General features: G+C 45.6%; 1 protein-coding gene across 1 annotated transcript; it reads right to left on the bottom strand.

Annotated features, from left to right (window-relative positions):
* Window positions 1–16,579: 16,579 nt before the first annotated feature.
* Window positions 16,580–34,664, bottom strand: MCUR1 (mitochondrial calcium uniporter regulator 1). The gene is made up of 9 exons (XM_080936529.1): window positions 34,262–34,664; window positions 29,711–29,830; window positions 27,442–27,545; window positions 26,911–27,012; window positions 25,442–25,483; window positions 24,567–24,638; window positions 21,759–21,812; window positions 20,591–20,705; window positions 16,580–19,825 (listed from the first exon to the last, which is right to left on the bottom strand). Exons 1-9 carry the CDS (start codon window positions 34,605–34,607, stop codon window positions 19,770–19,772), a joined length of 1,011 nt encoding a protein of 336 aa, XP_080792655.1. The 5' UTR covers window positions 34,608–34,664; the 3' UTR covers window positions 16,580–19,769.
* Window positions 34,665–67,848: the final 33,184 nt, after the last annotated feature.

Genomic DNA, 67,848 nt, shown 5'->3' with positions numbered 1-67,848 from the left:
CTCCGCCAGCTCCCTTAGCACCTCAAAGGTCCTGTAGTTTTTATCCTCAGCAGATCCACATTCCCTTGTTTTTCTCTCCTTGTACTCCAGCTTCCCAAGGGCAGAGACTTGGCTATTTTGTTTCCTGCTATTTATAGAACAGCCAGAACAGCCTGTTTGGTATCAAGTCAGGATGGCCATGGCTTTGCTCTGATTCTTGTCACTTGCTCACCTGCTTTATCCCTCTGGGGGAAGGTTCCATCCCGAGGGTCTCTACTTTCTTTTCTTCTCATTGTCAGTATCTAACAGAATCATCGTTGGGGAGGAGAGACTTTATTTGGACTTATGGACTCAGAGTGTTCAGTCTCTTGCCTCCCCCCACCCTGCCCCCTAGTGCTTGGATAGAACATGGTGGCAGGACCCTGTGGCAAGGAGCTTCTTCATGGGGGCCGGGAGGCAGAGGAAAGGGATAGGGGCAGGAGCTACTGCAAGGTGTACCCAGGGACCTACTTCCTTCAGTGAGGTCTTAGGTCCCTCTCCTTCACTACCCCCTGATAACTCCATCAAATGATGAACCTACGAAAGGACTGGCCCATGCATTAAGTCAAAGTTACCAACAGATAAACTGTTTCTGGAGACATTTGGAAGATGTCTTTGTTAATCCACAAGGAAGTCTCTGAATATAACCAAGTTTACAATCAAAATGAACCTCCTCAACTGCTTTCTGCTTTGACCCCTATCAGTTCACTGATTCTTGATGTTAGCGTTGACCGGGAAGAGATGGGCACACACTTCAACACTGAGCTACATCTCCATCCTGATTCTATTATAGCCTCTGTCTTAGTTAGGGTTTTACTGCCGTGAACAGACACCATGGCCAAGGCAGGACTTATAAAGGACAACATTTAATTAGGACTGGCTTACAGGTTCAGAGGTTCAGTCTATCATCATCAAGGTGGGAGCATGGCAGCATCTAGACAGACATGGTGCAGACAGAGCTGAGAGTTCTACATCTTCATCTGCAGGCTGCTAGCAGAATACTGCCTTTAGGATGAAGGTATTATAGCCCATATCCACAGTGACATACCTACTCCAATAAGGCCACATCTACTCCAACAAGACCACACCCACCCCAACAGGACACACCTACTCCAACAAGGCCACACCTACTCCAACAGAGCCATGCCTTCTAATAGTGCCATTCTCTGGGCAAAGCACATGTAAACTATCACATTCTCAAAAAGCTAAGAACCTGCTTTGAGGTCTCCTCAGTCTTTTTTTTAGAGGTTTTAATCTGGTATCCAGGCCCTAGTACCCAAAAGGAATCCCACCTCTCAAGCTCCAAAGGCCCTTGTATTGTCCACGGTTAAAACATACCTAAGTCAAAGGCCCCGCCTTTATCAATGTCCTACCAATACAGGGTCTGTCCAGCCTTTCTGAAAACTAAGTTCAAATTAGGATCCATCTCTGCATCCCAGAGGAGAGAAGGGTCACACTGGGGTCAGGATAGCCTGGGACATGAGTCCCAGCTCTGATGCCTCCCAGCAAGGCAACATTGGCAGGTTGCCCTCCATCTCTCCCCTCCCCCGCACCGCCTCCCCCAGCCTCTTCTCTGGTGAAGCTGAGTTGGTGATGCCAGGCTTGAAGAGCTGCTTTGGAACAAGATGTGAAGATGTGAGACAGTGACCAGCACACTGCTGTCAGGAACGGAGCCTTACCACACTGACATCCCAGAATGCCTGCCCCATGGTGCTATATGGAGAGACACAACACCCTCAGCAGGATGCTCTGAGACCAGGCAGCTCCTGGCCTGAAAGAAAGCTTTGACTGTGGACCCTTATTGCATCATGGAGTTCCATGGTAATTCCACACATATTTTAGGTAGGAAAATCACATGGTCAGCCAAGTTTGCTAGGTCCGGGAATTCTCTCACTACAAGAAAACATGGCTTTGCCTCTGAAGGATACTTATTATTTTTATCTTTTCAGTGCTAAGTAAGGGTGGAACCCAGGGTCTCACTCATATTAGGCAAGAACTCTACTACTGAGGTGTATCTGAGACCCCCCCCAAAAGGGTAGATTTCCCGAACAGCTAACAAAAACAGTAGTGGGTCAGTGGGTCAGTGGGCTTCTCTTCACTATGTCACTTCTGCCAGATCCAATGGAAACAGTTTGCTAGATCTTGCCAAACTCACAGAAAGTCTCTCTAGTTCCCACCACTTTCTATTGGAAAGGAAGAAAGCTGCTGCAGAGGTCGGGTGTGGTATATCTAACTGAGCGCCGAAAGCAAATTCAACACAAATAACCAATGTGGGCAGATTGCACAATTCTCAAGTTATTTTTGTGATGGGCAATGTTTTTCTTTTTCATTCCGTTTTCCTTCCTTTCAGATTGGCTAATGTTTTCCAACAAGAACAAAAGCACAATACACTTATCACCCGGTGGACACTTGCATCGCTGGGAGATCTTTGTGTCAGAACTTGGGCTTGATGAATTCCCAGCACATATGGGGGGAGGAACCTTTTCCTCTGTAACTTGGAAGTGGGTCACCATCAGCTCAGCAAAGTCAATACAACAACCCAAAATAAGGTCACAGCAACTTCTGGGAGTCTTAGAGAAGCAAAACCATGTGCAGACACATTGTGAAAGTGTACTTGCTATTCTTCGTGACTGGGAAGAAAGCTTCCTCGGCCAACCCGGTGAGCTGTCTCATGTTGGTTTGGCAGGCGACCTCGGTGGAGCATGTGATATACTCAGTCAGTTCCATGCAATCCGCCCCTGCTGGATTCCCAGCCAGCTGCATCTTTTTCTGCAATGTAGCCAGAGAGAATGTGTCCCGAGTTATTGTTGATTGCACTTTTAATCCACATCGTGGAATAAACAGAATGGAGTCTGACAGGCGTGGTTTTCCTCTCCACACACTCTGTCCAGTCGAATGGATGGGGTGAAACTGTCCCTACTTCCCAGAAACCAGGCGGCTTCCTTCTTTGTTTTCAGCCTGTGATAGTTCAGCTTAGTTTTCTTCCTAGGAAGCAGGGATCAGAAGGGGTATTTGAAGCAAATATTTCCCCGAAGAAACCTAGACATTTAAACTTCAATGTGTGTGTGTGTGTGTTGCGTGCTATGTTTGAAAACAATCAAAGTTAATCCACGTGAATCTCTTACTTCACCGGCCCCTCCCCAGTTTCCTTCCTCAGAGGCCACTGTCTCAGGTTCCTTTCTTGTTTTTACCCCGTGGTTATGCAGAGAAGAGAGGCTTTGAGTTTTGAACGGCATTTTTATACGTTCTGCTCGAGCGCTTGATGAAATGTCTTTTTCCAAATCACGCTCTCCATGGCAACACAGCTCTGGAACACACACGGACGGACACATACGTCGCCACACGCTGTCATCCTTTGAAGCACAAAATGGAGGGGGAAACGAGGCAACTGAGGAGCAAAAGGAAGGCACGTCGTAGTCGACCACAGTGGTTAGCGGCTTCTCAGATGCTTCCAGACAGCTTTTTATACAGAAATAGCTCCATGAGAGAAGCAGCCCAGCCTACTCAGACTGCAGAACAGAGAGCCCCAGATCCTGCCTTTGTGTAACCTTCCCCTGGAGCTCAAGTCTCAACACATCTGAGCTTGGCAGGGCTGTGTGTGTGCAGTTACATTAGCACACAGACAAACAGCTGAGCTCCCCGGCTCACCTCCATCTTTCTCCTCGGACCCATTGGCTTTTTTAGTTTGCACCTGTTTTCCCCAACTTCAACGCCACCCAGAAGTGGGAAGTCTTTTAAGTTTTCCATCATGAGGTTGACTAAAAATCCATTTCTCATACTCTAGAGAGGAGACTAAACACAGAGCTCTCTCTCTCTCTCTCTCTCTCTCTCTCTCTCTCTCTCTCTCTCTCTGTGTGTGTGTGTGTGTGTATGTGTTCTCTCTCTCTCTCTCTGTGTGTGTGTGTGTGTGTGTATGTGTGTATGTGTTGTACATTTGACAAAACTAAATTTGGAAAAATCCATTTTTGAGGCCATTTTGGAACTAAAGCAATGAGTTAACTTGCTCTCAACTAGAAGGTCTGTTGGTCACTGGAACAGAGGTGGCTGTGTAGGAGTGACACTTCAGAAGTTGTGCTGGAAATTTCCTGGAGCTGACGCCTGAGTGAAGGTGTGTATACACATTTATTTAACCCATGTGTTAGAATACACAAAAATGCATTGTTCTGGGGATTTGTGCATGACCTTGTATATTCTAGGCATGGGCTCTACCTCTTGTCCCGGTTACAGAACAAAAAGCACTAAGTTTTAGTAAAGGGGCTGGGGAAATAGCTCAGTTGGTAAAGTGCTCACCACACAAGCCTAAGGACCCAAGTTCAGACCCTAGAAACCACATTTAAAAGGCCACATGTGGTAGCAGGTGTGTGTAATTTCACACCTGGCGAAGTGGACACAGGTGAATCCTTAGGACTTGATGGCCAGCTGGCAGAGCCTACTTGCTGAGTTCTGGGCTGTGAGAGATTCCTGTCTAAGGACCAAAGGATGCCCTCCGGCCTTCATCCACACATGCGCACAAATACAACTACACAGACAATGAAGAAGTCTGAATTTAAAAAAATCCCTCTGACACATCCCTCTCCAGCTGGGGGCTGGAGTGATGGCTCAGTGGTTAAGAGAATTGACTGCTTTTCCAGAGGTCCTGAGTTCAATTCCCAGCCACCACATGGTGGCTCACAACCATCTATAATGGGATCAGATGCCCTCTTCTGGTCTGTCTGAAAACAGCTACAGTGTACTCACATACATAAAATAAATAATCTTTACAAAAATCCCTCTGACACATGCTCTTATTTCCAGTACTCGAGAGAAAGAGGCAGGCATTTCTCCACCTAGTCTACAGGGTGAGTTCCAGGACAGCCAGTACTACACAAAGAAACCCTGTCTCAAACTTTACCCACACCCCCCCCCCCCCAAAGTAAGAAAGCAAGGTTTTAATATTGGAGCCACATGGAAACATTGGAAAAGGACCCCTTCTATTCTACAAGAGACAGTCTTAACTCCTGATTAAAGAAATAGTTATTTGGGTATATGTTTTGGAATACACTGGGAAGATCCATTTCCAGAGACATATTGCCTTGTCTTCTGGCTAGTGCCTGGAGACCCACCATTTGTTGGGAAACATTTGGATTCTACAATAACGAATGAAAGTATACTATGCACATTTCTGTGAGAAGTACAGCACTTGTGGTGCTCATGGCCACCGCAAAGCCTCCCGCCCTCACTAGATGGGACTGTAGACAGCTTCCTTTAGTCTTCGTGGGGCTGTCCCATCCCCACTCTTGCCCCAGTGCCCCTTGTGTCTGTGTACTCATCTGAGCTTTGGTGGGTGGGTGCCTTTCCTCCCATAACCAGCAGGACGGGGCAGAAGTGATGCTGTATGGCCTTGCTAAGGCTGGATTAGGAGAAGCTGTATCAAGTCTGCTTCAGCCTCTTAGAAAACCTGTTCTGAAGAAATTCAACTGGCACACCCCAAAACAAAGACAAAAATGGGGGGGGGTAGGGAGGTGGCTCAGTCAGTGAGTGCTTGTGGCACAAGCAGAAAGGCCCGCACTCAAGCTGAGAACCCGCATAAAAACTAGATGCAGACACCTGTGATTTTAGGGCAGGGGAACCAGAGACAGGGGGGATCCATGAAGCTTGGTGGTCAGCCAGTGCAGCCCAAAGCTGAGCGCCAAGTGAAAAGTGAAAGCCCTAGTTTCAAAACTTAAGGTGGAGAGCAGTAGAGGAAGAAAGACAATCTTTGATCTCCATACCCATGTGCTTCAAGTACACTAGCATCTCTGTGTGTGTGTACACACACACACACATACACACACACACACATACACACTCCTCTTGGGATGGCCATGTTGTAAGAAAGCCCAAGCTATCGTGTGGTGTGTTCTTTTGGAGAAACAGATGCTTGGTCAACCCTTAGCTATCACACACCACATGTTCGAGTGAAGACATCTTGGATGCTCAGCTCAATAGTCTGAATGGTTCTGTTCTCAACCTACAAATGCTTGGGAGACACCAAGTGAAAACTGCTCAGGGGGGCCCAGCCAGCCCATAGAAGTATGAAAAATAGTAGATAGTTGCAGTTTTAAGCCACTGGACTTTGGGGTGCATTGTTGAGTAGCAATGGGTTGATGAAACAGTCTTCATATTTACTGGGCAAGGTTTTGGATCTCACAGTCCACGCCTCAACATTTATTTCACTCCTTCTTTGCTATGCATTGTGGGGAATTAACCCCAGGTTCCCAGGATCCCTGCTTAATCTATGTGTCCATTGTTGTCCAAGTGTGGTCTGATGGCACCAACATCATGTTAGAGAAACACCTTTGCAGGCTTTCTCTGGACCAAATGACTCAGGCTCTGGAGCTGGGGATGGGGGGGGGTGGGCCTCATTCATGTTTAACAAGCCTTTCGAGACAGGCAGAGGGATGTAGCTCAGTTTGTAGATACCTGACATGCATGAAACCCTGGGTTCAATCTGCATCATACCATGAACTAAGTGTGGTCACGTTTGCACATAATCTAAGTGCTCTGGAGGTAGAAGCAGGAGGAAGAAAAATTCAAGGTCACTTCTGGCTACAGATGAGTTTGAGGGCAGCCTAAGCTATCGGAAAGCCTGTCTCAAAAGAGTTCTTTTGGGGGTTCTGGTACAAGTTCAAGCTTTAGACTGTTGTCTACCAGTCATGGTCATCTTGTCCCTCCTTGCTTGTGACTGGTTTAAGAACCAGGTCCAGGCCAATCAGCACATAGCATTCCTTGGTGATAGTAATTCCTTGTGGCTGGAGGAATTGCTCTCTTTCTGTTCCCATATGAAGGGAGCCATCCGAAATAGATGCAGATACCGGTGGACAGTAAGCAGACACTGGAGAGATGACAGGTATTCAATCAGCCCATCGTACCAGATACAATGTGTTTTACGGAGGGAGAATAAGAAATCTGCTCTAGCCAGTCAGGAAACACTGGTAAGATCTGAACCCAGGGCTGTGGTCAAAGCCCGTCTACAGGTTAAAGCAGGAAATGAGACGGGCTTCACTTTCTTAATGAGTCAGGGTACTGAGAAGACATAAAGGCAGAGAGTATCCATCCAATCGAAGAAGGGATGTCACGGGATGAAGAGAAGGTCCCCAGAGGAGGGAGGATACATGGAACAAATGACTTTTGTCTGATTCTGCCCAAAGCCTGTGCTGATACTTGGGTCCTTAAATCCAATTATGTTTATTCTCTTCTTTCACAGAAACACACTGACATAATATGTTGTTTTTGCAAGACCCACAGGAGGAGAGCATAAAGCCAGTGTTCCTTGGAGAAGCAGGCAGCCTGGTCCAAGTGTATCTATAAACCGTAACCGCCCACACCCAGAGGCAGTGCGTAAGACATAAAAGCACAGTTTGGAAGATTCCCATCAGCACAGATAAAAGGTAGAGCCTCAGACCTTGTCTTCAACACACATATAACATGGCATAAACTGTGTGTCTTACAGCCTCGGGGGGCCCCAGCCCACGTGCCTCTCCGAGGACAACCACATCTGAGGGAGGCTCATACCTCATGTTCGCTCCCCTGTCATCTGCATTGCGGGTTAGCTTTCACCCACTCCCACGATGCCCCTGCTTTCTCTGGCGCCCCTTCAGAGCTGTGGAGCTAATTTTAACCTGTAAGCTGAATCTCAGAGCAAAGAAGTCCTAGGCCTCGGGGTGACTCGTAACTAAAGGAAACAGGCCGTAAGTGTTCAGAGAAATAAGGCAAGCCAGGAGATAACCACTCTTCTCTCTGGCCATTGGTAGATCATCTTTGGTGAATATCTTGTCATAGGAAAGAAACTGCCATGGCAAACAGCAGGCATTCGGCGAAGCATATGGAGCGACATTTTGGAAGGGAGCTGGTTAAAAAAAATGTGCTATGTTGTATCTAGGCTTGGGGCCACATGTATATAAGCTAATATACTCAAGGGAAGGTGGGCTAACTGCAGGCTTTTGGGGGAGGAACCTGGAGAAGGATGAGATGGTTCAGGAAGCTTCCTAGAAGTGTGATTCCTGAAAGAGTGCCAGCAGGTCAGGGAACTGTCGGGAATACAAAGTTCCCAGTTTGCTAACTGCTGTCCTCTGTGTTTGTTTGTGATACAGAGGGACTACTATGGGCCAGATGAAAGGGACCCATCTCTACCCAGGGCACCGAGCAGGTGGTACGCACTATTTAAGCACTCTTAAAATTCGCTAATACTAACGATCAGCCCTCATTGTAAGCGCTCCTCCTGATGTTCTTTTTCCTGTAAATAAGAAAAGATGCTGGGGGATGGGGAATCTGACTTCCTAATTGGCAGCTGTTGGACTCTCCTTTGTTGCCCTGGCTGCCTAGAGCAAAAGGACTGTCAATCAAAAGCCAGCTGGACTACACTTAATGCCAACACTGGCTGTGTCCAATACTCCACAGGCGCTTTGAGAAAACTCCGCTCCGACTGCAGCTGGCGGCTCCTGCACCTGAAGGGGTGGCCTCCGCCGGGGCTGTTCAAACAGACAGCACTGGACTGTTCGGCATCACAAGCCTCGGTGAACTCGGGTTACCCTGTAGCCACTTCCAACCTAAGCCTGAGAGGGGAGTGCCAAGGCGAGAGACTGCCTGACTAGGACTTAGGGACAGTGCTCTGATTGGTGCAAACACAAACCCTCATTTGCATGTGGGTTGCTGTGATTGGCGCTCCCTCCTCCAGCTACAGAAGCAAGCAATTTAGTAAGCTGCCTGGAAGACACACCTTCTTTGCTTCCACGGTCACAATGCTATGCCCAATAAAAGGCTTCTCTTGAGTGCTTATCTCTTGGTTTTTTAATAGTGTGGGCTGAGCTGATGACATGAGGAAAGGAGAGGAGAGACAGTAAAGCCACTGGAGGGTAGGTAGCTACCAAAGCAGTACGGTGAGTGGTTGCTAGCCAGCTGGTACAAAGCTGCAAAGAGTTAGAGAAGAAAGGGTGCAGGCCCCAGGAACTGGGGGAGTTCCAGAAGATCTTTGACACCCCAGGCCCAGGAGCTAGAACACTGGCCACTGTCTGCATGACAAATCCTGATGCCTGCCATGTCAGTAGTTGCTAAAGACTCAGGAATCCTGACTCCATATGAACAGAAACACAGAGTGCTTGCCTTTAATCCCACCTCTCAGGAGGCAGAGGCAGGCTATGGAATAGTAGCCATATTTCCCATGATGCCTTTAGCCTGGCAGTGGGGGCTCATGCCTTTAATCCCAACAGTTGGGAGGCATAGGCAGGCAGATCTCTGAGTTTGAGGCCAGCCTACTCTACAAAGTGAGTTCAGGAACAGCCAGGGCTACATAGAGAAACAGAAGCCCTGTCTCTGAAAACCAAACCAACCAACCCAACAAAAAACCCAAAACAACAACAAAACCATCATCACCAACACACACAAAAAAAAAAAGCCCAATAGCACTAAGGATCCAGTCACCCAGGGCCTCCAAAGAGCTATTAACACTAGAGGGGCACTGCTTGCTGCTGATGGGAGTGGTTCTGGATGCAAATACTGTTGAGACCAGCTACCTTCCTACTCACACACAATTGTCCTCGCTTGTTTATCATTGTTCTTTTGGAACAGCAGCAGGATGGGCAGGACCACCAGACTGTCATTTTCTTTTATAGGCTTACAGCGGAGGCCACTAGGGGCCAGAGAGCCTGTGGTGGCTCACACTGGCCTCCACTCTCCATCTTCCATGCTCCGAGTTGAGGACATTGCCCTCTTTTTCTGAGGAGCTTTAGAACGGAAGTGCACTTCGGCTGAGTCTAAGGAGGCTGCCCCTGGCTGGAGAGAACCAGAGAGCCCTGGCTTGCTTACCTGGGTCAGTCCTGACTTTGGGGGATAAGCAGACACTCCCCCGGTGTGGGTAGTTGTGCTCCCTGGGTGGCCCTGGATCTAGACTCTGTTCTTGGAGCTCCCTTTTGGTCCCTCAATGATGACTGATCTGGTGCTTACCACACACACATGGGGTTTGGATCCCCACAACCCACTAAGTGAGCTCTGGGTTCAAGTCCCTCAATGAATAAAGTGGAGAGTGAGTAAGGAAGACTTCTGACATCAACCTGGGGTTTCAACACACAGGTACGTATGTATAAATTCCTGCACACATAAGCGTGTATACAAACATATACATGTTTGTTGTATATTATTTTTATTTGTTATATTAATTATATTTATATATTTATTATCTTATAAATATCTTTATAATTTATATTTTTATAACTTCATACATTTATAATTTATAATATATAATTGTTATGTTTATCATATTATTTATTATATGGGTATTTATTATATTTGTATAATTTAAATTTAATTTTTTATTTTCTATTTTCATTTTTTACAAAAGAAAGAAAGGTATATGTGACCTGTCATAAACCTTTGTGAGCTACCATCTGGGAAAAGTGATAAGCAAGACTTGACCAGTCCTAGAATATTTACCAGAAGTTGGGGAGACATATTCTAAGTAATGATTTGAGTTTCTCTACACATGCCACCAAGGAGTTGGCTCTGCCCCTCATCAGACATTGGAAACACAATGTCGGCGAGATGTCATTTAGTTCTAACTGAACCCTACTAGAAGGTAGCATGTGGGACTACAAAGGTGGCATTCTCCTGAAATCACTGCACTAGGAGGCTGGGACAAGAAGGCTGAGTTCTGGGCCAGCCTGGGCTAAGATAGTGAGACCCTGTTGCTAACTTACCTTTCCCCACCATTAAATAGTCACCAGGAGTCTGCTAAGGGAGGGTCAGGAGTTGAGGGGCAGTCAGGACTAAGGGGCAGTCAGGACTGAGGGGGCTGCCTGGCTCTTCCAGCTGCAGCCTTTGTTACAGTTTCCTCTGGCTTGGAATTGTCTGGCTTCAGCTCCTGAAGGTGAGTGGAAGGCACAGGTGAATTCTGAACACCTAATCAGCATATTCTCCCTCGCCCCTTCTCCCCTTCCCCCTCTTCCTTCTCCCCCTCTTCCCCCTCCTTTTCCTCCCCCTCCTTCCCCTTTCTCTGTCCTCCTCTTGTCCCTCTTCCCCCTGTTTTCCCCTTCCCTCCCCCTCTCCTCTCTCTCCTTCTCCCCCCCTTCTCCCTCCCCCTCTCCCCTTCCCCTCTCTCCCTCTACAGGATTCCTCTGTGTATCTCTGAATATCCCAGAACTTGCTCTGTAGACTAGGCTGGCTTTAAAGTCAGGGATTCACCTGCCTTGGCCTCCTGAGTGCTGGGCCACCATGGGCAGGCCGGCAGGGCCTCTCTTTTGAAAGGAGTGAGTTGCTTGGAGATGGGGCAATGGCTCAGCAGTTAAGATAAACACTTGTTGTTCTTGCAGAGAACTGGGGTTTGATTCCCAGCACCCACGCAGCAGCCTACAACCATTTGAAAGTCTAGTTGCAGGGGATCAGGTGCCCTCTTCTGGCCTCCAAGGCACCAGGCACTCATCATCATACATGTAAAATCAACTGAAAAAAAAAAGTACAAGAAAGAAAAAAGAGACAGGTTGCTTTTTGAAGTTGTATATTATTTTCGTTTTTGAGTCAGGGTCTCATTATGTAACCCGGCTGACCTCAAACTCATAGAGATCTGCCTGCCAAGTGCTGAGATTAAAGGAGCTGTACCACCATGCCTGGCATCATAGCAACATTTTTTGACAAATTAAAAAAAACAGATCTGAGGCTCTGGTTTGCTTGGGGAAGAGTGAGGACTCAGTGGGAAGCTGAGGGTGGGGAGAAAGCCTCTAGGCAAATGAAAGAGAACCTAGGTGTGCTGTGAATGCTCCCAGAGGCCCGGGTCTGGCTGTCTTTACTTAGCGCTGCAGGTGGCCTGTGAGGATGAGTAAGAATGGTGTGACATGTGAACAGCGGTGTCACAAAAGGAGAGCTGGAATCAAACAGCAGGCCTAAGCTTAGGTGCCTCTAAGGCCTGCATTGAGGGTTCTATGCTTAGAGCAACTCCTTTGTACAAGACAAACATTGTCACCTCAGGGATGAGAATGAGGAGTATTCCTCAGGGTTGACCTGCCCTGTCCCACTTACCGTCAGTCTGGTCTTTAGCTGTTCAAAGGAGGTTATTTTGTAGGCTACCACACTGTTCTCAGTCTGTCTGTCTCAGGACCCTAAACAGTAGCGCTGGAACCTGGGCACTTGTGTAAATAAAATTGCCACCATCAGTGAATGGTTTCAGCTACTGAATACAGACTACACAACGGTCACTAGGCACGCCTGGGGTTTGAACTGTTTACAGAACATTTTCCTGCTTGACTTCATTTGATTCCCACTGAGGGTGGTGTCTGTTTCCTGACAGTCAAATGTTTGTAGGAATCACCGCTTCTAAAGCTAGGTGCTTGGGGCAGTGTGTGTGTGTGTGTGTGTGTGTGTGTGTGTGTGTGTGTGTCTATGCCTTGGTGCCCTCACCTGGAACCTAGAGATAATTCCAGTGCAGACTTCCCCTGGGGTGTGATGGGTGAGGTGAACAGGTGCATGTCAGAGCTGGGCCAGAGAGAGCCTCAAATCTCCATTGTTTTAGCATTGACACAGAGAGCCTCAAATCTCCATTGTTTTAGCATTGACACAGAGAGCCTCAAATCTCCATTGTTTTAGCATTGACAGCATCATTGACTTAGAACTTGGAGAACTGAGGTGTTTGTGTCCTCCCCAAACTATGCTGAAACTTGAGTCTCTGATGACTCTGGGGGGGTGGGGCTCTGGGAGACTGAGATTCGGTCCTTCTGTGTCTCTGCAGGGTGAGGGCTCAGCAAGAGCACACATCCATGGGGACAGGGATGGCGGGCACATAGGCACATCTGTCCACACATGGCTAGTGAAGTGAAATGAAGAGACTGCTCCCCACTCTAAGCAGAAGGGAACCCTACCCAAGCACCCCCACTCTCTGGTTAAAATAATACATCAAAGGTGAGCATATACAACCTTCTGAAGTTTTGAGAAATGCCCAAATGTACATATAAACTTACTCTCTCCCCCTTTAAGCATCTGAGTTAATTCAGAATTATAATAAGTTTCTAGAAAACTTGTCATATGATTTTGAAAAACAATTTTGAAAAAGAAATCAAGAAGTGGGGCAGAATAGATGGCTCAGATGTTAAGACCATTTGCTTCTTTTGCAGAAGACCTGGGCTTGGCTCTCAGCATCCACGTGGTAGCTCACAACTGTCTGTAACTCCAGCTCCAGGGGACCTAACACCCTCCTCTGGCCCCCACAGGTACTAGATGCTGAAATTGCACATACATGCAGGCAAAACTGAAATCAACTATATCAAATAAAAATGAATCCTAAAGAAATCACCCCCACATTGTTGGTATTAAAAGGGACATTTCTGAAGTGTTTGTGCCCACTAGGGAATGGCAACTTCATGCTGATTGTATAGCTTCCTACTGTGTGCAGCAGGTTTTGTTTTTGTGGCATTGTAACCAACATTGTTTCCCCCAACCTAATAACCATCTCTAGCCATGCCAGCTTGCCTGATTCCTACCAAAGAGACTGAAAATGCTAACTATTCACTTTGTCTATGTATTCAATCCTGGTCTATGACACTTACAGAGCTGAAATGTCCCGCCCCCTTTAATTTTAAATGCCATCATTCTGAGACGTGATACTTGGAGTTGTGGCAGCCCTTTTGTGACCAGAAAACCATCAGCTTGAAACTAAAAGCTAACAGAGGGAAGTACGACTGGGAAGATGGGCCTGGAGAGATGGCTTGCGGTTAAGAGCACTTCCAGAGGTCCTGAGTTCAATTCCCAGCAACCACACGGTGGCTCACAACCATCTGTAATGCCTTCTTCAGGTGTTCATAAAGACAGCTACAATGTAGTAATAAAAATAAAATAAATAAAAAGATTTCCAGAATGTAAAGAGAATGAGTAAATAAATAAGACTGGGAAGATGAAGAGTTCCCATAACAAGAGTTTTCATGGGAAGAGACAATACACACTTCTACTTACTACTACACCAAAGTACAGATAGTACCAAAGTCCAACTTGGTGAGCCAATGAGTTGCATAGCCTGCGGGTTTCTTGACAGAGAATGTCCTTTCTAGGTGACTCAGTTGGCCTAAACTGCTGCCAGGCAGCTCAACTGGTTCCTGCTTCTTCCAGAGCAGCTGAGATGGTCTGAGCATCTTCTTTGCAGCTTGGCTCATCTGAGTGACTCTCAGCTATCTCTATTGTTTACCCTTGGGGAGGAGGGGCTTAGTGAATCTGCTCAGTTTTGGAGACTTCCTGCAGTTGCTTTGAGTTGTTTATCTTTTGTCTTTAGGAAGATTCTGCAGGATGAAATGTTTCAATCCAGAAGGAAACTGCTATCCAGTAGTCCTCCCTCTTGACTCCACTGATCTGAGGACCACTGACTTCTGCATTAAATAACACAAGTCATAGTAAATAACAAAAAGCATCAGGCATAAGGTTTCTTGTTTGTTTGGTTATTTTTTTATGTGCACAACTGAACACATATACTGATAGACATGTTTTAAAAAACCCTCTTACGTGCTTTCCAATGTTTAAGTATGTTGATCTTTTGGTCTTCATCTTTTCCCTACGAAATGTTAACCACTGGGGTTTCCATCCATGGTGATCCCTGAGGTTGGAGAGAAACTGTAACACTATCTCTCTAGGACACCCATGGTACTCTTAACAAAAGTAAGAGTAAAACAAAATAAAATAAAATAAAATAAAAACTATGCTAGGCAAAGACTTCAGAGCAGGCAAGAGAACTTGGGTGGGTAAAGGTGATTGTTGCCAAACCTGACCCCTGGCATTCTGTGGGGATTGGGGTAGATGGGTACATGGTAGAAGGAAAGAACAAGCTCCTCTATGTTGTCCTGACTTCCACATGTGTGCCAGAGCATGTATACTTACACATACACACATGACAAAGAAAGGAAAACACTAAGGTTCATGCTGGGAGGGAGGTGACACAGCAGCTGTGTCTTCCCCTGGGAGTACTGGTCCTGCGGAGTCTGAGGGGGCTAAGGATGGTGAGTGAGCGTCACCAAAGGACACTTCAGCAGAAATGGTGCACTGGGTTGAACCTGCAACAGAACACAGCTTCCTGGGCTTTAATACTAAGCTGACCTGAAAATTACAGAAGCACCAGCAAGTGATTGGGGTCTAATAATACATCCGAGGGCACCGAGGAAGAAAAAGTTTGCTTTCAAGCCAGGGGCTGATTAACACTACAGACACGCTTTAAATAAAATGTTGCCCTAGAAATAGTTACCAGTGGTGCTGGGGGGACAGCTCAGTGAAGTGCTTGCTGCCCAAACAGGGGCGCTAAGTTCAGATTTCTAGCATGCACATCCAAAAGCCAGGCATGGTGGAAAGTGCCTACAACCCCAGCCTTAGAGCAATGGAGACAGGGATCCCTGGGGTTTGCTGGTCAGACAGTAGTTGAATCTCACTGAGCCTCAGTTGCAGTAAGAGTCCCTGTTTAAAAAAAAAAAGTGCTATTAAAGAGGATGCCTAGTGTTAATCACTGGCTCCCACATGTGCATGTTGCATGAACACACATGAATGTGTATATACATGCACACATACCTGCATATTTGTGAACTGCATATAGAATACCCTTGGCTCTCACTGACCAGTGCTCATGCTGGTAGTAGCAGACAGCCTTCCTGGGCCCTTAATTCATGACCTTATGACTCTGTGCAGCAGTGACCTTCTATGAAGACAGCAGGGCTGAGGGAGACCCGTGTCTAGCAGGACAGCAAACAGGGAAGATGAAAATCTGTTTCTAGATGAAAATCGCCTTCCTTGCAAAAATCCAAGTCCCTAGACAAACGTCTTGGTTTGCTAGTGATGCGAATGGGCTGGGTGGGTAAGGCAGTGCAGAGCAAAATATGCAACTGTGGTGAAGCTAAGCCGGATCCAAGATTTGCTCAGGGTTGCAGGCTGCCTCCTCCTCCTGCTACTCGTTGTTGAGAAGCTATGGCTTGCTCTTAACCCAGCTTCTTCTTTCTTTGAAACAGGGTATTATCCTGTAACCCTCAATTGTATGATGGTCCCACACCTCAGTTTCCTAAGTGCTGAGAGGGACCGCAGGTTCGAGGCACCAGACTGATCCCTAGCAAGTACCTAAATGGACAAAATTAAACAACCCCCCCAAAACCTTGCTACATCTAGTCTCTGCCTTAACTTCTGCTAAAGATTTCTTGCTGGCAAATAATCATCTTGTTCAACAAGAATTTTCCTGGCTGTCCTGACTTTCCATTTCCCTACCTTCCCAAAGGCTTCCCCATGAATGCCTCTGGGGCAGCCAATCCTGGCTCAAGGTCAGCCTGAGGAGTCCCACTCAGGAGGGTCATTTCTATGGTGGACAATTTGCTGGCTGCTCTGCAGCTCCAGGGTTGCCTTTGCCACTGTGGTCTTTTCAGAAGACACTTGAGTTCTACACTAGCGGCAGGTCTGAGCCGAGTCTGTCCACAGGGAGAACTCTGCCATCATGGGGCTCCTGCTTTTCCCTGGCGCTGGTAACTCACCCCATACATTCATTGTATCATTTCTCCTCACACAGGGACTTAAAACACTTTACACACAGATTTAAGAAAATTCTTTCCAATAAAATTTATTTTTAAAAATCAGACATTCACTTTCAAATATATTTTCTCTGAAAATACAATTTTTTAAGGTATTAAATTTTCTTGTCATTCACTGGAGGCAATAGAATGGTACTGCTTTACAATGGATAGAATTAACAGCTTCAATACGGTTGTTCCAGATAGGTATAGTCTAGTCTCACACATTCAACTTGAACCACCAGAAAGGCGCAGAACCCACACAAGCATAAATCTGTTTTCTTAGATAATAAAATATATTCACTCTATACAATAATAAAATACAACTGAGTATTTGCTGAAGCAACAAAAGGCTCACAAAATTATCTGGATTCTCACTGAAGGAATGTTAAGTACAAATCTGTCAAAAGGTATTTCCTGAATACAATTTCAACAGGGCTAAGCATGCTCAAAGATCTTACATACATACAGAATAAATTATTCCTGGTTAGCACATTTTTGTCTTAGTGCCATAAAAGCTGTAACAACTTTGATCACCTTGAAGTCCCAGGGTAGGCTCTGCCAGTCCAGCCATACAGCACACGAGGCTTAGGGAGGAAAAGTGCTTGACAGATTGACACGGTTAATTAGCAGGCAGAAAGGCTTGGGAAGGAAGGACAAGGAAAATCAAGGGAAGATAGTACCAAGGTACAAGATAGGCCCGCCCTGGCTTGCTGCGCTCAGTCTTGGTGCTAAAAACATTCAGACAGACTCCAGCAAGACTTCAGCCTTGCGTCGGGCCTTTGGTCTTGAATGTGACTTTCTAACCGAGGTGCTTGGCATATTTGAAGGGAAAATCATGTTGCCAGATATTGAGCAAGACCAGCAGCCATCCAGAAATCAAAGCAAGTGTGTCCAGTAAGGAGCCCCAAAGGACTTTTGCAAAAGAATGCAGGAATAAAACTGGACTTAAGGCTCTTAAAAAAAAAAAAGCCAGAGGGAGTCTGACTTGCTAAGGCTTGTAATTCCAGCACTGGGAAGCTGAGGCAAGAAACATTCCTGCCTGTGGGTTTGATCCCCAGCAAGTACCACAAGAAAAGAGGGTTGATCCCCAGCAAGTACCACAAGAAAAGAGGGTTGATCCCCAGCAAGTACCACAAGAAAATAGGGGACAGAAGACAGTGCCCAGCAGGAAGGAGAGAAACCCTTTAGGAATGGTGACAGTGAAGGAAGCCCCGCCCACTGGAGTCCTTTGCCCTGGGCAGCTACTACTAAGGTTCCCACAGGCTACTGCTTGGAAACCTGCCAGGCATTTCCTAAGAGCTCTGCAGCTTTATGGAGGCTCAGTAGTGTCTGGTCACACTATCTTCACTGTTCATGTGTTTAAGGCAGCAACAGGAGGACGTGTGTATTTACTGATCAATGCTTTCCAGCTTTATTAGGAAATAAAGGGGACAGAGTCCTGGACTCTCCTAAACTTCAGATATGGTCACCACCCATACCCTCAGTGACAACAGTTCCTAAGGCCACATAAGACTGTAGTGTGCTACAGAGAACGCTAGAGCAAAATCACACACAGCCCACTGAGACCAGAGTGGTGCAGACATAAGAATGTGTTTCTTAAAGAATACCTAGCAGGACGTGGGGAAAGGTATCCTCTATTTTTAACCTACCCAGGTTAGCCCATACTGTGAAACATAACTTGCTTTTTTCTCCCAGGAGCTGGTCTTTTTTAAGAGCAGGTGGGCTTTGAATCCTTTCTCTGACATCAAGCAGTTAACTATGGTTAAGTCTTTTTTTGTCTCCTTGGAAAGGCTAAACTTCTGTTTCCCTGTGATACTTTTCTAATACAAAAGCACTTGATTTCCATAATATGTGGGGCTCAGAATCTTTTTACGCAAATGTTTTCTAATGAGGCAAGAACTTAATGGTTTCTCAAACTTGGAAATTACAGCCAAGGAACAAAAGGTAGCTTTTATTTTTAGCAATGTGGTTGGAACAGTGACAGGGGGTGATTTATTCCACCAATCTGATGGCACGCTCTCGTGTGGTTTCTGCACTGTGCACCAGCTTGTGCATTTGTGCCTGTGTGGGGCAAGCCAAGAAGGGTCCCCGGGTGTCACCACTGTCCAAATGCTCACTCTCATCTGAGTGCCAGCAACTAAAGGAGAGGAGAAGGCACTTCTCCAAACTAACCGCAGCCATACAGGATCTGTCTGTCAAACGGAGCTGAGGTGGCGGGGAGGACAGCATAGGAGCTCTCACTGCGCAAGTGACAATCTGAGCTGCCCGCAGTCATTCTAAAGGCTGTGCACACTGCCTAGCTATCCCACAGGAGCAGCGTGCCGGGTGTCATTTTATAAAAAGCAGGTGAACACCAGAAAGAAGTTCACTATAGACCACACACTGAAGCAGGGTTTCATTCCGAGAGTTACAGGTTTTCTATGTCAGTCACGCCAAGAGTGTGGTACCAAACTCCCACATTGTGAAGGAAAGGAAGAGGGAGAGAAGGTTAGCATTCTGAAAGGTAGACGCTGGGCACAGTTGTGCTGAGGTGGGAAGGTGAGTTCAAAGTCATCCTGGGCTACACAGCAAGACCTTGTCTCAAAACCAGAAAGGCAGGAGCGGCACAGTGAGAGCTCGTGCTAAATCATGAAGCTCCATTAGGCACCTAGACTTCCAGCTGCAAGGCACAGTAACAATGTTGCTAAGACAATGAGAACCCAGAGACAAAGGCCCCTAAGGTATATCAGAGCAGCTGCATGTTAACGCTGCAGCTGCTGCAGGAGCAAGGCTGCACCGGGGAGTGGCTGTTGGTAAGGCACAGAAGGGCTGGCATCCTGGGTTGAATTCCAATGATTCTTCAGACTTAAAGCCACCTTGTTTTCAAAATGTGTTCTCACATTCTCCACATTACAAACTACTTAAAGCTGTAGAAAACTGTACCAGCATTGATTTTTGTCAAATACTGCAGGTTAGACTAAGTCTGTTTGGATTTGGCTGAAAGGAGTCTTGAAAGCGTGGTCCATCCACACTGCTCAGCCGAAAAGCCAGCTAAACAGAGATGCTCCGAAGAATGACTACAGAAATCCCGACTTTCTTCTCTTGGTTATGGATCCACAGTTTGCACAGAAATAAATAATATGCACGGAGTCAAATTAGGATTAAAACGTGAGAATAAAGGTTGGGTGGGCGGGATGACAATCTGGTACTCTTATGGTCAAACAATGGGGATTTCTTTAAAAAGACACTTGATTATATCCACAGGCGATAAAATCCCAGAGCTACTGTTAGGCACGTAAACACAGACCCTGTAAGAAAAGACATTCGAGAATACTGTTAGCCCCTGAAGGAATTTTTTTTTTTTTTTTTTTTTTTGGTACTGTACCAGGTATCAGAGGCCACTTAGAGGGCTGAGTGAGAAGGGATGCTGGCTACTTAGTAAGCATGCTGGTCTTCCCTTCTTGGGTCAGCCAGGACCTGGAAACAGCATAGGGACTAATGGGCTTCGATCCTCGAAACACTGTTTATTAAGAACAAGTCTCCTCCTGGCAACTGGATGCAAATGTTTCCAGTATCAAGAAAACCTGATCAAGGAGCACACACATGTGCTAAGCTATAAGGAACACAATTTCATCGTTGAATACCACAGTAACTTTAAAATGTTTGATTGCTCTGAAATGTTAGAACTGACTTGAAATAGTGGGTTTTTTGTTTTGTTTTGTTTTTTATGCCAATATATTCCTTCTTTAGCTTAAAAATTACAAAAGCAAAAACAACTTCTGTGGCTGGAAAGATGGCTCAGTGACTGCAAACTGAGTCTGAATCCCCAGAACCCATGTGAGAAGCTTCCCTAAACCATAAAGGACAGCATCTTACCAAAGTTAAGGTCCCATCAGTTATAAAGTACAGTGGCGTCTTTATTACTAAGTGCAAACTAAAGGAGGTACTCCATGGACTGGAACCCGCAGGATGTGCTGCAACAGAATATGTTAGAGCAGGGAAATGCTCAGCACGCCGTGTGCCGACCGTGTTCTTTTCGATTGTCTGAAATACGCAGATGTGAAGCTTCTTACCTGCTAAGTATTTGATTGTGTCAAGCTTGTGCGCTTCTAGCATAGTCTTGAGGCCGGCCACCTCCGTTTCTATCTTCCTGTCTGTCTGGGTCAGGGCTCTGTCCTGCTGGGCATGCTTTTAAAGCAAAGAGGTCAAGAGCATTAGAGTCTGGGGTGCTGCTGGGCTCCCTGCCGCTGACCCAGGACTCTTTCTCAGTGTGGGGCAGTCCTGTTTGGGAACTGGAGTTGGGACTTAAGTCTTGGCTCTGATGTCATCAGGTCACATTGCACTGTCCAGGGCCCTCACTGTCTCCTGTCTCAGTTTGCTCTGTTTGGGAGAAGGGTATTAAAAACAAAACCAACAGCCCATCACTGGTCTTGCCCCGTAAGAGCTACTGAGAGACTCAAGGACAATATGCTATATGATAAAGTTCTGAGAACTAGAGACTGCTTTCCCCGCTGTGACATTAGGATGTGATGTGTGCTCCCTGCCTGGCCCTGCAGGGGACAGTGGGCTCAAAAGTTCTGCTGACACAGGAAAATGGCCTGAGATCTGACAGCGACAGTGCTGTCTTTATTTATTTCCAGCCACATCTTTCCAGGCTGTCTTCTCCCACAGAGCAAACGTCAAATGTTTTATTAACTGGAGGCACAGATACTGGGGGCTGACTTATGTCCTGCTCCACACTTGAGAACTCCAGGCCGCACATTTCTCCCTCAGCGGGCAGTGACCCTGGCTGTTATACTGATGCGTAAAAGCACCGAGAACATTTTACTAACAATTCAAGCACAAGTACTTTCTTATGGACACCAATGTGGGCAAATAAAAAGGAAGTGAAGCCATTCCAGAGAACGACCCTCTTAGCTTATGGATGAGTCCTGCCCCACAATATGGATCACCCATCTCATAAGCTACATACACACACTACTGCTAAGCCATGTAATGGATACAGAAACACACACACACACACAGAGCAAATCTTCAAAACATGATACTGAATTATGCACATAAAATGTTATACCCTAATCCATGCACATGTTTTACTACAGTGAAAAAGATCCCGAACTAAATGTGTACAACATGTTACATGTCTTCCTGTAACATGTCAGACAACAGTTAACCCCAGAGCTATGCATGGGGAGAGGCAAAGATGAAAAGAATAGCAGAAAAGGCATCCACGGTCCTTACCAGGGACACTATTTCTGTCCTCAGTTCCAGCAACTTCTTCTCGTTCAATGAATACTGAAACAAACAAACCGCATGATTAGAGTCTTGTCAGCTGTCTTTCTGGTGCCTTAAACATGCAGTCCTCACTGCTTCCAGGAACATCTGACAGAAGGCCATCACCCCGCGTCACTGTAGCCCGCCTGTTCTTTCTTTGTAGTTGAGGATTCTTATACCCACTGTGTGGCTGGTTCAGTATCAACCGGACACAGCTAGTCATCTGGGAAGCTGGATCCTCAGTTGTAAGAATGGCTCACCAGGCTGGCCCGAGGGACACTTTTGTGATTGCTGTGTGATGGTTGGGATCTATAAGGTAGGCTGAACAAGCCATAGGGAGCAGGCCAGTACACAGCACCCCTCCGTGGCCTCTGCCTCCAGGTCTCTGCCCTGACTTCCTCGGATGACAAACTGAAGTAAACTCTTTCCTTTCCAGGCTGTATGTGGTCAGTGTTTCTCACAGCAGCAGGAAAAAAAGCAAGGGGCCCTGATGATGATGTGTCGCCCTTTCCACTGCCTTTCTTGTTTTTTGTTTTTTTTTTTTTTAAATCTCTTGGCTGTGACATCACTGGGTCCTGCCCACTATTAGAATAGCGTTTCTTGGGTCCCATTTATATGGGTGTCAATCACTGTGCCTTTGGGTTTGGGAGGGCTGATCAAGGAGAGAGGCACCATTTAATTTCGGATCAATACATTGATAATTACAACCATGACCACCTTGCTGGCATTTATAGAAGCAATATAATATTGGGGGAAAACAGCTCAAGAAATATGATTCTGTAACGAGATATATTATTGTTGTAAAGTATAACACAGACACAAGAGACACAGCAAAGTATCGCAGACTGTCTTAACAGCAAGCAAGAGAATCCCTGTTGTGGGGAACTGCAGCCAAGTGTTTCTGAAAGCTGTTCACTATTAATGCTAGGAGAAAGATTTAGTACAGCTCCGTTGACAATAAAAATCAGACACGTTTCCATAATGATGACTATTAGTATTTAATGTAGCAAAGGGCAACCTGTAGTTTAAACTGACATTATAAAGACAACATTGTTATCAGGAAAAATGTTAATGCTTTTAAAATGCCTAAAAATTTATATATATATATATATTTTTTCCTCCAAACTACTGGGGAAATGAATGTAAAAATGCAATGGTCAGAAGTAAAAACATGCCCCCAAATTCTGGAACCCTGAAGTAAGGACCCTAGCTGATGACCTAAGCTGGGTTTCGACTCAGTGCTATTCCTCAGATCACCAGCAGAGGGAGACGGCAGCCGGATGCTCTGTACACCTTTACTATGCTCACAGCATTAACAAATGCACAGGGATAAGAAAGGCCTCTATTTCCACAGTCACGATTGAGAGATGACTGTGTCTATCTCCTGGAACTCTGGAACAGCTGTAAATATCACTGCAGCCTACTTTCTGTTGGCTGTGTTGAATATCAAGCTTTGCACATGCCCAATAAGTGATCTGCCACTGAGATACCTTAGTCCTAATTTAAATTTGAAATTAATATTTTCATTTTGCCAAAAATGATAAAGAAGTCCAATCCCTCGCTTGTGTTACTGCACAGCCACACACTTACTAGTGGTGCCACGCAGCTCTGCCATGCTTCAGGGTGTTAAAGCCAGCTTCCTCCATCAGCAAATCTGTTTTCTATGCATCCATATTCCTGCCCTGGAGCTCCCCAATCTCTCAGATATATTTTTTTCCACCCTGGCTCTGCAGAGCCACACCATTGCCTTCCTAAACCAAGTGAACCACAGTAAAACCCGGCGAAGAGTTCTCTGTTAGACACTAAGTCAAGGAGGTCACTGAAGCTTCCCACAGGTGACTAGATCCTCGTGACTCAACAGTATCATAAGATGTTAAAGACAGCCAATGACTCAGCAATGATTCTGCGTGACAAAGCTCAGGTAATCACTGAAGTCCAAGGGCAGTTCAGGTGTGATCACACGCTTGTGTCGGTTCCAGCTGAAGTTACACTAGGACACACTTGTCAGCAATGACAAGAACAGGAGGAACTGTGTGGACTCCGCACGGGAGCCACTTCCTCCCACTTCTTGCCAAATGCTTCCCACGCCTAGCCTGCTTCTGCTGCAAGTAGCAAGGGTACCTTCTGGTGTTACTCTAGCCAAAGAGGGTCTGAGCGCGAAGACTGGAGAACACGGCCGGGAACATGACAGAGCACGGTGGGTATTGCAGGCCAGGGAGGGGGCGAGAGGGTGGGGAAGTTCTGTGTCAGTGGTCTCAAGCTAGAGCCTGAGTCTCAGAGCTGCTAAAGAAACAGAACAAAACAAAACCAACCCACCACCAAAAGATCCCTACCGAACATATATCCACTGTTCTTCGTATGTCAGCGACAATACAGAAATCAGATCTATCAAAGTTTAATGCAGAATTTAATATAATGGCAAAAGTACCTCGGTCAGAAAATCAGCTAACTTTTGAAAAGTTAGGGGCTGTGGGAATTAAATCACTATTAAATAGATTAAGACTGGTGTAACTGTCTTATTAATGCCTATATAATACATAATTATTATTTTTGAAAGAAAAGTTTCAAATTCAGTTTGACTTTAATTTAAATGTCACTTTTGAAACCAAGTTAAGTCTTGATCTAGGACATAATTAAAATTTAAAATCAAGTTGTGAACTCTTATAGACAAGTATCTACTGATTTTTGTGTCTCGAGTGTAAGATTAAGTCTTCAACAAGCACTGCATTCTAAAAAGAAATAAATTAATGATTTACTTTTGATAAAGCAACATACCAATTCTTTCACTCTGCTCTTTTCTAGATTGAAGTTTAATTTGGTATCTGTCCGGACTTTGGTCACTTCATCCTGGTCAGAGGGCAGAGGACAAAGAGAATGAGAAGCCGGAGTCAGAGATCTCAGCCTTCGGAGACTTAAGCCTGGCACTGCCCGCTGCTTCTCCCATGGGAGCCGGTCAGAGACATGGAGCCAGGCCTCGTGGCGTCCTGGGACTCAGGGTCAGCCACACCTCAAATCAGCTCTGTGCCCAGTCCTCCCTGTTATCTGTACAGACAGTCCTTTTTGACCCAAATGTCAGCACGGTGGGGCTCAACTGCTTATGACCTCACAGAATGTGTGACGAAAATTATCCAGAGCATCTTAGAAAGTGAAGATGAGAAATGGAACAGTCAACTCTGCTACATAAGGTTTCTCACGAAGACCTCTAACTCCTTTCCAACACCACTGCTCTTTCCGGCTTTATAAAGTAACCACAGCCATCTAACCCACATGGAATCCTACAGAGCCACCATCTTCTATGCAGGTCTAAGGGACCCCCATGGCTACTTTAGAGGGGTTTTGACTTACAATGATTTAGCCAGTTTTGGTGACAGAGGCCTGTAAGCTCCCACACACAGGAGACACAGAGAGGGCTAGTGAGCTCGAGTTGTACGCAGGGAGATCATATCTTAAGAAAGAAAAATATTCCCACAACACAATTTTCTGAATGAATGTGGCCATGGACACGGGCCATCAAAGCATCACCTAATGTGTGCTTTGGAAGTATGTTATGCACATTGCACATAGAACTGAGTTTTCCAGCACCTATATTCTATCTATGGCTTTATTAATAAACATATATTTACAGATATGCCGGAGGAAAGGGAACTTACCATCACTTGTTGCTTTAACTGGTGTAGTTCAAGTTTTATTTTCTAAAAACATAGTAAAAAGAAGAAAGTCAAAGACAGAGGGAACTCACAAAACACACATCCTAGTAAACACTTAAGCCCAAGCTCACCAGTGCCCTCACTTCCCACAACTACCTTCAGAACACAGAGCTACCTGAGCTGGTAGTAGTCTGTAATCTCAGCTCTGGGGGCATTGAGGCAGGAGGATTGTGCAATGAATTTGAGGCTAGCCTAGGCTATAAAGTGAGTAGAATACTAGCCAAGGCTACACAATAAGACTTTGTCTCAAAAACCTAAAACTCAAACCAACCAACTAAACAGACAATGCATGTGCAGACTGAAGAGCAGTCTGACTGCATCTTGGGGGAGGGGTGACATCCATACTCAGGGACCCTGGCTTCCAGCTAATTCCTCTGTGTTTTCTTTCTGCCAATTCTGCCCCCTGTGAGCAGAGTTCGAGGGGACAGCTGTGAGTTCAGCAGGCGGAAATGATGCTCCTGCACTGGACTTCACTAAGACGCAAAGAGCCTTCCCTAAGCTATACTCCACACTTCAAAGAGACGGGAAGTGGGCTGGTGGGACTGCTCAGTGGGTAAAGCTCTAATCTTGCAAGCCTGACAGCCTAAATTCAATCTCCAAAACCCATCAACAGGTGAAAGGAGAAACCTAGCTCCACAAGGTCATTCTCTGACTGCCACAAGAATACTGTGGAGCACACACGTACACACACACATTCGCGCACGTGTGCACACACACACACGCACACACACACACACACACACACTCATGCATACATACACATATTGTACATATTCACAATAAAAGAAGCGGGGCTAGAGATGGCACAGTGGTTAAGAGCACCTGAAGCTCTTACAGAGGACCAAGGTTTGGTTCCCAGCACTCACGTAGCAGCTTACCACCATCTGTAACTCCAATTCCAGAGGGTCTGACACCCTTTAATGGCCTCCGTGGGCAGTGTATGCAAGTGGGGCACAGATATACATGCACGAAAAACACTCATAAATAATATTTACTTATTTATTTGCTTTTGGTAGAAAAGGGGTATTTTGTAGAACTACCTATTCCTAATATGGTAGACTGGGAAGTCCTACTATCTGAACATTAGGATGATGTGCACACGAACACAGCACCATAGACAATGAAAACAGAAGTTCTGCTATTGCAAGGCATCCGTCAGACGGAGGTCTGGAATGGGCAACATTGGTTTAGTGGAGGTTTGATCAGCCAGGGTCATGGTTTCCTCTAGAGCGGAGGGACTGGAAGGTGCCCGGGCAGGATTTCGTGGGCGGGGAATGCTGTCATCCTGATATGCTCAGCATATCAAGTACACACTCTGAACAGTCGCTGTGAGTCATTTTCTTGTGCCCTTCTAAGCGTGGGTAGCTCAGTGTCTGAACATAAAGAATGCTATGCGCATCCGCACAGCTTACCTCGTTCTCTGCTCTGAGGGCCGAGAACTCGCTCTTCTCCAAGATGATCATATCTTTTTTCACGTTAGCAATCTTAGATATTATTTGCTGAAGAGCGATTTCCTAGGAAAAGAGAAAAATGACACATGGGATCTTGTGTGGGCCCCCAAACCTGCCCCTGTTTACCTCTACCTGTTAACAGGGCTAAGAAGAAACCAGAACCGCAGGTGAGACTGGGCAGGTCCTCTCTGCTCCAAAGTGAGAAGTGAGAAGAGAGGAACTCATCTGCAGCAAAGACAAGTGAGCCACAGCTGGGACAGGACGCTGTCACCTACAGTCCTGTCCGTACCGCCAGTCATTAACGTGAGCTTGCCTGGCACAGTGAGCATAATGACTAACTAACTGGCTCCCACGAAGGGGTTTATTATCATCTGGCCTCTGCACTATGGTTAAAATGACCAAACACCTTTCAACAGATCGTCATCCAAAAAGTGGCTTGAGCATCTATTTCTGGCAAAACCCTCCTTTCGGATCCCTGCCCCACCACATTACCTGCTGCATCTTGCTGACCATGTCTTTGTAGACGATGTCCATGTTGGTCTCTGTAATCTTGACCAATGCAGACACAATGATTTCTGCTTGTTGCATGGTAAACCCTAGGCGAGCACACAAACAACCAGGCTCAGAAGGAAAAACAAAGGCGGACACGGGAAACACTCATGTGTCCGTGAAGGTCTGAACTCAGAAGGAGGAAAGAAAGCATGGCCTAGTGGGAGGCTGAGACCAGACCTACAGGCTGTGACAGATCTGACACCCTGACTGGGAGGAAACGTGTCAGTGGTTGGGTTCACCTGCAGCCTCTAATGCTGTGCTCAGGCTGCAAATCAAGAAAAGTCGGGACATTTCTGCTTATCAACACAACTCTACATGTCTCCCCTTCTCATCTCTGCTTTTCTCTTAAATTCTAGGCTGAAAAAGACATTTTGGTGGAAAGACCTGCTATTTCATTCAAATAGGAAAGCTGAACAAACTATTACATAGTGTTTGACCATTTTCCCAAAGCCTAATACGGTAGCTGATTTTTGCTACTTGGTGGGTTCTTCTTTTTCCCACCTTTATTCCCCAGTTTTATCCCCTAACACTAGACAGGAGAGAAACAAGGATAGAGGGGAGAGAGGAATTAGGAAAATCCCCGAATCCAGTTTCTTTCCTTTTGTTTCCTCTTTGGCACGGCTACTAACAAACCACCACCAACCCTGAACCAGCAACAACCCACCAGTACTACCTACTGGGGCTCTAGCATATACCCTCTGAAAAGTTCCCAGAATCCCAAATGTCACACAATTGCAGAAATTATCTAAGGCTGGCAAAACCATGCTTCTGCGAGAGCATGAGACCGACCACAGTCAGCTGCTTCGGACCTGTACCTTCACACCTGGGATTAAATTCTTAATTTCTGTTTAAAAAGAAACCAAAATTCCACAATTCTCAAAAAATGTCACTACATACTATCTACCTTACTGCATTTGATACCAAAAGGATCTCTGGGATTCTGTGGTGTCTGTGGCACAGATTTGCCACCAAAGCTTGAGGAGGGTGGGACTTGTAAGCCACACAGCAACTCAGGGTGGCTCCTGCCCTAGACCCGCAGTAACCCCTGCGGCTCACCTATGCAAGGAAGCTCCTCAAACAGGAACGTGTCCAGCTGGATAAATAAACTCAGTGAAGTAAACACGGACATGTTTATTTTAAATGCTCCATGCTAATTCAAAGCCTGGTATAGAGAACATATGTGGCATACAATACAGAACTCTACTCTGCATATATCTCTGAATATTAATTATAAAATCATATTCTATGTTCCAAGTGCACTTTCAGGGAAGAAATGGCAGCCATTTGGTCTATGTATGTGTGTGTGCATATGTGGATAGAGGCCAGGGGCTGACAGCTGAGGGTTTTCCTAGACTACTCTCAACCTTACTTTTCTGAGGTAGAGCCTCTCTGGCCCGGCAGGTTTACTCACTCAGGCAGAGGCTGGCCAGTGAGCTCTTCTGTCTCCCCTCCTGATGTTGGGATTGCGGCCTCAGCATTGTGCCTGGCTGTCTACATAGGTGCTAGGGCTCTCAAGTCAGGTCCCATGCGGCTTAGCTTTCTGTCCCTGGGTAAGAGAACCTGCTGCTCTCCCAGAGGACCTGAGCCTGGTTCCCAGCACCCTTTTAGAGCAGCTTCCAATTATCTGTGACTTCAGTTCCAGGGGATCAGAAGTTCAAGGTTATCCTCAGCTATACAAGGCCAGTCTAGAATACATAAATGTCTTTCTCCATAAAAAAAGAGGCCTTCGTTAGCTTTGGCTGTCAACTCCATATGCCTGGGCAGACGGAGCAAACCTTAAGAACCCCTTCCATGACCCATCCCTGAGTCTTGGGGGCATTTTTTAAATTGTTAATTGATCTAGGATGGCCAGGCCCACTATGGGCAGTGTCATCCCTGGGCAAGTGGGCCTGGCTACTTAAGAAAGCTTGCTGAGCGAGCCAGGCAGGGGGCAAGCCCGTAAGCACTGCTCTCCAACAGTCTCAGGTTCAGTTCCTGTCATGACTTCCCTCAGTGATGGTCTGTCACACAGAAGCCAAATATACCCTCTCCTCCCCCAACTTACTTTTGGTCATGGTGGTTACCACAGCAACAGAAAGCAGACTAGAACACTAACCAAAAGCTTCCTAAAGGCTTAAAAGTCAAAGGGGGAAACACTCAAAGGAGGCATGCTAAGTACTAAAGCTTAGGTCGGCTACACTGATCCAAGGTCGGGGTGCAGGGGGCTTACCATTTGCTTCAAGTAAGCACACCAGAGCGTGGGTGTCAAAGTAGAGCTGCCGACTCACAGAGGAGGGCAAGTTCCCCTTTCTGTGCTCCAGCTGGTGGCACCTCGCAGACAGGCTTAGCTCTAGAAGGGAAAAGAAAGGAAGGTGAGATCAAACTCAGCAGTCAGCAAAAGCCATTTGATGGGACAGGCAACGTTTCAACACCGCAGAAACCTAGCTGTTATTACTGTGCCACAAGCCACACATGATGTAACCCTGTGCACGTATGAAGCCCAGTTGTTTCCCAGTCAACCTTCTCCATCCCAAGCAGAGACTGTACCCTTCAGCTAGTATGCCAACTGTGTCAAACAGGGTCTTACTCTGCAGCCCAGACCAACCTGGAAGGAACTGGCCTCAAACTCACAGGGCTACCTCTGCCTCAGTCTCCCGAATCGTGCGATTACAGGCTTGAGCCACCCACCAGCCAACAAAGAGCTGTTGACACTTTGTGGCCACTGTTTCAGTTCTCTGGAGTACTTGCCTGCCAGATTCCTTCTCAAGAGGCATCACCACTGTTCTGCTTACTGGCAGCCAAGGAGGCTCCCAATGCCTCCATGTCCTCGCCAACACTTGTTAGGATGTTTGCTTTATAAATGACCACCATCCCACTAGGTACAAACAGTATCTTGTTGTGGCCTTCACCTGCACTTCTCTAACAATGTTGCTGATCTTTTCATGTGCTTACTGGGCATATGAGTATCTTCTTTGAAGGAATGTCTAAGTTTTTTGTCTACTTAAAAAATATTTATAGCCAGGTGTGGTGGTATATACCTTTGCAGATGAAAGGCTGAGGCAGTTGGATTTCTGTAAGTTCAAAGCTTGTTATACACAGAGAATTTTATGACAGCAAGAGCTACATAGAGACCCTGTCTCAAAAACAAACAAACAAACAAACCCAGTTGTAAGCCATGCCATGTGGGTGTTAGGAACTAAACTTACATTCTCTAGAAGAGCAGCAAGCGTTCCCACTGCCCTGACCCCTCCAAGTCATGGTTTCCTCTGTGTAACAGCTCTGGCTGTCCTGACACTCGATTTGTACAGGCTGGTCTCAAACTTAGAGAACTGCTTGCCTTTGCCTTTCAAGTGCTGGAATTAAAAAGGCATGCACCACCCAGCTCACCACTCCCCTTTTCATAAATTTTAATTGGACTTTGGTCTTTCTACTATTGAACTGAAGAGTTCTTCCTCCCAGCCATACTGGCTGCTTTCCACATTTTAGCATTCTCAGGCGGCCTTCCACACAAGCCAGGAATAATTTTATAATTTGCAACTAAGCTGTAACAACATCTAGGACCTCAGTTACGACTCTCTAGCAACCTGTTCAAATGAGTGAACTCCCTTCATCCTGGGCCTTTTCCATCACTATTCACATCTAGTCCAGGACCAGAGGCAGCTCTGTAAGGTTACAGGAAGACTGTTTAGGGCTAGGGATGAGACTTACTCAATAGAGTGCTCGCCCTGGTGCACACGAGCCCCTGGATTCAATGCTCAACACCATATAGAACCAAGGGTGGTGGTGCACACCTGAAATCCCAGCATTGAGGAAGAGGCAGGAGGTTCAGGAGTTGGAAGTCATCGCTGGCTACATTGGGAGTTAGAGGCCAGACTGGTCTATATTATGAGGAGCTTCCCCACACTTACTCCCACCCTCAAGGCTTGTCTAACACAAAGCATACAGAATTAAAAAACGTGTTGTATAAATGAAAGCCCTCCTCAAGGGGTTCTCTAGGTTTAGCCCTTGGCCGGATTATTCCACTGGCGGGGTGCTTGAAAACATGAGTCTAGAACTGTGGTTCTTAACCTTCCTAATGCTGTGACCCTTTAATACAGCTCCTCATGTTGTGGAGGCCCCCAACCATAAAGTGATTTTGTTGATACCCGATAACTGTCATTTTGCTACTGTTAGGATCAGACAGTAAACAGCTGCTGTGCAGGACATCTGATATGCGATCCTTGTTTCATCTGCCCACCACAAGAGTTTCAAGGCTGAAAAACGCTGGTCTAGAGAGAATGGCAGGGTCTCGCTGCCCCATATCTTTGTTTCTAATGAGACAGCAACTCCTGGGACTTAAAACACTAACAACCATCCACTCTGCTGTATCTGCACAGTGGAACAAAGCAATATGTCGTGGTTTGAATATGCTTGCTCCAGGAAGTGGCACTACTAGAAGGCGTGGCCCTGTTGGAGTAGGTGTGTCACTGTGGGTGTGGGCTTTAAGACCCTCATCCTAGCTGCCAGGATTCTGCTAGCAGCCTTCAGATGAAGATTCTCCTACACCATGCCTGCCTAGATGCTGCCATGTTCCTGCCTTAATGGTAATGGACTGAATTACTGAACCTGTGAGCCAGCCCCAATTAAATGTTCTTTATAAGAGTTGCCTTGGTCACGCACGGTGTTGGCTCACACAGTAAAATCCTAACTAAGACGCAATCATAACAGGGGATGGAGAGAAGCTCCAGCCATTAATGGCACGGGCTGCTCTTTCAGAGAATTCTGGTTCAATTCCCAGCACCCACACAGTTGTTGACATGTGTGAACACATGTGTTCAGGTACATATGTACCATATATGTGCCTGCCTGTAGATGCCTCAGATTGATGTCTGGCATCTTTCTTGATCAATCTGTACCCTATTCACCCAGACCGCCCACAACTGTATCTTCTGAGTGCTAGAATGACAGGAAGGTCACTGTGCAAGCCCAGTGTCTTTGTGGGCTCTGGGAACCTCACCTCTGGTCCCCTGCTTGAGTATCTTTGCTCATGGAGTTCGGTCCCGAGACCAACACACCACTCCTGCTAGCAATGGTTTGTACACTGACATTTTTTTTTTCTTCCTTTTTCCCAGAAACAACTGGAACCAGAAATAGCAAGCTTATTTCAAGAAAGCTGGCTTCTAAAAAGTAAGGAAAAGGGCTGGCTACTCCCCAATGGGCGTTCCACCCGCCGAGGGAGGGATGGGAATGCCACCTTGCTCGGTCAAGGCAACAATGAGGACTGGGTAGTTCCGAATTCCCAGGAACCGCAGCAGGAAGACATTAATCTGAGGTATATTGAAATGTAAGGTGTAATGCTCCTTTTTGGAGACCAAATAGCCAAAGTCCAAAGATAGTGTTGAATAGATGAAAATCCAACTGCAAAATGTCAAGGCACACCACCCTGAAGAACGTCTATTTACTGAGGACCTCGGGCACAGAACTGAACAATCCCAGGCCAAGAATAAAGGAGCAAAATGCTGATGGCAAAAAAAAAAAAAAAAAAAAAAAAAAAGGAAGAAAGAAAGAAAAAACGGGGGGGGGGGGGGGGGGCAGAAAAGCTTCCTACTGTTTCTGCTGTTTCCCATCTTAAAGCACAGCTATCCTCATGTACAGAGGGTAACACCACAATAGCACCATCTTGCTAACACAATGAGAACCCCCTCCTTTGCAAACCATAAATCCCGAGTAAAGGCATTGGCAGGCAGCACTGTGAAAAGTCCAGGGGTGTGGTCGACCAGCCTTTAATGGCAAGCACTTAGGTGGCAAGAGCGATCTCTGTGAGTTCAAGGCCAGCCACACAGTTCTCACCTGGTCTCAAAGCAGAACAAATGAAAACCGCATATAGGAAGGTATAGGAAGAAGCCAGATAGATCTCAAACTCCAAATCCTACAAACCACGGACAAAAAGCTCACTGTTCATTTTCCTATCCTCATATCAAGTGTCCTTCATCTTTCAGAACTATTATGAGTTTCTCCTCTAGCCATAAATATTCTTAAATTTTAGATGCAGGTAATTCTCATAGGAAAAAAAATACAGAAAACCAAATCGTGGGTGCATATGGCCACTAATGGACAGAAACAGGTTACCCAAGAAGTAATTACGCCATATTTGCTGATCAGCCTGTACGATAAGATTTAATCTCTTTACTGTGAGCACCTTCCAGCTAGTTTACTTTCATTGCCTTATGCACTTAAGTGGTGTCCCTCACCTCCTAACTGACAATTACCTAAATGATACATCAACGATTCCTACTCTGGCCACTCAATTTAAACGCACAGAGTTCTTCAAGTCCTAAACATAAAGCCTCTACTTTTCTTTATAGTAGGAATTTGTCAAACTAGTGTATGTAAAATTAATATGGATAAGTGCGTATGCATATACAAAACACATGCTGCATATCTTGCGTGAAGCAAGCTCCGGAAAGTAAAGAGTTTATTGAACTAATGACCCAAACAGCTAGAAAAGTGCCAGGCAGGAAAGAGTCAACAGAGGTCCACGAATGAATCAAGAGTTTGGAATCAAAGCAAAATGACATCCCTTCATTCCCGGATCTGCGACCCTCGGACCCGAATACCCGGGCACCGGCTTCTAGCACTTTTCCCACTTCTCCCTGGCTCCAACAAGTGTGCAAGGGCGGCCCCGCGTCTGCATGTCATCCGGTGCCAGGCCACCCGGACTCTGTGCTCCGAACCCTCGCCCCGGCAGCGTGGCCACAGCCCGGTCACCTAAGTGACCCGCCGTCCCTCCCTCCGGCCTCACCTCTCCGGCTGCTCACGAGCGCGGCCACACGCCGGGCGCCCAGCCGCAGACGGCCCAGCGCGTTCCTGCCGGCGCCGAGCGCGGCCGCGGGGATGACGAGCCCGGGGCGCGAGCGCTCAGCCAGCGTCCTACGCGGGGCGGTGGCGGCCAGGCGCGGGGAGGGCACGAGCAGGAGGAGCAGCAGCGGGGACGCGCGGGCCGCCCGTCCGCGAGGCCTCAGCCAGCTCCGTCCGCCGGGCAGCGTGGAGACGCCGGGGCGCGCCAGAACTCCGCAGCCGGACGACAGGAGCCGCTGACGACCCGGGGTGCGCTTCGGCCGCTCGGCCGCCACGGAGCCGCTGTCCATCCCCGAGCGGGTCACAGGCTCGAGCGCGCTCGCATGTCGCTCCCGCGCGGCCCCGACTCCGAGTCGCCTCGGGAGCGAGCGTGGGCCGCCGCGCAGACCTGCCCTTTCCTGGGGGCGGGCGGCGTAGTGCGCCGTGGCCACGCCTCCTCCCCGACCACGCCCCTCGCAGGGCGGCACCAGCTGGGCTCCTCCGGTCTGGCTCTCGCTCTCACGGACCCGCCTTTGCATCACCACGCCCCTGTCCCCTGGCGGTAGCCTGCTGTGACCTTGTCTGCCAGGCAGGAACTAAGGCTCGCCTTAGCCATTTTCCGTTGCAGAATTACGCCGCTCTTTCGGCTCCTACGAGTTACAGTTTCGTTCCGCAGTTGTCCCTAAGAATGTTAATGACTCCTTTGTCCTTCGCAGACCCGTGACAGGTTCTTGACCGCTGGACTGGTTTAGATTTTTATTAACTACCCTGGGTCTCAAGTTCTCTAGGGTTGGGTTTTAGGGAATTATTCACAGGGCATATGGAACTGTTTTCAGAGCCCACACAGTTATAGCTGCATTTCCAGTTATGGAGACAAAGTTTCACTGTGTAGCGCTTACTGGCCTGGAACTCACTGTGTAGATCAAGCTGGCCTTGCCCCCTGAGTGATGGGATTAAAGGCGTGCACCACCACTCAGGGTACAGTTTTTGTTTTGGATTAGAGCAGATTAGAAGGTCCTAGAGTGAAAATATAAAACGTGGGGTTAAACTAGACTATGGGATAATAAGATATTCGAAACTAGGAGAGAGAGAGAGGAGAGAGGGAGAGAGAAAAGAAATTGCTGAATGGGGAAACGGGGAGGGGCGGGGCGAGGAGGGAGAGAGAGAGAGAGAGAGAGAGAGAGAGAGAGAGAGAGAGAGAGACAGAGACAGAGAGAGAGACAGAGAGAGAGACAGAGAGAGAGACAGAGAGAGACATAGAGAGAGACATAGAGAGAGACATAGAGACACAGGAAAAGGAAAGGACCAGATGTTGGCTCTCTTATGTTGGAGAGCGTAGCCAGAAAAGGGAAAGCAAAGCCAGAGGCAGAGACATCTGGGAGAGTCCGAGGACTGAACGTGACCTTGAGCCAGGCCACTTGGGAGAAGTGGGAGGAGAGAAAGAGGAGAGCCAGTGTAGAATAAAGGGGGCATGTAACCAAAATGGTTGAGGAAGGGCAGCCCAGCCCCTGGGCTGGAAACATTTAGGGTAGGGGGCAGGGTATGCCAGCCGGAAGAAGGACCCTGGCAAGCACTGAGGGGTGCTAAGAGAACCTGGGAGCCAGGCCCGATTTGAGATGTTAAATAAGCACCTTAGCCCTTTGTCCCGGGTTTGAGATCTAACTGTTGTGTTCCTGAAGTGATCAGTAATTAGTGAGGTTTTTTCCCTCCCCTCCCCTCCTCTTCCTTTCCTTCCCTTCCTTACCCTTCCCTTCCCTCCCCATCTCCTCCCTTCCCCTCTTCTCTCCTCCTTTTCTTTTCTTTCCTTTCCTTTCCCTTCCCTTCTTTTCTTCTCAATGATGTGAAAAGTGCTGGGATTCATAGGAAGACCAGAGCTTGGGCAGAGTGTGTAAAACAGACAGGGACGACATACAGGTCACTACAACATGCAAATAATTAAAAATAAGGCACAAGCCAGACATTTAAAAGGTTGAAATTATCAATTTGAAGAATGGCAGGTAACAAAAAATATTCACCTGTAGCCTTTCGTGTTGATGAATTTTGTTCAAAACCCAGCTCTGAAAGTGGAATCTAAGGAAATAATCCCGGAGCATCAACAACCTGTTCATCTAGACCGTAAGAATTTTTTATTTTTATAGGACAAAAATGTTGAACAATTGGTAATTTCATATAGGTTGACTTACACACACAGAGGAAAGACTAGATGTGGTGGTGTAGCCCTGGAGTCCCAGCCTGGCAGAGGCAGAGGCATCAGGAGTTCACCTGTATTCTTGGCTTCACAGCAAGTTCAAGGCTAGTGTAGACTACAAGAGATAGAGTATGAGTGTGTACACTCGGGTGTGTATGCATGCTCATGCGTGCAAAGATAATGTGCCATAAGTTGTGACTGGAAGGGTAGGTAGACAAAATGCACACTGTTAGAGGCATGGTCACAGGGCAGTGGCATAAACGTGAGTCTTTAAAATTGACATATAATTTGCAAACATTGAAGTCCACACATTTTACATGTTTAAATAATTGTATGTAACAATGGTATATACCACACAAAGAAGAGCAGGGGGCATTTTTCTTTCTCTGTGCCCCTTTTCAGTTTCCAAAATCACCAACTGGACAAGAGGCGCCTAGGATAGAATTTCAGTCACCACAGACTAGTTTCTTTGGGTTTTGGAATTCATGTGAATCCTACAAAAATATTGAGCAGTGTTTACTGCCTTTCGTGAGGGTCATCCTCTCTGTATGACTAACAGTGACCATGTGGTTTCCATTCTCCTTCTCACTGATGTTTGGTCCATGTCTGGGTTGGGACTATCCTGAGTGAATCATTGTGTGTCTTAAACTGTCTTATGGAAAACATCTAAGACTCATTGCTAAACTATGTGATAATTATAATTGAACCTTATAGATACTGATGAATTGTTTTTTCAAAGGGACCACATTCTTTTATACTCTCGCCAGCAATGGATGGGATTTCCAGTCATTTACATCCTTGGCAGGCTTGAGTACTTTGACTTTTTGGCCCAGGTTTTCGAGCAACTAAATAAAGGAACAAAGGTGGGGAGCCCCATGTAATACTGAGGTTTTCACATTTTACTGGAAGGGAGGAGAAATCTCAACTCTAATAGATTCTGAGGAGCTAACTATGTCTAGTGTAGTCCCTACAACATCCTGTTATAAGATGCAGCCAAAGTTTACAAATGATGAAATGTAATACTAAAAACTGTTCTTCATAAAGGGAGACTGAAAAGAAAGACAAAGAACAAAACACAGAAGAAAAATAAAACAAAACAAAGTTTAATAAAATTGCAGGCCTACATCCAAACATGCCAATAATTACATTAAATATAAATATTCTAAAAAAAAAACCCATACACTAAATCTTTTGGCTTTCTAAGCCACATGCAGTCCCTGTTATGTATTTTCTATTTCAGAAGCAGGCAGTGCATTGGATTTTACCAGTGAGATATAATTGGTCAACCTCTACTTACAGCACACCAATAAAAAGAGACGGTGGCACGAGCTTAAAAAAATTCCAAATCCTCAAAAAGTAAAAACATAAAATAAAATAAATTAATTGGCTAATTCAATTAAAAATAGGCAACTACAGATTTTAAATGAACCATGAAAAAAAAAAACATTAAAGAATAAACCATGACTTAATTTTATGTTGTCCTTAAGAAATGTAGGCGAACATAATGTAGCTGGGTTAACAAGGGTAAGGTGTTCTCTCCCCTTCCTGGACCAGCAGTGTTGCATACTGACAGCGCATGCACAGGAGCCCCTGTGTTTCCAGGAATAACCTGTATCACAATGTTAAAAACAATAGATATGGGGCTGGAGAGATGGCTCAGCGGTTAAGAGCACTGTCAGCTCTTCCTGAGGTCCTGAGTTCAATTCCCAGCAACCACATGGTGGCTCACAACCCTCTGCAATGGGATTTGATGCCTTCTTCTTCTGTGTCTGAAGACAGTTACAGTGTACTTACATATAATAAATAAAGAAATCTTAAAAATGACCAAAACAACGAAACCCAATGGATATGAGAACTAAGAACAGAACATATTTGGTGCTCTATTCACAGGGATGGGGTGGGGATAGGGGTGGGGGTGGGGTGGGAATGGGGGTGGGGTTGGGTGGTGGTGGGGGCAATAAAAATATATTTTAAAGTTTGTTGATAAAAGCATTTTATATGTTTATATCTAGTCCATAAATTATTTTTCTCTTATTTCAGCAAAACCACTATTTATGTTATAGTATGATTTTTTTACATAATTTGATATCTTAAACTGGGGAAAACCACTTAAATTACTTACAGGGTTTTGAATTAAAAATTGAATAAAATTTGAATGAACTACATCAAAAATATTAAATAAATGTAATAAAATGCTTAAATTTGTTGATTTACACAAATTTCTATTAAAACTGAAAATTTAATTGAAGGACCCAATAACTGCAATTATCAAAATTATCCCAAGCTGGTATTTCTATTTAATATTTTAAATTTTCATGCAACCTCTGGGCAGTGATGATGCATTCCTTTGGTCTTAGCCCTTGGAGGCAGAGGCAGGCAGATCTCTGAGTTCCAGGCCAGTCAGAAAGAGAAACTCTGTCTCCAAAAAAAAAAAAAAAAAAAAAAAAAAAAAAAAAAAAAAAAAACCCCAAAAATCATACCACATTAGTAAATGTATTTATTCTGAAACATAGTTTGTGGTTTCCGTGTGGAGTGTCTGTGGTCTGGTCTCTCTAGTCAATTAGATAAAGAATTGGGATCAGGATTTATCTGTGCCATGTCTCACTAAAACACTGAAATGTTGCCAAGATGTCATGTGTCACACCTGTAAATATTGCTCGAATTATTTTTGTATCTGCCAGACCAACAAATTAGATATAAAGATAAGAGAGAAAAATAGGACTCAATCCTTTGTTAGGCAAGAATCTATTGCTTTGTCTAGTGGCCTATTAATTGGTCTTTCTTTGCTCGGTGTCTTCCTTCCTTTTCTTTTTATCACAGACATGCTTGGAAGTAGATAATGAACCATAGACATTTGTTTATATAAAAACCATCATCATCATCATCTAGTGTGCATGCGTGTTTTGCCTTCATACATGTCTGTATGAAGGCATGATCCACGTGCCTGGTCCTCTAGAACTGGAGTCACAGATGGTTGGGACTCCATGTGTGCCCTAAGAACCAAATTTGAGTCTTCTGCAATAGCTCTTAACCTTTGAGCCATCTCTCCAGCACAATTAACCTACCCTGAAAATGCCCTTACAGACACACCTGAAGGTTTGTCAGCATTTCTCGACCTGTGAGTTAGGTCCCCTCTGGAGGGGTTAAAGGATCCTTTCAGAGGGACCACATATCAGATATCTTGCATATTAGCAGTAGCAAAATTATAGTTAGGAAGGAGCAATGAAAATGAGTTATTCTGTTCCTCACCGTAACACAGTCCCAGGTGATTCTAAAGCCAGTCTAGTTGACAAAGGAAATGAAACCGTACAGTATCCATGCAATTTGTACCCTAAATATTTCCCAAGTGAGACTGGTTAATTTCTTCTGAGTCGGAAGGCTGACATGACGACATTTTGGAAAAACGGAGTTATTCCACAAGCCGCTGAAACTGCAGCTTTCATCCTGGAACACTGTGTTCATTTTGCCGCTGGCCACTCAATGTGGAGTTCTGAGATTTCTCTAAAACATCACTTACATAAGGTATTTCTGGCACCAGATGCGTTTGAACTTTGCGAGGATAATTATAGCAAAAAAAAAAAAAAAAAGGCTGGATTCATCGCCCACTCTCCCTGCAACCCCAAATCTGTCCACCAGGGGGAGCGTTCTCCCACTCTTTAGGTTACCAAGTCCCCTGTTTGTTGAGAGCCCCCTTCAAATTCCTTCCCACAGCACCAGCTGATAATTCCAAAAGTTTACCAGAATTCATTTTGTTTAAACATTTTTCTGGGTTCGAACTTAGAAAACAGGTCGTTCTCTTTTGATTTTTTCCAAAGGGGCCTGCCTGGCTCACGTTTCCACACGAGGAAAAGGTAAAGATAGTCAATACTGTTTCATCTAGCTTTGCCGGTTTCGTTTGTGAACAGGCTTGGTGAGCCTCATTATCAAGCCAAGTCCAGTTGTATCCACGCTTCTCAAGTAACAGGAAGGCCTTGGGGTGGGGGGATGTCTACCTTCCAAAAGTTAAGATTAAATGGCCGGTGTTATTTGCAGAGCAGTACAGTGGTTAAGAGTATGGGCGCCCATAATGACCCCGTGTCTTCTCCTCACCGAGTCTTCCATCTTGAACTCTGTAAGGGTGATACCAGCTATATCTTAAGGAGATTGACAATGAGACCGACCATGAGCCGATGACCCATCACCCTGCGGTACGCGCTCAGTACAGAGGCTCGCTTGGTTATTGATACTGTATATGAATTCAAAGAGCCTCACGAAAAAAGAGATTTATAACTCTACAGGGTATCATACCCTTCAGAAATGTCTTTGTGCCCACATGTGTTCGTGTGTGACTGCACATATGTGCTGGTGATATGCATGTGTGTGTGGCAGAATGTGAAGCGAGTCGCCCTGTGTTTGAGACGGGGTCTCTCCTTGGCCTGCAACTTTGCCGGGTAGACTAGGCTCTTTGGTCCGTGAGCTCCAGGGATCAGCCTGCTTCTGCCTCCCATCTCCGGTGTTGGCAGGAGCAGGAACCATGGAGTTGGCCTGAGAAGCAGGCAACATACATTTTCAGGTTACAGTCCATGGATCCTGGGGTACAATATGTCTCCCGGTTCCCGAGAGACGCACTTTCTCAGACAGTGACGCATTCAGCCAGTTGTGTGTCTCTGTGTGTTCTCTTGGAAGACATTGATCCTGTGTGCCTTGAACAGCTTGTAAACGACTGTATCCTGGCAACTGCAACTGTGTTAAACCTGCAAGCTGCCATTATATCCTGTCACCGATAAAGGTATAAAACGTCTGATTGCTCTCAATAACATTGTCACAGCCTCAGTCTTGCTGTGGCTCCTCCGATCTGAGCCTGGATTCATTCCTCTTGGCCATATCAGGTGACCCTGGCCCAATAAATAATCGGGGGTGCTCACAGATAGGGTTGTACGGCCCTGTAGGTTTACTGGACAGTCATCTCTCCAGCTCCTAGAATCTTCTTTGAGAAATTTTAGTTGCACACAACAGTATAACTTGAGCTATGATAATTTAAACAAGGGATTTCTTTACTTGAAAGCACGATTAGACATTGACAATTCAGGCCTGATTTAGTCAACAATGTTCTGAGAAGTCTCCGACTTCTGTTCATCTGTTTTGTTTAGTGTTCACTTTTCTTTTTAAAACATTTTTTAAAAAATGTGTGCACACTCTCAAATGTGAACTCACATGGGGGGAGGCAGGTTGTGAAGAGGCCAGAGTTACACGTGGTTGCAAGCCACCTGGCCTGGGTACCGGGAACAGAACTTCTCTCCTCTGCGAGAGCAACAAACCCTCTTCACCCCAAATTTGTCTCTGCAGCTTTTTGTCCTCTGAAGGATGCCTGGGCACAGGACGGCAGCTGCACCCCCAACTCTCACAACCACATTCCAGATTGGGAGGAGACAGAGGTCAAAATGGCCAGAAACTTTTTCCAGCATAAAGATTAAGCTTTCCTTTCAGGGAGGGAGGCCTCCCCAGGGCCTTCTGCGCAAATCTCACCAGCTGTAACTGTCACATGGTCACCGTTGGATGTAGAGAAAGCTGAAAGCCAGGCAATTAGCTTTGTGCCTCTGCAGAAAAGACTCAGAGGGAACGGGAGAGGCATGGATAGTAACAAACCCTTATGCTCTGTGTCAAAGAGTTGGTATGATTCAGGGTGCAGACAAAGCCAGCTTTTCAGGCAGTGGCCTCCTTTTCCTATTCTGGGAACATGGGCAAACCACAGCTCTGAATCCAGGCACAGCTTGAGTGGAAAAGGGAAAGGAGCCTGCCTTTTCTGTGGTTTCTGAGACAAAAATCTATCAACGTAAGTCAGGCTGATCTCAAACTTGTAGTCCTCCTGACTCAGCGTCTCAAGTGTTAGGATCTCAGGCATGTACCAACACAGAGTGAGCTGGGAACAGTGACTCAAACCTTTAATCCCCGTACTCCAGAGGCAGAGGATTCGGCTTTCTATGAGTTCAAGACAGTCTAATAGATATCCAGGACAGCCAGAGCATAGTGAAATCCTACCACAAACCAAGCCAAACCAAACCCAACCAAGCCAACCCAAACCAAACCAAACCAAACCAAACCAAGCCAAGCCAAGCCAAGCCAAGCCAAGCCAAGCCAAGCCAAGCCAAGCCAAACCAAGCCAAGTCAAGCCAAGTCAAGCCAAGCCAAACCAAGCCAAGTCAAGCCAAGTCAAGCCAAGCCAAGCCAAGCCAAACCAAACCAAGCCAAACTACTTACCGAGTGACCGTTAAGGAACTGAGAACTCACAGCTGAATATTGATTCTTTAACCCCTGTGTTCAAAGGTGGAGGAACGAATGCTTGTCACAGTCTGTTGAAACTTTGCTTTACTCTTCCAATCACTTTGGTTGACTATCTCACTAGAAGGAACTAGGATGGTTTGTATTAGCTCACAGTTTGAGGGGATACACAAGACCACATCTTTAAGAGCAAAACCAAACAAAAATCGAGGTGGGGCAAGGTCAGCTCTGAGGAGACTTGGTGTGTTTGAGTTTAGCACATCTGAGTTGTGTCTGAGGCTCCTGGAACACATTTGCACATTATGTTTGTAGAAGGTATCTTGGAGGTATAAATCAAAAGTAGGAATGTAGCTCAGTGGTTTGAATGTTTACTTAGCATGTGTAAGACCCCGAATGTCTGCAGGCTTTGGAATGGTGTGGACCGGCTTCGTTCAGGAGAGCACCACAGAGCAGGGCAGAACCAGCACAGCCCCAAGCTGTGATGTTGAAGCATCTCCTCCAAAGAATTTTTTTTTGAGTGAGTGTATTAGGTCTCAACAAAGTATCCATGAAGTCAGTCCACACAAACTCTCCAAATCAATTTTTAAAAGAACGTTATATATTTGTTATTTTTATGAGTACTCTTCTGGGGATGGAGATGATCATATCTTACTGTATAAGACGAGGGCTGGTCGTTGAGGGAAGCTATTGGGAAAGGTAACCTGTGAGATGGTCTTCAGAGTCTGCCTCTTTGTGTTCCCACCACAGCTTTCTCCTGTCGTGAGCAGTTCCGAAGATAGACCCACACAGGCAGGACTCGGGGCTGCTGCTGCCCATGCCATACTGGATGCAGCTGGTCCAGTCTTAGTGGCAGCTTCATCTGTCTGTAGCCTTGGCCAGTACCTGCAACATGAGAGACCCTCAGTAGCGTGTCTAGACCAAATGTTCCCTAATCCTGACTCACATGCAATGTTAGAGAAAAAATGTAAATTGCTTTAAGCTACCAGGTTTCTTGGTGAGTGTTATACAACTACAGATAACTAATAAATAGAATATGTTTGAAAATACATATGCATTTTAAAGAAAATTAGCTTCTTTTACCCTTCTTCTTTCTTTTTTTCTTTCTCTTTCTTCTTAATTCTTCCCTTTCCCCTCCCCTCCCCTCTCCTTCTTCTCCTTCTTCCTCTTCTCCTTTTTCTTTTGCTGTTGTTATTTTGAGTCAAATAACACGCACACACACATGCACACTCTCTCTCTCTCTCTCTCTCACACACACACACACACACACACACACACACACACACACACACACTTCCCCTGCCTTTGCCGCTGGTGTGCTGTGATTATAGGCATGTGCCCCCGCACTCAGTTTTCAATATTTCACTCTGCATAGAAACTACCTTTGGTTCAATAACCTTGCTTTGAGATAGAAAACCTTAAACGGGTTTTACATAATTTTGAGGAGCTTTGTTTTTTAATGTGGAGGGATAATAAAATAGGTGACCCTCTTATGTCAGAACTCACCACATTTTGAAGCAATATCTCAGAGTAACACTTCGCATTTCTAATCATTTCATAAATAAATGATTGCTGTAACCCAACTAGTCATCGCTGCTTAGTCACTTCTGATTAATTTTCATACGTTAGTTATATCTGTGACTTACTCACGGTAAATATGTTAGTTATACTTGTGACTTACTCACGGTAAATACGTTAGTTATACTTGTGAATTACTCATGGTAAATAACAATGATTATTTGGCTTGGCCAGAAACAATGTCCTTCTTGTTACGTGAGTGAGAACATAGAGACGTTCTGAGAAATTATTATTTTTTCATTCTGGCTTCTCTACGGTTGCTAAGACTTTCTTAGAGCACACGAGGCTCACCTTGTGCTCTAAGCTGGCTAAGCAGTGGCTCTAGGGAGATGATGGATGGGACCCAAGAGCCAGTGATGGCTTGGGTTTTGTGAGAGGCAACATTTTGAATTAATGCTCTATCTGGTGCTGTCTTAAGGTTTTACTGCTGTGAACAGACGCCATGACCAAGGCAACTCTTATAAGGACAACGTTTAATTGGGGTTGGCTTACAGGTTCGGTCCATTATCATCAAGGCAGGAACATGGTGGCTTCTAGGCAGGCATGGTGCAGGAGGAGCTGAGAATTCTATATCTTCATCTGAAGGCTGCTAGTGAAAGATTCACTTCCAGATAGCTAGGACAAGAGTACTCTCCCCACCCCCCACTGTGACACACCTACTCCAGTAAGGCCACATCTCCAAATAGTGCTAATCCCTGGGCCAAGCATATACAAACAATCACAGATACCAACCATTCTGTTAGCTTCAGAAACGTATTCAGTCTTACTTTATGCCCCATGGGGCATTTTCTTTATTGATGGTTGATGTGTGTATATGGGGGGGGGGCATTGTTCTAGTTCACTGTGAGCAATGCCACGTCTGGGCTAGTGGTCCTGGGTGTTATAAGAATGCAGGTTGAGCAGGCCCCAGTCCAGAGAGCAGTATACCTCTGTGGGTTTGAAGGGTCAAAGTTGGAAATGTGAGAGTTTGAGGTTAGTCGAAGCCCTGAAGACAGGTAACTGTCAACCAGTAGGTGCTTTCTGAACTCCTGATTGCAAATCCACTTTGCCTGGATGCACCACAATGGGGCTGTAGGCAAGCCCCAAACCCCACCTCCACAGGAGAGAGTGACATAGACTCTAGCCAAATCAGCTACTCCCTAAGTCCCTCCCTTGCACACACACACACACACACACACACACACACACAGAGCATTAGAAAAACAACTATGGCCAATCTTAAAGGCAAACAAATGGGAATCTGATGGTTGGATCCTGGGCTGTTTAAAAATAACAGAACAAAGGAGAGAAGTGCGAAAATAAAGATACACATTGAAACCTTCTCCTCAGTTCTGGCTCCTTTGTGGTCCTGACACTTTCGTTCTCTGTGTACACTTTATCCCAGAGCCTTATCGCAGGCTCTGTACTTTTCTAACAGTCAGGCAGGGGGTTATGGCCTTGGCCAGCAGGGCTATAATCTCAGCACCTGGCTGAGCATTGGCCTGCCAGAGTTCACAGGCTTGGCGGCAGCCCGCTGCAATTCGTTCCCACTCTTCCCAACCTGAACTCCTGCAGGCTAGGCAGAGCACACCAGAAGCAGTCTTCCCTGGGACCGGCACTGAGGAGCTACTTTCCCTGGAGGAGCAGAATGCCGCCCCCCAAGACCTAAGTACAATATACCTCCATGGCTTCTGCCTCGGTTCCTGCTTCTAGGTTCCTGCCTTGAGTTCCTGTCTCAAGCCCCTTCAGTGACAGTCTGTGGTATGGAAGTAAAAGATAAAATAAGCACTTTTCATCTTAAGCTGCTTTTGGCCATAGAGTTTTATTACAATAGAAAAGTAACTAAGATACATACAGATGATTTGGCTTCCTGAACCTGTTGTTCGATTTGCAGTTGCCATTTGTGAGACAGGGCATCACGTAGCTGAGGCTGGCCTTGTATTCTTGATCCTCTTGTCTTTACCCCCCAAACACTGGAGCTGTAGGGATGCACCTTTCCTCCCTATCTTACTAGTGCTTTAAGAAAGCATTGTCTATTGGTACAGGGGTGAGGGTTACTACCAGTACCCACATCAGGTAGCTAAAAACTATCTGTAACTTCAGTTCTGGAAGATACAGAGCCCTCTTCTGGCTTCTGTGGGTACTGCATGCACATGATTCACATAACTTTATGTAGGTACAAATAACACACATAGGTACAAATAAAAGAAAAACTAGGGAGGGGGGAGAAGCAAAGAAAATATGCTTGCTAAATTCTCTCAGACCCTGGAATAATAGTTAGCTCTATAGTACTGAGTGAGTATAGAGTGCATGGAAGAAAACCAGAAAGAAGGAGTATGGGGAACTTGACAAGTTTGGCACTGGCTGGTTTGAAGGTACTCAGCATCCTCTAGAGGCCTAGGTCTTTGTCGTCATGGGCCCAGGGGTGGCTAGTACTCAGGAGAATTGGTCCTGAGTGGGAACAGAGAACCCTGGCATGGGTGGATTCTAAGTTGGTTGGTTTGTACACAGCTAGTGTGCTCAGGTGTGCCAGGCTTTAATGAGCTTTCTTAAACATTTACTTTTATGTGTGTGTGTGTGTGTGTGTGTGTGTGTATGTGAGTGTGTGTGTGTGTGTGTGTGTGTGTGTGCGTGCTTATGTGTGTGTGTGTGTGTGTGTGTGTGTGTGCATGCAGTGTGTGAAGGTCAGAGAGCAACTAGTGCATGCTTTATTTTTCTCCCTCCATGTGGGTTTTAGAGAATTACACTCAGGTTGCCAGGCTTGGCAGCAAGCACCCTCCCTGGTTAGTCCATCTTGCCAGCCTATCAGTTGTCTTTCTGTCTTGGCGACAAGACACCAGAGATAAACAGTATAAGAGAGGGAGGGGCTCATTTTGGCTCAACAATCCATTTCAGTTCATAGCTATATGTCCCCTTCCTATGGGCCTGTGGTGACTGAGTGTCATGACAAGAGTTTGTGTCTGTGCAGAGATGCTCACCTCATGGTAGAAGCTTGTTCCTGAAATGGTATTTAGCTCAGGGTGGCCAGAAGCCACAGGGATAAATGGAGCTGTATGCAAAACATGTCTTTAAGGACACACTTCCAGTGGCCTACTTCTTGTAGTTATGTCTTTCTTGAAGTTCCCACCACCTCCCCATCGCCTGTTAAACTGTGATGCCATTGGTCAGACCAGAGCCTTCATGATCCAGTGGCCTACTCAAAGGTCCCGCTTTTGAACTCCCACCTACCTGCTTCTCAGCACCAATAACTATCCAAATCAGTCTCTTTAGTATTTACTACCTTCAACAGCCCTCTTTTTGTTTGAAGAACAAAAACAAAAAACAAATGTCTTATCATTCTGCCTAGAAGTATTTCAGAATCTCTAAAAGAACTGTTTACAAGGTGACTAGAAGCCAAGCATGGTGGTACATGTCCTTTTGCCACCATTTACAAGTCAGAGGCTGGCAGATCTATGTGAGTTCAAGGTCAACATGGTCTACATTGAAAATTCCAGACCAGTTGGGGTTATATGGTGAGACGCTGTCTGGAGAAGAAGAGGAGGAGGAGGAAGAAAGGTGGGAGGAAGAAGAAGAAGGAGAAGGAGAAGGAGGAGAAAAAAAAGAAGAAAAAGAAGAAGAAGAAGGAGGAGGAGGAGAAGGAGGAAGAGGAGGAGGAGGAGGAGGAGGAGGAGGAGGGAGGGTGAGGGTGAGGGTGAGGAGGAGGAGGAGGGTGAGGGTGAGGGTGAGGATGAGGGTGAGGGTGAGAAAGAGGGTGAGGGGGAGGGTGAGGGGGAGGAGGAGGAGGGGGAAGGGGGAGGAGGAGAAGAAGAAGATGAAGAAGAATAAGAAGAAGAAGAAGAAGAAGATGATGATGATGAAGAAGAAGAAGATGAAGAAGAAGAAAGTTTAATCTCCAACATCCATATAAAAATTCAGACATGGTGCCATGCACACTGGGGAGGCTAGAGGGTTAGGGGAGGAGACATGAATCCCTGAGGCTCCTTTGCTAATCACTGTAGTAAGAGACAGTGCCTCAAAAACAAGGTAGATGGCTCCTGAGGAAGGACAACCAAGGCTGACCTCTGGCCTCCATATTTAAAAAAGTAAATGTATTAGTAGAAATTATTTCTGTGTGGTACTGGGAATGGAGCATAGGGTCTCACATGTGCTAAGTTTGTATGGTACATCCTCTACTGCTGAGCTTCTGAGACTGCTCCAGTAATGCCTGACAAGAGAAAGATACTATCTACCAAGGGAGAGTATGGACAGGTAGACAGATGAATGGGTCGAGAGAAGTGGGTGTTGGGGGAAAGACTCTGGTAGAGATTCCAGGGAGAGTTAAGAATGAGAGGATCTGGAGTTACTGGAGAACTGGAGACACTAGAATAGAGTTTCTAGATTGGTCTTGAAGTTATAGAGGCACATATGGAATTGCAAAGGCACACCTGGAGTGATAGAGGCACACCTGGAGTTATAGAGGCACACCTGGAGTTATAAGCAACACCTGGAGTGATAGAGGAGCACCTTGAGTTAGAGAGGCACACCTGGAGTTATAGAGGCACACCTGGAGTTATAAGCAACACCTGGAGTGATAGAGGAGCACCTTGAGTTAGAGGCACACCTGGAGTTATAGAAGCACACCTGGAATTGCAAAGACACACCTGGAGTGATAGAGGCACACCTGGAGTTATAAGCAACAGCTGGAGTGATAGAAGAACATCTTGAGTTAGAGGCACACCTGGAGTTATAGAGGCACACCTGGAATTGCAAAGACACACCTGGAGTGATAGAGGCACACCTGGAGTTATAAGCAATAGCTGGAGTGATAGAAGAACATCTTGAGTTAGAGGCACACCTGGAGTTATAGAAGCACACCTGGAATTGCAAAGACACACCTGAAGTGATAGAGGCACACCTGGAGTTATAAGAAACACCCTGAATCTTCTTCAGGTGCTTTGTTCGCTGCATTCTTTTCTTTGCATTTGTGACCCTACTAGAACTGGGATCTGTTGCTGCTAAGATATGGTATGTGTATAGTTGCAATCAACAGTGATGTGACCATAGAAACAAATTTTAATTATTAAAATTAGAGTGTTATATCTCACAAGTATCATTTTATTATAAACTTAATTTTTTAAAGAACTTGAACACTTTTGACTAATCAGTTGTTACTCAGTAGATCTTATTTTTAAGTTGTAAAGCAAAAAAAAAAAAAATACTGATTCTTAATTAGCATCTTATACAAGGAGGTGAGAAATTCCACTTGCCAGAAAATTCACCCATTTGCCAGGAAACCCATGTTTAAGAGCAGGATAAAGCCTCACTGCGGTGCTGTGCTTCTTAAACTATGGGAACCTTTTCCTGTGCTGACTTGGAAAGTGAGCATTTGTTTGGAGAGTTCTTATCTAGTTCTTGTTTTACCCTCTGAGTATACTTCATTCTTTCCTTCAGTGCATGGTTGTATTGTTTAGTGACTTTACATGTTTTAAAAAAATAGGTTCCATTTCCCTCGTGCCATTTTTTTTTTGTCTTAATCAGCGCACACCTGTGATCAAGCAGAGTTATCTGTGTATTTTCTATTTATTCCAGTCCTTCTACTTAAAGGACTGCGGAAAATGTAAATTACTGTAGGCTGAGCATAAGTTCCAGACCGAAGTGAAGTCATCCCATTACAATCACTCGATCCCAGTGAACATGAAGAACACATTTTCTGTAGGCTTTGGCTTTGTGTGATGGTCAGTTTCCATTACTGTGTCCAAACATTTGATAGAACCAATTTAGAGAGGGAAGGATTTACTTCAGAGGGACCTGTCCTTGGTTGCCTGGCTCCTGGGTAGAATACCACAGTGGCAGAAACATGTGAGAGATTCTTCTTTGCCCCATGACAGACAGAAAGGGACAGGGCAGACATAACATCCAGAGATAAGAACCTGTCAAGATAGCACAGCCAGTGGGGACCAAGTGTTCAACACAGGAGTCTGTAAGGATGCTGCATTTTCAAATCATCACACTTGGTCCAGAGAAAATGGCAGCTGTGTTGATTGCTTATCAAAGCAGATCTCAGTGAGTGGCCACTGTCGGATCTGCTATGTTTTGTACTGCTATGGTTTGTATCTGAATTGTCCTTCACAGGCACGGGGTTTTGAACTCTTACTCTTCAGTTGGTGGTTCTGATTTCTGGGTATGTATAGAACCTTTAGAGTTGGTGCCTAAGTTTGAGAAATTGGGTCACTGAGGAGCGGACCGGACCGTGATGATGTAGCAGATGTCCCCCCCCCCCCCCGCTCCTGTGAGGTGTCAGCTCTCACCAGGCCTTTCTCAGTAAGGGACTGCACGCACTTTCTTAAACTGTACCCCTAAACTTCTTCTTAAAAAATAAAAGAAAACGATACATTTGTTTTTAATTTACATATATGAGTGCTTTGCTTGCAGGTATCTGTGTGCACCACGTGTGCCTAACTCCAGCGGCAGTCGGGAGAGTCTATCTGATCCCCTTGAACGGATGGCTGTGAGCTACCATGTGGGTGCTGGGAACTGAATTCCAGTTCTTTGGAGAAGCAACACCTTTCTCTCGTCAGGCATATTTAGTCATAGTGACGAGAAAAGAACTTAACACAGGCACGGAGAGAGGCAGTTCTCTGAAGGAACATCAGGAGTGTGTGGTGGCGAGGGAGAGAGAAGCAATGTCAGTGCTGTAACCCCATGTGAAGCTGGAGGAGATCATTCTGTTTCAAAACCCTTTCAATTCTCTAAAAGACAGTGACTTCATGCATTTATACACTTAAACTCCAAGACTGTAATTGAGTGAGGCTGACTGGATATAAGGCATGATTGTAGCATGAATCCATGAGCAGGTAAGCTACCCAGTCCTTCTGTGCCTCAGTTTTCCCACCTACAGAATGGGGTTGATCACGTTACCTATGCATAGCTGAGAAAAATGAAGACATTGGAAGGCGAAGCATAGATCAACAAAGGCTTCTTGGATTACCATCAACACTGTTATCTCATGAAGGTGCTCTTGTAGTTGGTTAGAAATATCTTAAAGATTTACAGTGTGTGTATGTGTTACATAGCAGGTCAGAGGACAGCCTGCAAGAGGCGGTTCTCTCTTTTTGCCATATATGTCCAGTGGTTGAATTCAGGTTCTCGGGATTCGTAGCAAGCATCCTTACCTGCTGAACATCCTCCCAGTCCTCAAAATTGTTTGTTATGTGGAAGAATGGGAAGATGAGGGGTCGGTTCAGGTTTGCTGCTACTATTTGGGATTCCTGCAGCTACACTGCTTTAATCTCCAAGTCCTAGGCTTTAACCACCTCTGATGCCCTGTTTGTTTATGCTCAGCCCAGGGAGGGGCACTATTAGAAGGTGTGGTCCTGTTGGAGTAGGTGTGATTTTGTTTAATTCTTATTTTTCAATGTAGTACGCAGTCCTAGAACTTTGAGACTGACTACAGGAGTCTGGGCTCCTCTTTAGACAGGACGGGTTGATGTCTAATGCACTCCATGCATGTATCCCCTGTGCCTCCTTTCATGACTGCTACCCTGTGGAGCTGCTGACAGGGCCTGTCTTAGATTTTGAAAAATTCTAGGAAGTTTGAACCTTGTTTACCCCTCTTCTGTTTTGTATAAATCCAGTTGTCTTAGGGTTTTACTGCTGTGAACAGACACCATGACCAAGGCAAGTCTTATAAGAACAGCATTTAATTGGGGCTGGCTTACAAGTTCAGAGATTCAGTCCATTATCATCAAGGCAGGAACATGGTATCATCCAGGCAGGCATGGTGCAGGAGGAGCTGAGAGTTCTACATCTTCATTTGAAGGCTGCTAGCAGAATACTGACTTCCAGGCAGCTAGGATGAGGGTCTTAAAGCCGAAGCCCACAGTGACACACCTGCTCCAAAAAGGCCACACCTTCTAATAGTGTCACTCCCTGGGTCGAGCATATACAAACCACACTGGAGGTGATCAAGTTTTTTTCCTGAGGGGGGATCCTTTTTTGAAAAATTGTTTCTTAAGGCTGAAGTTCATGAAGAGACTGAATCTTTAGAATCTTCCTACTCTGGAAAGGAAAGGAGAGCCTCGTTGAGAAGGTGCATTTTTTTAAAGAGCTGTGGCAGGTCATCCTCTGGGTTTTCTGCTAGAAGCATTGAATGGAGTCTCCTCTGGCATTCCAGACGCAGAGCGGCACTGTACCATGCCCCGTGAGTGGAAGAAGCCTGCACCTGCTTTAGGGTGTGCAGCGCTGACCATGCTTTTCAGAGCTGTTTTCAATGATGCTGCTGAGAACGTTTTCTCTCCAGAGGGTGGTTAAGAAGCTAATTTAAAACATGGTGTTTGGTATAGTAATCAAACCAGAACTGTGCTGTCTTCTAAGATTTTTGTTTTATTATTTCTTTCAATGTAGCATGCCGAATTTCCCTACAATTTTATTCAAATGATGGTAAAACCTGGAAAAATGGTTGCTGCTATGGACACATGACATGTTACATTATTGCAGGCCCCCTCTCTCTTCATATATACATATATTTACATGTGTATGTACATATGTACATATACACATACATATATATGTATATAATTTTTGAAGGGTGGTACGTGTTGTTCTTGGAAAAGAGTGTTTCAGTTTATTATGTTGAGTTGGCATCACAGAATTTAACAGCCATATTGGTCTAGAAATGTTCAAGCTTAACTTCCTACCCCATCTGTACAAGGATACCAGACTGTCTTAACTACCTAAGGTCCTAGCTGCGTGAAGTTGATTACAAAAACTAAGAAAGCAGTCTCTGTACAATGAAGAAGAGAAGCTAGTTTAGTACTTAGAACACACCAGTAGCCTCCATTCGGGCCCACACCTTACACACTCTCGGGAGTGAGATACAAGGAAGTTTAGTAAACTCTAAAAAAGATGTTTCTGTGTTTTGATGCCACATTTACGCACACTTGTCAAAGGGCTCTCAGAATGTTGCCCCTTGCTTTGCTGTGGAAACCGCCTGCTCGAATCCTCGGGATAAACAGGTCCCATTCAGTTGGCTCTAACAGAGTCAAAATGTCTAAGAGGTTTGAACTAAGTAGCATTTATACATTTCTTACAGTAGCCACTGCATTGTGATTGTTATACAAGTAGTTGTAACATGCTGTTGTTTAAAAAAATTGGCTTTCTTTTGCTGTGTTGCTTTTCTTGAGGCAGAATCTCATTATGTGGTAGTGTAGGCTGTTCAAATCTAGATCCTCCAGCCGCAGCTTCCCGAGATCACAGATGCTCAATACCACTCCTGTCTTGCATTTAATTAAAAAAAATATTTAAAATACCTATTTACTTCTGTATGTGCAAGAAAGAGAGAAAATGAGGGGGGAGAGTGAGTGTGTGTGTATGTGTGGGGGGCTTGTGAGGATGTGCATGCTGACATGGAGTTCGAAGGACAGCCCATAGGAGATGTTTCTTTTCTTCTCCCATATAGACTGTCAGGGCCGAACTCGTGCTGGGCTTAACAGTAAGCCCCTTACCTGCTGAGCAGTTCTGCCTGCTCTAGAACAACATTTTCAGTCTGTAGCTGGTTAATTTTCATATTTAGAGCCTGAGGATGCTGAAGCCATTGACACGGGAGTCAGTTGTACCTGAAGAACTGGTTACTGTGGTTGAGCAAATAGGTAATGCCCATCCTTTCATCATTTAGAGAGCCATTCTCCCTCTCTCTCTCCCCTTCTCTCTCTCCCTCCCTCCCCTTCTCTCTCTCCCTCCCTCCCCTTCTCTCTCTCCCTCCCTCCCTCTCTCTCTCCCTCCCTCCCGTTCTCTCTCTCCCTCCCCCCTCTCTCCCTTCCCTTCTCTCTCTCTCCCTCCTCTTCTCTTTCTCTCTCCCTCCCTCCCTCTCTCTCTCCTCTTCTCTTTCTCTCTCCCTCCCCTTCTCTCTCTCCCTCCCCCCTCTCTCCCTCCTCTTCTCTTTCTTTCTCCCTCCCCTTCTCTCTCTCCCTCCCTCCCTCTCTCTCTCTCCTCTTCTCTTTCTCTCTCCCTCCCCTTCTCTCTCTCCCTCTCCTTCTCTCTCTCCCTCTCCTTCTCTCTCTCCCTCCCTCTCCCCCTTCTCTCTCTCCCTCCCCCCTCTCTCTTCCTCCCCTTCTCTCTCTCTCTCTCTCTGTGTGTGTGTGTGTGTGTGTGTAAAACAATTAGAATGCACTGTCTCAGCCAACTGTTGGCAGGTATTGTCCATCCATTCCTTATTTGCTGAACTCTTGGTCACTTTCACCTTTGGCTATTGTGACCGGAGTGTTGTGAACAAGGACAGTCAAATGGCTGCCTTCAGTTCTGAAGGGTATATACTCAGAAATGGAACTGCTAGGTCACATGATAATTTCACTGTTTAAAAAAGATCTGCTTATTTTAAATTCACGTGTATGGATGCTTTGCCTGAATTCACGTGCCTGTGGATCAACTTCTGCCAGGCACCACCAAGGCCAGAAGAGGGCGACAGCTCCCCAGAACTGGAGCTGTAGAAGGTTATGAGCCACAGTAGGTGGGTGCTGAGAATCAAACCTGGGTCCTCTGGAAGAGATTCCAGGCTCTTAACCTCTGAGCCATCTCTCCAGCCTTAACAATTTCAATTTTAATAATTTGAGGAACTGTCAGACTATTTTCCACAGGGGCTACTCACCCATTGTGCCCAAAGACCCCTGTGTTCCCACATCCTTTCAATATTTACTTATTATTACTGTTAGTTTTCAACCCTAGTCATCCCAATGGGTTTGGAGGACGCTTCCTCTCATTATCAATTTATTTTGTTTATTTGCTTATTTTCGCATATGCACCTATGTGTGACTGTGACTGCATGTGTGTGCGCACACGCGTGTGCATGTGTGCGGAAGCCAGAGTTGATGTTGATTGCTGTCTTTGTTCTCTTTCCGTCTTTCTGTGGAGGTAGGGTCTCTCACCTAAACCCAAAGCTCTCCCATTTGGCTGGTTTAGCTAGCGTTGGCGTGTTTGCTCTCCGTTAATTGGTACAAAGGCCGGAGACCTCTGATTATGCAGGATCCATTGCTGCAGCCTCTGGGTAAGGGAAGCCAGTAGCTCTTGGCAGTGATTGCGGAGTGGGGCACAAGATATATTGAGGTAGAAAACGCGTTGCCACACAGAAGCTAATTGGGATCACAGAAAATGGCTCATCATGGCTATTTATTGTACTTTAATAGACTCGGGCAGGATAACGGGAAACAAAAGCTTTTCAGCCCCGGTGCTGTTGAAGTTCGAGAAGCTGCACATGGTAGTCTTGTTTCTTTCAGAGTTCCTGCAGGAAGTGGAAGGTGGTGGGTGCTCACGCGGAATGCAGGGCGAGGTGTGGGAGGAAGTACTGTCAAAATTGATGCAAGGTATACTTTGGTGAGATCCTTCCTCTGAACAAATCCATCTGCTGTTCTCATTAATGCTTACCATGGATATTTAAGGCAGTGGGAGAAAATGGTCCAGCCTGGTGATGTGAGGTTTGGCCATCTCTGGCACCCTTGGCTCCAACATTCTTTATCCCTTTTGCTTCTAAGAGGGCGATTCCAGGGGCTCTATTTATGTTTATTTATTATTTATTTATGCAGGCTTCCATGCAGCCGAGTTGGTCTTGAATTGCTATGAGCTGAGGATGACCATGAACTTTGTTATTCATGTGGATATGTAGGTTAGAGGTCAAAGGTCAACCTCAGAAGCCACCAAGTTTTTTTTTTTTTTGCTTTTTGTTTTTGTTTTTTTGTTTGTTTTTTGACAGGGTCTCACAAAGCAAAGTTCAAGCTGGCCTCAAACTGGCTATGTATTTTATTTTATTTTTATGTGTATACATGTTTTGCCTTCATATATGTTCATGAATCTTGGGCATCTTGTGCTTCAGAGGTGAGAAGAGGGAGTTGGGTCCCCTGGGACTGGGAGTTGCAAATGGTTGTGAGCCTCCACGTGGATGCTGCCCAAGTCCTCTTGAAGAGCAGCCAGCGCGCTTGACCACTAAACCATCTTCTCTCTCCAGCCCTCAGACCTTGAACTTTGATCCTCTTTCTGATATCCACCCCCACCCCAAGTACTGTGATTGCAAACCTGGTTTTAGGTGCTGTGTGCTGGGGGAACCAACCCAGGGCTCCCTCATTCTAAGCAAGTGCTTTTCAAACTCCCCTCCACGCTCAACCCTCACTTTCTGTTTTTGAGACAAGGTCTCTCAGCTGGACTCCGGTCTTGCCCATTAGACTATGGCCAGAGAGTCCCAGAGATCCACTTGCTTCCTTAGCACTGGGGTTATACACTTACAAGACCAAACTGGCTTTTTTTGTGGGTTCTTGCTATCAAATGTGAGTCTTTGTGCTTGTATACCAAGGACTTTACTGAGAAAGCTATCTCCCCAGGATGAGGACCTTGGATTACAGACCCTCCTTCGTCAAGGTTACAGGCTGTTCTGGGTGGGGTTTCTGTAGTGCTGGCTGGGGCTCAAACCTAAGTCTTCCTGAATACAAGCCCAGTACTCTTCTTAGCAGAAGCCCCGACGTTTCATTCCTGTGCCCCGGGAGTGTTTACCTGTGTCTCCCATCTTGTACAAGGAGCAAATGGTCACACCCACTCAGAAATCATAAGCCTCCTGCCTCGGTACGGTTGAGTGTGATGGGCAGGGATGTCAAGGCATTTCTGAAAGGCTCTCGGAGAGTAGCAGGTAAGGAAAACTGTTTCTGTTTCCACGAGTTAGGGTCTCCTCTAGACTGCTGGGACGCCAGCCCCACAGGCTAGGCAAGGTCTAAGAGAGGGTGCAGAGAACTCCAGGATAATTGTCACTGGGAACAAACAACCAACCCTGTAGTCACATGGCAGAGCAGGAAGCGGCCACTAGAGGTCGCAGAACTCCGGTCTGAAGGGGAAAACCAGAGAGGAGGTGAAACACGCAAGGGTGCAGGATGTGCCAGGATGATCGACAGGCATCTGCTTGGACTTTGACTGAAGTCAGTGAGACTCCCTCATACACACTTTTTTGTCTGGGTGAAGCCACAACGCACGCAAGCGTATTGAAATGACCCGAAGAGACTTCAACACTTAATTAGTAGCTTTTCAAATTTCGTCTGTTTCATGATGCCAAAAAGGGAGTGTGGGTGTGGTTCCGCAAGACACCTGGATCCAAACCAGACTAAGCTGGGGACTGTTGTGGGGTATTATTGACACTGAAGGATGTGTTGCTAGATATACAGAGGGCCACTTCATAATGATAAGAGATTAAGGTTACAGGAAAGAAGTTTTATATATATATTATATATATATATATATGTATACATACATTCATATACACACACACACACACTACCACCACCACCACCAACAACAATAACAACAACAGAGACTTGATGTGCTTTCAAGAGAACTGACAGGAACATTAAGAAAAGCAGACAAATCCACCTTCTTAAGGAAATATTTTGAATACGCTTTCCTTAATCATTGGCAAACTATTAAAAATCAACAAGATGTGGAAGATTTCAACAGATCCACACACATTAGCCACATATCAATTCGATGCATTAGAAAATTCTGTGTCCAGGGCTGCGGAGATGAAAATAGCCGAAATTGCTTGGTGGTCTTTCAGAGGACTACATCCCGGCTCTGGCATCTGTGCCAGGCAGTTCACTTCAGGGTGGGGTTTCGGAGCTCTAAAACCCATCTCAATACATTTCAAAGACCTCGTTCTAACTGTCCTGCAACGAATTATAAATGCCAACGGCAGCAAGGCAAAACTTTCCTATTTAGATAGTAGAGGGCACATTTCTAAATGCCGTGTAGCGACAGAAAGCATGCAGGGCATGGTGGCTCATATCTTTGATCCCAAAACTTAGGAGGTAGAGACAGCTGGATCTCCGTCAGTTCAAGGCCAGCCTGGGTTACATAGCAAGTTTAGGACAGCTATAGCTACATAAAAAAATATTGCTTCCAAGGGTTTTGTGTGTGTGTGTGTGTGTGTGTGTATGTGTGTGTGTGTGTGTGTGTGTGTATGTGTGTGTGTGTGTGTGTGTGTTGTGTGTGTGTAGAGCTATTGAAATTAGAAAACATTACACATTGAGTAAGAAGTATGGCTCATCTAGATGTAAGGATGCACCCAAAGAATATTTGAGAACTTTAAGCCTTAAAGAGCTGTGTGGTGGTTCGAGTGAGAATGCCCCCCATAGGCCCAGGTGCTTGGGTGTCTACTCCCTAATAGGCGGACTATTTAGGGAATGACTAGAAGGTGTGGCCTTGTCTTACATCACTGGGGATGGGTTTTGAGAGTTCGAAAGCCCATGCCGGTCCCAGTCCCCCTCCCCCCCCCACCTGTAACTTGTGGATCAAGACGCAAAGCTCTCTGCTACTGGTCTAGACCATTCCTGTCTGCTCATGACAAGGCCAATTTAAAACTCAAAGCAGGATGTGATGTATTCCCAAGGTCTTGGCATACAAGCAGGCAGTTCAGCTAACCCCTCCAGGATGGGTGTTGCTCTCAACACCAAGTCTCAAAAACAAAAACAAAACAACAACAAAAAACAAAACCCAAAATCATACCAACCAACAAAACAAACAACCCCCCCAAAACACCCCCCAATAACTCCCCTCAAAACAAAACTAAGAAACAAAATAACCAAGAAAACAAAATTGAAGCTAGACATGAACTGATCGGAGTAATACATTCAAACTGATGCAGGGGGGCATCTGGTCTAGAATTACTTTCCCAGCCAGCCTGCTTTATAGAAGATAAGTGTAACGGCATAAGCTAATTCCAGCACTGGGGAGGCTGAGGCAGAGGGAGAGCTATGACGTGAAACCATCCTGGGATAACAAGAGACACTTGACTTTAAAAAAGCAAAATCGAACCACAGACAATTTTTATTGTCAATGTTCATTGACTTTGTTTTGTTTTACCAGTAGATTCACTCTGAAGGAATTTCTAAAAGTCACACTCCGAGAAGGCGGAGGAACAGTCTCAGGAGAAGATGCCAGGGTGAGACGTGGTGGATAGGACCCACTTTTCAGAAGCCCCACCTCATTTGTGAGGCTAAAGGTGTTGGAAGTCTTGATCCCACCTGCCTGTGTACATACTATGTGCTTCCTTCTGTATATACAGATTGATGGTATAGTTCAGCTTATGCATGAGGAATGACTTCAGCTTACAGGTCTCAACCATCCCATTGTTATTATTATTTTAAAATGTTCTTACTCAGTTGGAACTTCCACTTTACCATTTAACGGAATCACTGGATGGCTTCTCTCTGCCACTGGCCGGTAGACATCTCTAATCTAACCCATCCAACAGCTGCTCTCAGTTCCTTCTGGCTGAGTGTGTGCTTGAGTGTGGACCTGGATGTGTGTGCGTAGAAATGTATGTGAGCCCAGTCCTGTATGTGCCTGAATGTAATGTGCAAACTCAGGGCATAAGAATATTTGTGAGCAGTTGGGGTGTGTGTGAGAATGTATTCGAGTGTCTGTGAACACTTGGAATATGTATGTGTGAGTATGTATTTGAGTTCCAAGGATGCATGAGAATATAATGCACGCGTACGTGTGTGTGTGTGTGTGTGTGTGTGTGTAAAGCAGTGGTGTGAGTCTGCCTCCTTCCTGGTGCTCCCCCACTTGCAGATCCTGACTGTGTATGTCACTGCGGATGCTGCTCCTGTTCAAGCCCCTTTCCTCTGGGCACCCACTGGTCCAGGCTCTCCACTGGGGGTTTTTCTCATGGGACTTGGATGCTGCACGCCTGCTCCTCCCGAAGTTTATCATGCTCAGCGGTGGTCCAGCTTCACTCGGGAGGAGATGCTCATGAAGGTGCCCCATAGTCCAAGGTAGCTGCTGCCTGGTGGATCTGCTGTAATCAGAGCTTTTAAAGACCAGCATGTTCCACTGGACGGTGTTTGCAAATTCTTCTTGATGGAACAAGAAAATAATATACAGCCTGACAGACGTTTTCTCCTCTAACCTCAAATTTCCTGCTTCAGTCAAGACTTGTATCTTCTCTAGAAAGAGCTGGCTCCACACACCCTTTGAACGCTCACTCCATCCTTACTGGAATTTGAGTATGCTCGGCTTTTGGAACCACACTTAACTAGTTCTAGAAGTTTCTAGTGCCTTCCTCCTCTTAATTGCTCTTTGGGTTTTCTCCAGCGTGGTAGCATTTCTCTCCAATTAAAAGGTGCCAAAAACATGGCCACATTTCTTCCTCCAGCTCAGAGCGAAGCTAATTTACTTTATAATTGAGCCAGTACAGCTGGTTCTGCTGTAAAGGAAACAGAGTCAAATTTCAAAGTCCGGGAAGGCCAATTTATAAGGAATCCAGCATTTTAAAAAAAATTGGGACTCACAGTCTCATCTATAACGCCGGGGTTGTTCAACTTTAGTCGGATGGAGGTCTTGTTAGGAAAGTGCGAGGCTGGGTTCCCTTCCTGTTGAAGCAGAGTCTTTGAGGAACGGGGGCTCACCAAGCCTTCCTGACGCTAATCTGTCTGAAACGATTTCCACTGTGCACTTGGTCAGCCATCGCGTGTCCCCTTTGGGAATGTACTTCTGACTGTTCAAGCCTTGGAGGATGCCTGAGATCGGGCAAAGGCGGGTGAATGACGTATGGCAGGTACACCATACTCATCATATTTGAGTGAAAGTCTCTCATAGCCCAGGCCAGTCTTGAGTTTGGTATGTAGCAGAGGTTAGCTTTAAATGCTTGATTAGCCCTTCTCCAGTTCCCAAGCGCTGAGATTAAAGGCATATACTACCACCGTGCTAGACACTTGATTTTACTTCGTCGCCATAGCAAACTAGTAGGGTGGCTTCTGTTATTCTCCCCATTTTATACAAGAAACTGAGGATCAGAGCATTGTCTTCATCCTCCTCCTCCTCCTCCTCATCATCATCACCCCAAAGTCACTGGGGTCTCCTGGCATCCAATTTTGAGCCTGGTTCTGTTGGATTTCAGAGTCCAAGTTTTTTCTAGAGACTTGTATCAAGAATTAGCAGTGCTGTGTCCAGAAAACTGAAATATAGATGATATTACCCTGTTCTCAAGGTGTCTCCACCAGGCATAGAAGACAGGCAAGTTTTGGGAGTGCCGGTAGCTCAGAGGATGGTGGCTGTTTGGGGAGTCACCACTCTTTCTGAGAATGTCACCTCCGGATGTTCAAATGAACTTTCTCTCTGTAGTGTCATCTTGGGTTAGCCTGTTGATTTCACCTCACATTGGCAGGCCTATAAGAATACATTTCCATAGTCATGTTCTTCTGAGAGGCCACCGTTCTTTCTCAGATGACTTACAGACACAGCCACACGGCTCCTTACAGTCTCCATCTGCAATCCATCTGTCACCAAAGCAGTTCCGCACCAGCCATGTTCTGGGAAACAGATGCTGTTTTATCTCCGTGCCTTAGGCTTGAGGCTCCGGTAGCTCTTTGTGGAAATCGGAAGTCCTTGGGGTCCCAGACTCTTCTCTGGTCATTGTTCCTTCTCGCTCTTTGTTCTAGTTCTTCGCTTCGTGTGACATTTGTTCTTGCTTCCTGGCCTGAATCCCTTTACTCCCAGATCACCCCTCTCCTTGCTCAAGCTGATCACCTCTTCCGAAGCCTTCTCTGACCATCCAGAGAGAGTGTGTCCTTTGTCTCTACAGTGCTGTTGTGGTTCCTTGCTTGTCTGTATCCTTCAAGATACAGACAAGGGGTGTTCACTCCTTTGCTATTAGTTCTGACATTGTGAGTAACGTATTCTTTCTGTGTCTCTGTCTCTCTGTCTCTCTATCTCTCTCTCTCTCTGTCTCTGTCTGTCTGTCTGTCTGTCTGTCTGTCTGTCTCTCTCTCTCTCTCTCTCTCTCTCTCTCTCTCTGTGTGTGTGTGTGTGTGTGTGTGTAGGTTGCTGCTGGCATGTGGCATGAAGGGATGAGTAAGAATAGCATCTCAGCCAGGAGTAATAGACCTGCTTTGGTTGACAAAGGCTGCCTGCCAATATTGTATTCACTTGCCTGGGCTTCCATAACAAAGAACCACCCACAGGGTGGCTTAAACAGAAGAACTGTGTCCTCTCTCAGTTATGGGGTTAGAATTTTAAGGTCAGGGCTGGAGAGATGACTCAGCAGTTAAGCATACTGATTGCTCTTTCAAAAGACTTGAGTCAGATTCCCAGCACCTACCTACAGGGTAGCTCACAATTGTCTATAATACGAATCGCAGGCCTCTATGGGCACTCACAATGGGGCACACAGACATACATGTGGACAAACCCCTTATACACATAAGCATAAATATGGGGAGGACAACAACATAAAAGAAGTTTAATGCCATGGAGTTGTCGGGTTGGGTTCTTCTGTGACCTCTGTTCTTGGTTCACAGGGAGCCGCTTGCTACCAGGGTCTTTCTGGGACCCATGTGTTCCCATTCCTGGTCTCTCTGTATTAATTAGTTTTCATGTTGCTGTGGCAAAAAGCCTGATGTAAATAACACAAGGAGGATTTATTTTGGTTGGTGGTTACTGAAGACATGGTGGTGACATGCAGACACAGAGCAGTGTCCCCACCCATGGGGGTGGGACCTTAGAGCTGACACTCTCACATTTTGGCTGATCAAGAAGAAGAAAACATTGGCTAACCTAAATCAAATCCAACATTTAAGATGTGCTCTAGTGAACTACATATACTAATCAGGCTACTTGTTCCAAAGGTTCTACGATGTCCCCAAACTGTGCCACCAGCTGAGAATCAAGTATTCAAGAACACAAGGATGTGGGGACATTGAACATTCAAACCACAACACTTTGCCCCTTCCTGTTAGGATTCAGGCCCCGTTTCAGTGGCTTCATTTTTAACCCAATTACCTAGTTAGAGGACCCCCCTCTTCAAATATAGTCACATTCTGAGGTCCTTTGGGTTAGGCTCTGTATTGGTTACTTTCCTATTGCTGTGATAAAAAACACTATGGCCAAACCCACTTATTTAAAAAAAAAGTGTTTAACTTGCTGCACAGTTTGAGAGGGTCAGAGCCCACAATTGTGAAGCAAAGGGGCAGCTGAGTGCTCACATCTTGATCCACAACCTTGAGGCAGAGAAAGCTAACTAGGAAATGCACAATCTTCTGAAACCTGAAAACCTGTCCCAGAGCCACATCTCCAAGAAGGCTTCCCAAACAGTTCCACCAACTGGGGCTTCAAACATGTGAACCTATGGAGGCCATCCTGATTCAGACGATGACAAGAGGACCAAATCCAGTCTGTTATAGTCTCGGCCCCTGGGGATGGCCATGCTGACTCAGCACTTTCCGAAGGAAGAACTCAGTTCTCTGCTGCGGCTGTATAGAAAAACAGCTCTCCCCCCATTCTCCACCTTCCTTCCTGCCTTCTGTTTGCAAACACACAAAGCATCTTCATATCACCCTTAAAATCTGTTTCGAAATAGCTCGTCTGTGACCCTTAAAGGAGAGGATACACAGGTAACCTATTGCATCTATACACACTGAAGATTCTGGTCTTTCCTGGGGTGGGGGCGGATTTAAAACAAAATGTGACTGAAGAACTTACTCTCCGGGGAACGGCATGACTCATGAAGAAAAGATGCGATACCACTACCAGCCAGAAGGGTAGTATTTATATAATCCTTTGTAGTTGAAGAACCTCACAGTGAAGACTACCAGAGCACGTTCAGCCTCTGTGACGTACTTTATACACCTGTTCTGTCTTTCTGTGAGTCCATTTTTGGAGCCTTTCTTTGTTAAAAATATCCAGAACCTATTTCAATTTCGGGGCTTCTTTTCCAGCAGGTGACTGCTTTGCCGACTTCTTTCCTTCCCACCAAACAGAGCCCCCTGCACTTGCTATGCACCATGGCACACAGGCTTACTGGGCATCGGTTGTTGTAGGTCTTATGTCTAGCATCCTGTGTTACCTGGCAACTCTTTGAAGATAAAGAAGATTATGGTAGATTGGGAATAGCTCAGGGAACTTAGGTCATAGTTTAATTATGTTTTACCCAAGAAGAGGTAAAGAATCTAGCAATCGACAGATTTGAAAGTGAGTTAAAATTTGTACCAGGTTTCTAGGTGAATTCTAGATCGTGGATTGTTTGGGTAATTGGGGCATAGATATTTCGGCACCCTTGGAAGGTTCTAGCTCTTCTGGCATCTGCCCTGCCCTGCTTTCTCTCTAGGTAATCCCCCCTCCCCCGCCACACTTATAGAGGCCACCAGCTGTTCTGTTATGAGGCATTGGCTAATCATAGCTGGCCTGGGTGTATTGTGCCAGGAATCTGAGGAGCCTTGCAGTCATTTAAATTATGCATCCAATTTTGGATTGATAGCCTGTGCCAAATATGACTTTAGCCAAAGTATATTTATTAAAGTTAAAGCATACGAAACCCAAGAATTACCAGGGCTCAAGTACTCTGAAGCATGGTCTAGAGACCGAGGTGACCTGAAAGCACACATGTTCTCTCTCCCTCTCTCTCTCTCTCTAACACACACACACACACACACACACACACACACACACACACACCATTAAGCCCTTATTGGGTTTATTACCTCAAGTATTCGTCAACTAAATATCTGTTGAGTTTGTTTCTACCACTGAACATGATCTTGATCCAGGGACCAAAGATTGAGAAGACAGCATTTGGATAGTCTAGACTGGGAGCTGGAGACATTTTTATATGGGCCTGTGTGTGTTACTTTCCTTGTCATTGTGCCCAGACACCTGACAAAAGCAATTTAAGGAATGGAGGATCATGATTCAAGGGATATAGTTCATCATGGCATGAAGGCATGCTGGTCAACAACAGCAGAGACCCATGCAGCTGCCTGCTCACACCTCAGTAGACCAAGAAGCAAAGAGTGACTGGGTCTGAAAGCTTCGTGGGGTAGCATATTTTGCTATTACAAAAAGTCATGTCTTAAATAAACAGTTAATCATGGGGAAGTATATTCAGCACATAATAGTAATGGGAAAATGGCTCGTGGTTTAATACTATAATCCCAACTCCACTAAGGCATGTTTGCACGAATGCATTTGTGCAAACACACACACACACACACACACACACACACACACACTCACACCAGAATGCATGAGGGCTTCATGCACACTAAGCAAGGGCTATACTACGCTATACTTCAAGATCCTAAAGGGAGGGGCAGGACCTGAGGCTCAGCAGATTTTAACTGCGGAATGCATAGTATAATAAATTAGCTGTATGACAGACTGAAAGTAGCTTCCAATCCTTAGAACAGCTTCAGTCATTTCTAATAAATCTTGCTATCCTAAAAAGTCTGAGAAAAATACCCCACAGAAATCTTTCTCCATTAGCATGGATTTCAGTCATCTTTCGTATGACACGCTCATTTCTGAGCAGTGAGGTGCTTTTATGTTCTCTTGCAGAGTCCTGAAGTCTTGGTGATGATGCATTTGGCTTGCTGGGGAGAAATAGGGAGGAGGAGAACTCATCCCTAACAAAACTGCTCCTCATTGCTCCCCAGATTTTTCCTCTTTCTCCTTTTGGGGTGAAGCTTCAGTTGTCTGGATGGTGGACCAGGCTTCATCCTTCCTAACAGGAAGTCTAATAAAGACTCCACAATTAACTGTTCTTTTCAGAAGGAAGAGCTCTCAAGGCAGAGAAAGAAAGATCCTGGGAGCTCCTGGCCAGCCATTCTAGCCAGCTGGTAAGCTCCAGGTTCATTGGGAGAGCCTGCCTCCGTATACACTCCGGTGTGAGTACCTGTGCACACGCGCACACAAACACAAAAATAAGCACACAAATAAGAAAAAAAAGAGACAAAGAACAAACTCCTTTTAGCAGTCACAAGGTTCCGGGCTTCTTCCTCAACAACATGCTGAGCCTCTACTTCAAGGAGAGACTGTGTCTTGAGGCAATAAGCAGGAGTAATAAAGGAAGGGACTCCATGTCCTGATCCCGGCTCGGCATGCATACACGTAGGTGAGCATGTAATACACTCATGTGCACTCACCATTTACAGAAAACACATGCCTCGTGGAAATAATAATAAAAAAAAGTACAAGCCATTTTTAAAAATATATCACAGAAGTAGCACAAAATCACTGTAAACATGTTATAATACAGAGATGCATAAATTCAAACGCCACATTTCTTCTCCCAGAATAACTACTGTTTATACTTTGCTGTAACCATCCCTGAAGCTTTCAGTGTGGACAGGCTGGTGTTCAGTGTGGGTGTGGGCTGGTACAATACTGCAGTTATTACGGTATTAAAGGCACGCACGGCATTATGTACCTTGCTTTTCTGCATTGACTACCTTGCCTGTGACACCTTATCACCCTGGTCCATGAAGAACCGAGTTGTTCAGTCTAATAGCTGCATCTGAAGAACGTAGTACGATTTCGTTATCTCTTCTCCTTTGATGGCATTTGGGTTAGCTTCAAGCTTTTTCCCCTCGTCTCAAACAATGTTGCCAGGAGAGTTCTCATATAGGTGGTTTGTGTTTAATAAGCATCTACCGTTGTGAAACACGGCTTGGGAAATATTGGCTACGCAGTTCTGTCTCGGAGTGCTGAGATCTACATTATTTAAACCCCATCCAAAAATTTAAATTAGAAACGAATCATTTCCATTAGAACCAGGTTAAAGTCACGGTGATGTTCCCCCTCTTTATAGGAAAAGAATCCTCTTACTCCAGATAGAATATAAAGCTTCTTAAATTGAAATTCATTGCATGGGGCTCTGATGGGCCTTAACAGATGGAAAACAATCTCCCTTGGCCGGTTATGTAATTCAGTGATTACCATGGAGCCCTTCAGACGGTGTCAGACAGAAGGTGGATGGGGGCAGCTCTGTGGGAAAGTAAAGCTGTGGATTCCTCTGGCTCGCACACCCTTTGGACATGTTTCTTCAACTGAAAGTAATCAGCAGATCTACCTGAACTGAGTCACAGCTCACCAAAGCCTCCCCTCTGTGTACTGTCTTCTTGGAAATGTGGGGGTGACATCAAAACAATGTGTCAACCAAATCGAAGGATCCTCATTGGAGCCCATCCACTCAAAGGGATATTGTTTCTCCTGCCTCTGGGTTCCATTGCTCAAGTTAGTATCAACTTTATCACACACTGAAACCGTGTTCTCTGCCTTCCATCCTCTTCTTCCTCCCTCCTCTCCTCCTTCCACCCTTCCCTTCTCTCCTCTCTCCTTCCTTCTGATGAAGGGGAGCAAACATCCAGAACAGAAATTATCATATAGTAGACACAAAATAAATTATATCGACTAAATTGCTATAAACATTTATAAGTAATTCTTGGGCTTGGGTTACAGAACACAGAAAAATCCCTTACTGGACTGACCAACTCCCTGTTGGCTAGCTTTCATACTGATGGAGAGTGTGATGTTGGGATGCAGGGCACATCAATAGTGTTTGACTGCCTGCTTCAGTAACGACCCACCAGGCAAGAAGAGCCTATTTTGGCAATAATGCAAAGGCTGGTTATGGGGGTATCCAGTGGCTTTCTTGGTAGGATTTCACACCTGCTCCACAGGAGAGAATTCTTGGTGTATACCATAAACATGGATAAAAACAAAAACAAAAACAAAAACAAAACAACAGCAACAAAAAAAAACCCAAAACAAAATAA

Source organism: Micromys minutus (genome assembly GCF_963924665.1).
Source record: "Micromys minutus genome assembly, chromosome: 1".
Lineage (NCBI taxonomy): Eukaryota > Metazoa > Chordata > Mammalia > Rodentia > Muridae > Micromys > Micromys minutus.
Note: the sequence above shows the minus strand (reverse complement) of the source record. Positions and strands in the feature narration are given on the sequence as shown.

Coding starts and splice junctions, on each gene's coding strand:
- MCUR1 (XM_080936529.1), bottom strand. CDS start 34,607: ATGGACAGCGGCTCCGTGGCGGCCGAGCGGCCGAAGCGCACCCCGGGT. Junction 29,831..34,261: donor GCTCGTGAGCAGCCGGAGAG/GTGAGGCCGGAG, acceptor TTTCCCTTCTAG/AGCTAAGCCTGTCTGCGAGG. Junction 25,484..26,910: donor CCCTCAGAGCAGAGAACGAG/GTAAGCTGTGCG, acceptor CTATGTTTTTAG/AAAATAAAACTTGAACTACA.